The sequence below is a fragment of the Peromyscus maniculatus genome, chromosome X (assembly GCF_049852395.1).
Source record: "Peromyscus maniculatus bairdii isolate BWxNUB_F1_BW_parent chromosome X, HU_Pman_BW_mat_3.1, whole genome shotgun sequence".
Taxonomy (NCBI): Eukaryota; Metazoa; Chordata; class Mammalia; order Rodentia; family Cricetidae; genus Peromyscus; species Peromyscus maniculatus.
The window spans coordinates 551,260-612,500 of NC_134875.1; the positions used below are offsets into that span (position 1 = coordinate 551,260).

The 61,241-nt window shown below is 37.6% G+C and overlaps 2 protein-coding genes across 4 annotated transcripts in view; both read right to left on the reverse strand.

Annotated features, from left to right (window-relative positions):
* Vbp1 (VHL binding protein 1) overlaps positions 1-7,032 on the reverse strand; it is a 23,949-nt gene extending 16,917 nt beyond the window's left edge. Inside the window, exons 1-3 of the mRNA XM_006997488.4 lie at positions 6,888-7,032; positions 3,829-3,953; positions 845-911 (exon numbers count right to left, since the gene is read on the reverse strand). Coding sequence (XP_006997550.1) covers positions 845-911; positions 3,829-3,953; positions 6,888-6,977 — 282 coding nt within the window. The 5' untranslated portion in view covers positions 6,978-7,032. The remainder of the gene's footprint in view (positions 1-844; positions 912-3,828; positions 3,954-6,887) is intronic.
* An 8,061-nt stretch (positions 7,033-15,093) lies between these two features.
* Positions 15,094-60,650, reverse strand: LOC102908325 (phosphatidylinositol-binding clathrin assembly protein-like). 3 transcript variants are annotated; one of them, XM_042269709.2, is made up of 12 exons: positions 60,405-60,650; positions 59,264-59,406; positions 56,590-56,665; positions 55,380-55,482; positions 55,128-55,221; positions 54,914-55,025; positions 54,562-54,668; positions 53,896-53,937; positions 39,494-39,573; positions 31,307-31,428; positions 15,944-16,051; positions 15,094-15,228 (listed from the first exon to the last, which is right to left on the reverse strand). In XM_042269709.2, exons 1-11 carry the CDS (start codon positions 60,481-60,483, stop codon positions 16,011-16,013), a joined length of 999 nt encoding a protein of 332 aa, XP_042125643.1. In that variant the 5' UTR covers positions 60,484-60,650; the 3' UTR covers positions 15,094-15,228; positions 15,944-16,010. The 3 variants fall into 3 exon arrangements, with proteins under 3 accessions (XP_042125643.1, XP_042125642.1, XP_076418118.1); XM_042269708.2 differs by having other exon boundaries at positions 55,359-55,482; positions 60,405-60,616; XM_076562003.1 differs by lacking the exon at positions 39,494-39,573 and having other exon boundaries at positions 55,359-55,482; positions 60,405-60,618.
* Between the last annotated feature and the right edge of the window lie 591 nt (positions 60,651-61,241).

Consider the following 61,241-nt stretch of genomic DNA (forward strand, 5'->3'; position numbering starts at 1 on the left):
AGCAGAAATCAACTAACTAGAAACAAAGAAAACAATATTTAAAAAAAAAATCAACAAATCTAAGATCTGGTTCTTTGAGAAGATAAACATAACTTAGATACCCTTGGCCCAATTTAACAAAAGAGGGATCCAAAATACGGAATCAGAAATGAACAGGGAAACATAACAACAGACACCAAAGAAATGGAGATTATAAGGGAATATTTTAAAAACCTGTACTCCATTAAGCTGGAAAACCTAAAAGAAATGGATGAATAGATTCAGCCAAACCATGAAAATTAAACCAAAAAGTCAATAACCTAAACAGACTCCTAAGGAATGAAGGGATGAAATAAAAGCCTTCCAGCAAAAAAAGAAGTCTAGGACCAGATGGATTCAAAGAAGACTTATATGAGACATTCAAAGCAAAGAGGTACAGCCAATCCTTCCTAAATTATTCAAAGCAAAACACAAACAGAAGGATCACTCCCAAACTCCTTCTATGAAGCCAATATGCCAGCATCACACCCATAAAAATAAGTAAATAAAATAAAATAAAAGCACTCTTAAATTTTGCTACTTCAGAATAAGACATTTTAAAAATACCTAACATCATTTCTAATTAAAATTTTACACACAAAAGTAATTTAAGTGAGTAGCTTAAAATTAAACTTGATTTTAGGGGAAGGCTACAAAGCCATCTTTTTGACACACGTATACTATTTTTAATGTTACTGCATATGCTAAAGAAGGTAGGGTGAATCCTACTGCACAAATGAAGTACTAGTAACCAAAGAGTCAAGGAAATCAGGCCTCTGTCAAAGAATTCTGATTCACTTATACTTGCAAAGAAAAATACACTTACTTTTTTCTTCTGCATGTATTTTAGAATTTCCAAAGTCTGTTTAATTTCAGGAATCTGACCTTTCAGCCTGTGAGGAGGGATAAAAAGGTTAACATAGTATTTTATAGGCAAAAATAAACATCAGGACCATCTTACTAGCCTTGCAATTTTCAACTGATATGTCCTTTAAAGACTATTTACAAATATAAAATAGTTAAGATATTTCATAAATTTTATTTAAATATTTTAGATATAAGAGAAAATATTTATGATCAACATTACAAAACAAAGTATATTTATAAACTATATAGAGAACTGTAGCTAGAAGTTTCTCCAGTCCTGCCTGGGTCCTGCAGTCCTGTGGCCTGCTTATAAAATAGTCACAGAGGCTGCCAGCCCGCCGTCCAGGGAGCAGCATGTAATGGCACACAGGTAAAGCCACGGAACATGTGGCAACATATAGATTAACAGAAATGGGCTGAGTTTAAGTTAAGAGCTAGTCAGTGGTAAGCCCGAGCTAATGGCTGAGCAGTTTTAATTAATATTAAGCCCCTGTGTGATTATTTTATAAGCAGGCCACGGGACTGCAGGGCCCAGGGAGGACCAGAGAAACTTCTAGCTACAGAGAACACTAAGAATATAAACATTTGATTAAAATATTTAAGGGATTAAAGAGATTACTCAGTGGTTTAGAACACTGTTCTTTCAGAGGACTCAAGTTCAATCCCCAGCACCCATGTGGTGGCTGACAATCGAGTTACAGATCTGATGTCAGTTCTGACCTCCACAAGCACCAGGCATGCAAACCAGATTTATTGATTCTTTATATTGCCTTTGTTACTATTTAATTGATTTGTGCTCTGAAAATTTTTATTATTTTTTTATGTTGATTGGGTTTAGTTTTGGTTTGTTCTTTTTTCAACTTTTTGAGTTGTATCATTAAGCAACTCTTTCTAATTTTTTTAATGCAGGTGCACAGACAAGGCAAAACATTCATATGCATAAAATATTTTTAAATTAAAAAGATGAGATGTAACACCATGGATATATACAATACATAGTATAAAATCCTTACTTTATATGTCTAGCTCTCTGTTAACATTTCTAGAACAAGCCACATTCTGTAGAAGTTATTCACAGGCTCTGTATTTGATTATAAACTTTAATTTATAAAACAACATGTATCCAAACATATTTAATCCCAATCTGAAAACATCAATCACCTATGTAGTATTATATGGTGCTGTTCCAGGTACATTCTCAGCACAAGTACATTATAATAAGCTAACTATCAGGCAAAGCACAGTGATGTTTTCTCAGTGTATACATTTGTCACACTGTTTTTTAAAATGTACAAAATCATCTAGATACTCTCTGAATCACCCAGTGTGAATTATTACCTATCTTATCATAGATACAAAGTAGAAAAGGGTATGGACATATATATGATCTCCAGAGGTAGAGAAAGGGCCAAGCTGTGAAGCTGAGACATATAAATACTGATCTCTACTTCATGGAAAGATGAAATGCAAATTAAAACTACAGAGATTCCATCTCACTAGAGTCAAAACAGCTATCATCAAAAACACCTGGCTGCACCTAGTGGTGTAGGCCTGTCATCCCAGCTACTTGGAAGGCAGAAGCAGTAAGTTTGAAAGTTCAAGATCTATCGGGACAACTTAAGAACCTATTTTAAAATAAAAAATAAGGACTAGTAATATAACTCAAGGGTAGAGCACCTGCCTAGTACACATGATGTCTCAGGTTCAATTACCCAATATGGCAGGAAAAATAAAGCCAGACCTTATGGTACATACCTGTAACTCCAACACTTGGGAGGTGAAGGCAGAAGGATCATCCTTTGCTACATAGCAAACTCAAGACCAGTTTGTGCTATATGAGACTCTGTCTCAAAAATAATTAATTGCCGGGCGTGGTGGCGCACGCCTTTAATCCCAGCACTCGGGAGGCAGAGCCAGGCGGATCTTTGTGAGTTCGAGGCCAGCCTGGGCTACCAAGTGAGCTCCAGGAAAGGCGCAAAGCTACACAGAGAAACCCTGTCTCGAAAAAACCAAAAAAAAAAAAAAATAATAATAATTAATTAATTAGCAATACTTGCGAGGATATACAGAAAAAAGGTACCTTATAGACTGCTGATAGGAATGTAAATTATAATATCTTTTATATAAAACAATATGAATGCTCCTCAGAAATATAAAAATAAGGCCAGAGAAAAGGGTCAGCAGGTAAAAGCCCTTACTGATGAGCAAGCCTAACAACCTAAGTTCAATCCCTAAAACTCACAGAAAAACAGGATGCAGTGGCTGACATCTGTAATCTAAGGATGGCAAAATGAGAACTGCCCAGGAGACAGGAGAACTACCCAGAAGCTCACACATCAGCTAGCCTGGAGTATACAAAGTGGCAGAAATAGCAAGAGACCTTGCCTCAACAAGGTGGCAGAAGAGAACTGACTCCAGAAAGTTGTTCTCTGACCTCCACAAATGCACTATGGCACATGAGAACCTATGCTTGCACAATAGCATGTATGAACCTGAACACATACATGTGCACACACAACTGAAAAAAATAAAAATGGAAATACTACCCAATTCAGCAATATTATTCCTAAGTACATACCCAAAAGGAAATAAAGTAACCATACAAAAGTTGTGTACATACTAATATTCACTATGGAACTATTCATAATAACCAAGACTAACAGATGAATGGATAAACAGGTATGTATGCATGGCACATGCATTTATGTGGAAATGGAACATTACACAACAATTAGTAAGAATGAAAATATGTCATTTGCAACATCATTAACAGAACTATATAGGTCATCATATTAAGCAAAATATACCAGACTAAAGTAAAAGGAAAGTTTTTAAGCACAATATTTGCATGTATGGGTATATCAGAATAAAATTCATTAGCTTGTACAACTTATATAATTAATAATTATAGTACTTTTTAAATGTAGAAATTGTTTTGATTACCTCCTTTTTTTTTGAGCAAGGTTGAGTTCCATAAACTTATACTTCTGATATTGTTCATCCAGCTTCTTTAACACTGTATCTGCAGTCTCATTCCCAGGCTGCTTCATGAAAGAATCTACATCCTCCTTTAGTATGAAAAAATAATATAAAATTTTAAATTCATATTACAAATCTGATTTTCACTTTATTTATAAAATGAAAAAGAACAAGTTTTTTTTTCTTCAAAGGCTTGTTTTATTTAATTTTTTGAAAATTTTTTCATAAAATATATTCTGATCAATTTCCCCTCTCCCTACTCCCCCAAGATCCTCCCACCTCCCCAACTCCATACTTTTTCTCTCTCTCTCTTTAAAATACAGGCGAATACAAAAAACCACCACAGCATAATTTTAAAAACAGAAAAAATACAAGAAACACCCAAAAAAAAATCCATAAAAACACAAAATCTGAAATAACATCCAAGCAAAAGGCCAGTAAGAGAAAAAAAAAAAAGCTCAAACAAAGCAATACAAGACAAGTCTACAAAAATATCATTGAATTCATTTTATGTTGGCCACGTACTACCGGGCATGGAGCCTACCCTTAAGTGTGTCTAATAAACCCAGTGAGACTTCATTAGTGAGAACTAATTTTGCCAAAGGCTTGTTTTTAATTAAAAACATAATTATAAAATGTTAAAGACAGGTACAGCTGGAGCTCAGTGGTATACCACTTGCCTACCAGACATGAAACCCTAGGTCATCCCCAGTACTGCCAGAAGAAAAGTTATAGATAAGCTAGACATGCTGGTACAGGCCTATAATCCCAGAATTCAGGAAGTAGAAGCACAGCCTCAGACATATAACAAATTTGGGTTAGCTTGGGCTACATAATGCCTGTCTCAAAAGAAGACAAAAATAAGTAAAAGAAAGACCATTTGGGGCAGTTTACATATATTATATAGCTAACTTATTCTTCCCTTTCTAATTCTGATTTATATATAGGTTGAGATATATGACCTTGCCTGTTTTATACATTTCTCCTGTGGCCCTAGTACTAAATATGAAAATCACTAGCAATGAAACACACTGCCTATTCATGTGCCCTAGTTGCTAAAGAAGTGAGCAAATTGTGTGCCAAATTTGTCATTTTTTCTTACTGCTTTAATTCAATTGAACATGTTTTGCTTTTCATAATAACTCTGTAAACATTGTCATCCCTATATACTCAAGGCTAAGCAGTAAATGGGAAGCTGGGGCAGGATTCAAATACTCTCTAATGTAGAATTTCATGTTGTTAAAATATCATACCACTACCATTAGTTTTGGAATATCAAAATAATTATGTATAGATTGAGCTGCTTATTATATCTTATTGGTATATTTAACCATATTTAGCTTTTTAAATTTTACTTAACCATAAAACTTTAAAACCAGATGTCACCGTGTCTTTAATCTCAACTCTTGGAAAGTATGACAGGAGAGTTGCTATGAGTTTGAGGCCAGCCTAGTCCACACAGTGAGTTTTAGGCCAGCCTGGGCTACAGTGTGGGGCTCTGTCTCAAAAAATAAAGTATATTTTAGGATAAGACTATACAACCTTCAGATAAGGTTTGTATTCATTAATTCAACTTCTAAAGTTACCTCTGATTACTGTTATATTTAAGACACATGGGAATGTGTGTGTATACACACAATCTTATGTATAAAGCATTGTGGTAGGATTAGGAGAAATAGCACAAAAAAAAAAAACTACCTCATTTCTAAGTAATAGAGCATGACCAAAGAGGTTCTGAAGCCCACCTGTCTACTCAAATGCAAAATCTGAGTACCTCATTTATATCCTGTGTGATCTGGGACAAATTATTCAGGGACTGTTTCTTGGTTTCTTCACCTACATCTACAAAATAGGAACAACAGCAACTACCTCCTAATTTTTGCAAAATCTCTTTAATTTCTGAACCTCAGAAAATATTCATGTAAAAATCACTTGATAGATTTTGTTTTGTTTTGTTTTTTTGTTTTTTGAGACAGGGTTTCTCCGTATCTGTCCTGTATCTTACTCTGTAGACCAGGCTGGCCTCGAACTCACAGAGATCTGCCTGGCTCTGCCTCCCCAGTGCTGGGATTAAAAGCGTGCACCACCGCCGCCCGGTGAAAGATATTTTTAAAAGCACAGCACACTGAGAATACCCAAAACAATTATTACACCAGCAAATTAAAATATACAATATAAAATGTGATTTAAGTAAAACAAATAAACAAACAAACAAACAAAACGGGTCTTTTGAAGAATGTTAGACATAAAACCGAGTATATACTTTTGGTGCAAACCAAAAAGTCAAGGAAAATTCCACTAAGATTTTATAGCAGTGCTTCACAAATAAATGGGAAAATATATACAACTTCTACCTTCTCTTTGAATTTGTGTTGGTCTCCCTGTTATGTGAAACCTTCCAATTGCATTCCCCACAATTCTCACAACTGCATACAAATTTGTTGTCTACCCAAACGGCTTGAATGGTGTAAGTAAAACCAAATGGTTTCAGACACCTAATCACAGCCGGTTACCCACTGCATAAGGTTTCAATTCCTAAAAGCAAGACACACGAGAACTTCACATTCGTGCTAACTTTCTCGGCAGTCTAGTTCCATTCCCAAGGAAACGGCCCACGACCCTGCTCAAACTGACTAGGTGCCTTAGCTGTCCTGACTACTCACTGTCCTCCTGCATCATAGTTGTCTTGTGCTTCTCAATAACCCGCCTTTTTTTTTTTTTTCAAAAGTAGATGACCACTGGCAACAACTGGACAGTACCAAAGGACGCCCGCCTAGCATCCGGGTCCTACTCCGCAGTGCTCCTCCCCGCTCCCTCTTCTGGGCCCTGGTAGGGTTACCACTCTTCCAAACCATCCCCTCACAGGGTCTGAAAAATTAAGATGCGGGTTGGGACAACAGGCCGGGCATTACATTCCGGGACCTTTTAGCTCAGTCTCCCTCCTCCCCCAAACACCAGGCCTCTGTGGTGACTGGAAAGCAATCTTAACTGAGAGCAAGACGCCAAGGAACAGGGTCTCTTACCACAAACACCGCTTCAGGAATCCCTAGGTGGAGCCGCCGCCCGTTTCCAGCAGCAGCTTCTAAGCCACATCCGTCCTTAGCCGCCGCCATCTTAAGAAAGCCCGAGCGCAAATAACTGCCTTCTGAGGCGGCGTCCGTTGGCGTCCGTGATTGGATCGTTTGCACCTGCAGGACCGCCTCTGTTCCTATGAGTCTGCGTATTCATTGGTGCTTATGTCTAGGTGGTGATTGGCTATACGCGTATGAGTGACAAGTTTAGAAAGGATGTGGTGGAAAAGCCGCAACTGCTGGAGGACCAATTCCGACTCCTGGGAAAAGGAATGTCAGAGATTTAGGGAATGGGCAAGGCTAAAGCCCTGGGAATCCAGACCATGCCAGACCTCACCTCTACCTGCACCTCAAAATGGAGCGCACTCTCCAGAGTGGCTTCCGAGGCGATCCCAATTCCCTTTCGCAGCTAATGGACCTGATTCTGAGTATATCCCCTAGACTCAAAAAATATCCCACATTTTACACCAGTCTTCCTCAAAAGACACCTTCATTGAGAATCTCATCACCCTCTGGGTCAAAAGCTTTCAAATGCTTATAATTTACGTGCAAAATCCCAAGAGCTGGGATTAATTTCATAGATTCAAGGACTTCCCCCAGCGTTGTCCTCCACAACAACCCTTTAAAAGCAAATGTATTGATAAACCAGGTGTGGTGGCATAAGCACTGCATGAGACACTGCAAATAAAAGCAAATGTAGCATATAGAACCAAGTAATTATAAATTGGTATTTTTTTAAGGGTGTGTGTGTGTGTGTGTGTGTGTGTGTGTGTGTGTGTGAAGTAAGATCTCTAGACATCCTTAGGAAATGTGTGGGGTTAGAAGAAGACTGGGGGACAATTGGTTGAGTTGCTGCGAAGAAACGAAGCAAGACTGAAGAAGCTAAGAAAGCTGGTTTTCAATGTAGTGATGTAGTGGGTTTTGTTTGTTATTACATTGTAAGTATATACATTCAACACACATATGAAATCAGAACAAATAAAGAAAAATTTTAAAGAATGTTTATAGCAGATTGTATATGTATATAAATTTAGTTTAATTTAAAAAATGCTTATTAGGACCAGCAAGATGGATCAATGGATGAAGGCTCATTGTCAAGTTTGAAATCTGAGTTCAATTTCCAGGATCTAAATGGTGGAAGAAGAGAACCTACACTAGCAAGTTGTCTTCAGACCTCCATTATCTACTTTCTGGTAGATAATGCACCCACCCCCGCACACATATTAATAAGTAAAATTAACCAGCATCTCTATCATTGGCATGTAATTACAGCCATCTGATAGTTGACAAAAAAAAAAGATGCCAAAAATACACACTAGAGGAAAGACAGCATCTTCAACAACTGGGAAAACGGGATGTTCACATGTATGTAGCATGAATTGTTAGGTCTTATTAATAAAAACAAACCCAGAGTCAGGTGTTGGGGTGAATGCTGAAAGATCAGAGAAGCAGAACAAGGCACAGCCACCTCACCTCGCCAGTTCCTCAGCTGATCCTGTTTCCTCAGACTGGAAGCCTCTGAGTCCTTATCCAAATGAATCTCAGCTGAACTGCTGCTAAAAGCCAAAAGCATAACAGACTCTAGTTTCTGGTTTTCATGCCTTATATACCTTTCTGCTTCCTGCCATCACCTCCTGGGATTAAAGGCGTGTGTCACTATGCCTGGCTGTTTCCAGTGTGGTTTGAACTCACAGAGATCCAAAGGGATCTCTGCCTTCAGAATGTTAGGATTAAAGGTGTGTGCGCCACCATTTTCTGGCCTCTATGTCTATCTAGTGGCTGTTCTGTTCTCTGACCCCAGATAAGTTTATTAAGGTGCACAATATATTGGGGGACACAAATATCACCACATTTCCCATTTTTGTCTAAAATTTAAAAAAGCTTATAACTAATACAAGAAAAACTATATCCAATAAGTATATACAATATATACAGTCAAGAATTATATTAACAGTGTCTAGTCCATTAACATTTGACAGATTCAGACAAAAATCTATTAATATATAACAATATCCAGTCCATTAACATTTGATAAATTCAGATAAAAAAATTTCATTACTTATCCTATTTAAAACAACTAGTTCCTTTTTAAAAGTAGATTCAAATAATCTCCCTTTTTATCTTATCATATCCAAATTTTCTTTTTTTTTTTCTGAGTGGATCCAAAAATCTACCATTTATCTTATCATTTCTACATCTTCCCTTTTTTCAGAGTAGATTCAGGGATCTACCCTTTTCTATATCTTTGTTTTTCTTTTCCTTTTCTTTAAACAAGAACCCTGTATCTATCTCCTTTGCTTAGCTTTTTTTTAACCATTAACAACAACTTGTAACCAATCATCATAAACAATAACAATTATCCAAAAGCCATTGAATGACCAAAAAATATGGGTGTCGTTTTCTTAAAATTACTTCCTGCTTTCTGGGGGTGAAGACATCTTTAGGGAATCCTGAAAAGAAAATTTTTGGGTTAATTGTCAAGTCCTGGGAGAGGTAGCTGTATCATTTGTTGTCCAGTCTCTGCATAATGGGAAAGTGCAGGGCTTATCTCAAGTCCTAGCTCCAGTTGTCTGTGAATCTGAATCATCTCAGCTAGCCAACTTGAAATTGTCCTGAGCAGTTTGTAGTCCAAAGCTGATCTTTTCTGTGGTGTTAATCAGCTTAATGGTTTTTCCATAGTCCATGTGGAATCGTCATTGTGGGGTCCCATCATCCTTTTGAAGATTTCAAAGTTGCTGTTAGGCGTGGTCATGGTTCCCTTTAGATGTGTGTGTGTGTGTGTGTGTGTGTGTGTGTGTGTGTGTGTGTGTGTGTGCGCGCGCGCGTACACACACACACACGCCTCCTCTATGGTTTGGAGCAATCACAGTCTGATAAATGTCTGTCTCTCAGAACCATGAATGTTCTTCCCTAGAAGAGAAAATCTTCACAACAATTTCTCCCCACTATTTGTCTTGCCAAACTTTTCCAAACTGGCCTTTGCCAATGCTTTCTTGTAACATGATGGTCCTGGCAATTCTTCTCTGAACAAGTAGCAGTAAACCCTTCGTCCCAGGTAGCAGCATCATTGCAGTCACCAACACGATGAGAAGCAGCTTGTAGCTCAGAGCAGAAGCCACCACATCCATGGTAACACCGCCACCACTTGTGGCTCAGCCCCAGCTGAAGATTCTCCTTTAGCAAGCCTCCTAGGCCAGCCTCAAACTTGGGATCCTTCTGCCTCTGCCTCCTTCAGTAAATCCAACCAAGTGTGCTACCACAACCAGCAACGTGTAGCTCGGGTCTGAGCTGGGGCCCACAAGGCCACAGGCAAGTACCTTTTTCCTCAAATTCGTACCATGAATGTTGGGAGCCAGATGTAGCAAAAGGTCTTATTAATAAAAACAAACCTGTAGCCAGGTATTGGGGTGAATGCTGAAAGACCAGAGAAACAGAACAAACCACAGCCAACCTCACATGTAGAAGAATGAAACTGGGCTTATAACTATTACCATTCACAAAAATCAGCTTAAAATGGACCAGAGACCTCAATGTGAAACTTGAAACCCTGAAGCTGCTAGAAGAAAACATAGGCAGAACCCTGCAAGATTTAGGTGTGGAAAGGACTTTCTGAATAGGATTCCATTCATTCAGGAAGTAAGGGCAACAACTGACAAATGGAACCTGATAATTCTAAGAGGCTTCTGTATAGCTGAGGAAACAATCAACCTAGTGAAAAGGAAGCCCACTGAGTGGGAGAGAATCTTTGCAAGATAGATATCTGATAAAGATTAATATCCAGAATCTATAAAGAACTCAAGAAACCAGGAGTCAAAAAAAAAAAAAAAGACCCAATAAACTGGAAGAAATAAAAATGGCTAGGATTGTGTTCAGCTTCCTTAGCAATTATAGAAGGTCCAGCCTCTGATGAACTGAACCTCAAACAGCATTACAAAAGCATATTTATTGATTGTTACACAGTTGTTTTTTGGGGTAAAGTATTTCTTCATACCAAGGTCTTATCTAATGTATATGTCTCTCTAAAGGAAAACATCACATGCCCACATGACTTTAGTCCTTTATTGTGTGTATCATTTGCAGTACACAATAATTCAAAAGCCTCAGGTGTGCCAGAGGTGTCTTGTGACCAAAGTCGTGTAAAGTCTGTAATGCCTCTTCAGAAAAACAATTCTATAAATCATGGAAAACAATCACTATTTTCCACAATGATTCTTCAAGGTCAAAGTACTTCTAGAAAACAACTATTCACTCTAATGTTTTCTCTGGATACAGTGAAAACTATAATGTCTACCCTAGATACAGTGAAAACTAAATTCCTACAACAAAAGGAGAATTTTCACTTACTGTTGGTAGGATTGCAAACTGGTGTAGCTGCAGCCACTATGGAAATCAGTATGGAGAATTCTCTAAAAGCTAAAAGTAGATCTACCATATGGCCCAGTTATACCATTCCTTGGCACATACCCAAAGGATTTAGACATCCTACTTCACAGACACTTGTTCAGACATGTTCATTGCAGATCCATTCACAGTAGATAGGAAATAGAAGCAATCTAAATGTTCATCAATTGATAAATGAATGAGGTAACCCAGACTCAGAAAGACAAATGTTGAATGTTGTGTTTTATTTGTGGTTCCCAGCTCTGGATCATTAGATTTGATTATATAACCTGGAATAACAGCATAAGCCAGGAAAGTAGAGGCTATGGAGGAGTGAAGAGCTTTAGAGAGAGGAATAGTAGGATACAGGTGCTATAAAGGAGAAGGAAAAAGTGGGGAGGATAACAACTGTGGAAGGGGAGGGAGGATAATACAGAAGAAGAGGGAAGAAGGAGAGCTAAATAACCCTAAGAATGTTGGGGAAAGTCATAGGGAAACATTGCTCTATAAGCTTACTTAAAAATGCATTTAATATAATAATATAATAAATATAATATGTGTATACATATACACATGTGTATATGGTTTAAATGAAATTAAGCCACATGAGGTGATAATGTTCCCCCTAGGAGCCATAGACTAACAAATACCCCAGTACCAAATAAGGGAAACATCCTTTCAAGTTATTGGTCTGGGAATCTAAGAGATCCACACAACAATATAAGCCATTGCTAATGCCCTTGGTTGCCTTCCAGAAGTTGAAGGTTAAAACCTTATTGCTGAAGACACCATACACTTCAGTCACAGGATGGAGAAATCAAGCTGATACTGACCTGAAACACCTCCTCCCCAAGCTAGCTCTCATTGTATAAGAAGGTCCTATGCAAATTGCCAAGGGAGAAAAGTAATCAGTAGTTCTACCCAGCTGTTAAGCCTGAAAAACCGCAATGACTAGTCCAACAAGATATCCTAATGGTGTGATATTGACATGTATACCTTGGAAGTAATCAACGGCTGTCGAATTGGATTTAAGGCCTGCTCAGTACAAGAGTACTATAAACCTACTCAACTACCAATGGTTGGAGGAATCACAGGCCCTGGAGGAGAAATTATTACTACCACTTTCCTAAATCATATGTCCACAAATAAGGGTTAAAAACAATTTTTTCATCCTTCTCCTTCTTTTCTTCTTCCTTCTCTTCTTCTTTTTCTCCTCCTGCGCCTCCTCCTCCTCCTCCTCCTCCTCCTCCTCCTCCTCCTCCTCCTCCTCCTCCAGCAGACAGAGATCCATAGCTGATCAAAATGCAGAGAATAGGTGACCATGGGTGCATAGCCTCAATTAGTACATCTACAACACAATTCCCACACTTAAGACTCAGGGAACATATTAGAAGAGTGGGGCAGAAAGACTGTAAGAACAGAGGACCAGAACACTTGCTGCAAGACAGTGAGTTCTAGACACGACAGGGATATGATATCCAAGAAATCTCAACAATGTAGGTGCCTAAACAAGACCTGCATAATGACCACACCAGAGGACATGCAAATGAGAAGGAAGGAAATTTCATATGGCCCTGCTACTCAGTGTCTACTGAGGGAGGGAGAATAATCTTTTTCCAGAGCAAGATCCCTAATAGGTTGCCCAATCCTAAATGGTCAGCCCTAAATACATGTAAATATGAACCACATTAAATGGACTCAGTAAGTTATATATGTTTATATAAAATACAATAATAACCATACAAGGAGAGGCCATACATTCAAGAGGGAGTGGGGAGAAGGAAAGAGTTGGGAGGGGAAAAATAGCAAAAATAAAAATACATGATAAAGTTAGATGAGATTTGTACAATTTGGGAAGCCTTGGTGCTGTGGGATGTTCTGTATGGCAAATGTGTTGCTCTGATTGGTCAATAAATAAAACACTGATTGGCCAGTGGCTAGGCAGGAAGTATAGGCAGGACTAACAGAGATGAGGAAAGAAAGAACAGGAAGGCAGAAGGAGTCACTGCCAGCCACCGCCATGACAAGCAGCATGTGAAGATGCCGGTAAGCCACGAGCCACGTGGCAAGGTATAGATTTATGGAAATGGATTAATTTAAGCTATAAGAACAAGATAACAAGAAGCCTGCCACAGCCATACAGTTTGTAAGCAATATAAGTCTCTGTGTTTACTTGGTTGGGTCTGAGCGGCTGTGGGACTGGTGGGTGACAAAGATTTGTCCTGACTGTGGGCAAGGCAGGAAAACTCTAACTACACCTTGGTATTTAGTTTATATATGATTTTGATAACTAAAAACAAAACAATGAAAACTAAAACTTTCTCTACCACTAAAAAAAAATTAAAATGAATATTAGCTGGGCATAGTGGTATATAGCATCTTATCCCAGAAACTAGGGAGAGACAGGAGAATTCTAAGAAGGCCAGCTTGGATCATAAAGTTCAAAACCAACATAGACCACAAAGCAAGACACTTTCTCAAAAAAAAAAAAAAGAATGTGATTTTATTTTCAGATTAAAAGAAACCTGAGTTTATCACCAACATGACTACATTAAATGCACATCTAAAAGTGTTCTTTCAATGAAGAGATATGATCCTAATACAAAAGAATGGTTAATAAAGAATTTGTAAATGTGTAGCTGAATCTAAATAAAACTACTATTATTAATATTAACACTTACAGTTTTAATTTTCAGGGGCTAAACTAGGAGGCATCAGATCATACTATGAAGCACTAAAATATGTGTCAGGAGTGTGCCCTGGTGCTGTGGGATGGTCTGTATGTCAAATTACTCTGATTGGTCAATAAATAAAACACTGATTGGTCAGTGGCCAGGCAGGAAGTATAGGCGGGGCTAATAGAGAGGAGAGAACAGGAAGGCGGAAGGAGACACTGCCAGCTGTGGCCATGACAAGCCGCATGTGAAGATGCCAGTAAGCCACAAGCCACAGTGACAAGGTATAGATTTATAGAAATGGATTAATTTAAGATGTAAGAACAGTGAGTAAGAAGCCTGCCACTGCCATAAAGTTTGTAAGTAATGTAAGCGTCTGTGTGTTTATTTTATAAGTGGGCTGTCAGACTGCCGGGGCTTGGTGGGACCTGGAGAGAAGCTCTCCAGCTACACCCTGGAGTAAGTATTCTAAGATCTTTGTATTACTTGGAAGGGAAATTAATATATTACCTTTCTTTATTTTGTAGTCAGACTTTTTTTGTCAGAACTTTGAGGGGGGAGGGTAGGACACTGCCAGATCCCCAGTAATGACAAGGAGACTTTTTATTAATTATTAAAGCTTGGCCTTTAACTTAGGCTTGTTCCCAACCTGCTCTTATAACTTAAATTAACCTGTTTCTATTAATCTATATTTTGCCATGTGGCTTTCCACCTGTCCTCCATTCTGTATGTCCAATTTCCTCCATGTCTCCCTGGTAAAATCCCCTGTGCCAGATTCTAACCCAGAGTTCCTATCTCTTCCTGGAAGTCCCACCTAACCTCTCCTGCCTAGCTATTGGCCATTCAGCTCTTTATGAAACCAATCAGAATAAAACACTAACACATTTTCACACAGTGTGATCAAATATTCTACATTTTTATAGTATTTCAAAAGCAAATTTTAAAGAAATTATCCAAACAAAAATTACAAGAAGTTTTGTATAATTTAACTTTGATAAAATACATGCTGCATAGAAAATTATTTTAATAGAGAAAAACAGGATAATTACTGAAACAAAATAGAGTACATAATCTCCAAAGTATTGAATTGAATAGCCTCAAGATTATCAAATGCCAGGGTTGTGTTTATTGAATTTGGAAGATGAGGATGATTCAGTTCAGTTCAGCCTGTTGAAAGATCATAATTTTTCCACTTGAATCTGAGTTGTTCTGCTTTGTTGCCTCTACTTGAACTGCATCTAAGTAAAAGAAAGCAAAAAAATCTTTTATCATTTATACCTGTCTCCTTGGTTATAAAAATAAATTAAGAATATTTTATTTTTCTCAGTATCTAATACCTGAAGCTTTGTTAGGCAGATGCTTAAGAATCAAAGCTAAAGATTGAAGAAAAACTTTGTTTTCTAGAAAACAGTACTCTGAGCCAATATACACTGACTGTGATGTTGAGTTTTTATCCTTTACACATTGATTAGTTGAAATTGTCCTCAAAATTCACTTCTCACTGTCCTGGAACCTTCCATCTTTGAATTGATTATCCCTTCTTCAAAAGTTTTCATGTATGACTATTGCCTGGCTGTCTATTTTCTAAATCTTACCATTCATCTTTTATCAGTTCTCTGGAAAGCTATCTCTGAAATGTTCAATCTAAATTACCTCCATTACTAATCACAGAATTGTTGAATGAATAAATGAATGGATGAATAAAAAGACCATTGAAAATATAAGAATCCAGATGAAGTTTAATAAACACAAGCTTATAAAGTTCTGTGCTAGGTAAGCACATTTTTTATCTTTATATGATACAGGAAATGATAAAATTAGTTTTGTCTTTTACAAAAGAGTAATAATACAGAGAAATGTCTACTTTATAAAAATCCCATTATAAGACTAGGTCATGCTTCCAATGATTTCTCATTTCTATCAAGGCTCTAAGCAACAACAGTTCAAATATACCTGGTAACCTGGGCGTCGAATGGGAAGATTGCTGGTCTTTAAACCATATTTAGTATAAATAATGGATCTAGATGACATTATGGGAGGACATTCCATGGAAGTTGGAACCTATTAGTAAAAAAGAAAAGTGAAAACCTTGTTTTAATTGATTTTCTAATGCCATAGTACCAAGAGGACGGACAAGTGGCTGTTCTAGTGTCAATATTACATTTAACTAATGCCAAGGGAAGGAAATGCCAAACACAAAGAAAACAATAAATCTGTAAAGGTGCTGCTAATGAAAGAGTGTAAGGGGGATGACTTAATGAATCATTCTCATAAGCAATAATGAATTAATCACAAAATAAGGTAAATAAAGAATTTGTCAGAATAACAAAACTGCCATCTCTAGACTTAAAATATTCATAGAAAAAGAACAGAAATCTATATATTGGTATGCATATATCTTTGATGAAATATTTTAGTGTGAGTATAGGACCACTTTTGTAGGGTTAATGTGAAGGTTGTGTAAAGTTTATTGATCTAAGTAGTAAGGTAAGGACGGGACAGGCACATCAGGTCAAAGACATTCAAAGCTAAGGTATTTCTTCTATTTTCTCTCATTTTTCCAATGGCTTATTGTGTTCAAGGTTCCAAACATATCCAGAAGATTTAAAAACGGACATTTAAAGAAGAACAAATATAAAACAGCTATAAAGACCTCTCTCATTTTTGGTCACAGAAGGTGAGATAGGTTCTTTCTCCGTAGTCCAGACTAATCTCAAATTCTTGATTTTCCTGCCTTGGCTTTAAGTGCTGGAATTGCAGGCCTGGCATTGGTCTTCATCTTCATCAATAACAATGTTGTAAAGTGCAAGTTCACTAAGCATATGACTAATGAATAAATTTCAAATTATAATATATTAAAACAATTGGAAATATTAGTGTTCTGACAGGCTATAGATAGGTAGGGCTCTAATTCAATAAGATGAAGATTGATAATTTTTTTGCTCTTTAAAAACACCTACAATTGGGGCTGAAGTGATGGATCAGCTGTTAAGAGCACTTGCTCCTCTTGAAGAGCACCCACAGTTTGGTTCTCTGTACTCACATGGCTGCTCACAACCACCTATAACTTCAGTTCCAGAGAATCTGATGGCCTCTTTTGGCCTCTACAGGCACCAGGCACACACATGGTGCACATTCATACATGCAGGTAAAATACTCATATACAAAAATAAATCCAATTTTTTTTTTAATTTAAAAATTACTCAGCTAGGCGGTAGTGGTGGACACCTTTAATCCTAGCACTCAGGAGGAAGAGGCAGGCAGATGTCTATGAGTTCAAGTCCAGCCTTGTCTATAGAGCAAGTTCTAGGACAGCCAAGGCTACACAGAGAAACCCTGTTTCGAAAAACCTGAAAGAAAGAAAGAAAGAAAGAAAGAAAGAAAGAAAGAAAGAAAGAAAGAAAGAAAGAAAGAAAGAAAGAAAGAAAGAAAGAAAGAAAGAAAGAGGGAGGGAGGGAGGGAGGAAGGAAGGGAGAAAGAAAGAAAAAAAGAAAAAGAAGTAAAAAATAAAAATAAAAATGCCTACAGTATATAAAATATGGGAGAAGTGGTGCAATTATATAGTACACTCTGAAATACTACCTGTGGTAACTAGACTAGTCATATTACAAGTACTTTTAGTCATTTAGAAGAATATACATATACATATGTATATTCTTCATAATTTTAAAAGAACTAATATAGATGATAGATAGATAGATAGATAGATAGATAGATAGATAGATAGATAGATAGATAGATAGATCTGAAGCTATCTATATTTAAGGATGGGATTTTCATTCTGTAGTCTGGCTGGAGCTACTTTGTACATGGTTCCCATCAGCTCTACTTCCTGCTCACTTTTGTGTGAAATAACTTGGCTTTTTATGTGTCCTTTACAGTTTTCAGTCTGCAAACCATACTTCTGGCCTCAAGTTCTGTTATCCTAACTGATGCCCTTTTTAGTTAATGGTGCCTAATCTTGCATTTCCCACAATCCTTTTGGAATTTTTTTTGTCCTGATCAACCACCCTTTCTTGTTAGTAAATTACAAAAGTTTAAATCATATTTATCATTTTTGGTATCTTGGAGTATTTCTTCTTCCCCAACATTCTGTACATAGGTACCTGCTGTGAAGTCAGTGCATAAGTGCCTAGAGATTTTACCTTGAAGAAAAGTTCCAATTACTATACATTTTCTACTAATATTTAATAAAAAATGTACAGATTGTACTGCAGAACGACATCTCATCCAGTAACTGGGTGTATATACAACAGTGGCTCCACAAGATTATCTCAGTAATGTTAACATAATTTTCTAATTTTGTATAAGCACACTATGATATTTGCATGACAAAACTGCCTAATGATACATTTCTCAAAATAAATTCCCCACTATTATGTAAGACATAATTATAAGATACAGAAAATAGTATGCTGCATATTTAGTATTGAGAACAGATTCATACTGAGTTTTTTACAGTTAGGATAATGATCTTTCCTTGCACATGGCAGACATAGAATGTTTAAAGGCATCCAATTATTGTTAGTACTATCTTGGAAGCCAAAGAAGAGTTTAAAGTAGCTCAAATTTACTGAGGATAGGAATTCACTTGGAAAACAAGTGAAATATGCAGTTAGCTAAGAAGGAAGAAGCTATGACTCTTCTTTTGGCATCATATGAATAATTATAACAAAATCACAGAAATAAAATCTTCAGCCACACCACCTCCAATAAATAAAACTCCATAAATTTTTCAGTGTTCACTTAAATTCTTTAGTTATACTATCTTTAGATGCATAATACAATGTGAAAATAAAGATAATATGACTTGAATCACAGCAGATGAAAAGCAAAGTAATATGAGCACAACAAGATGCATGATTCTCAACCTTAATTAGAATTAATTTTAAAAGAACTAATTAATTCTGGACAATTGCAGTAAAAATTCTCAATATTTTTCTTAGTTTTTGTCTATTCCTATGTAATATAACATGATATGTAATGACTTTTGAGTTTTGACATACTCCAGAGTGCCAGGGATTATTCAGATGGTCTTGAATAGGAAGGCAGAAATATCATTTCTCTGATCCTTCCCTAAGTACTCTTATTCAATGGCTTCTAATTTCACTACTTAAAATTCCTTCATACCAGAAATTTGTTGTGGAATAAAATATTTATTTAACTAAGTAAAGTTGTGTTACATTTGTTTGTGTTGCAGAATAATTGTTTAACTATGTGAAGATGAGTTGCATTTGTTTATTTGCATTTGTTTAACTATGTAAATATGTGTTCCTGTTTTACCTTCCTGCCTAAGGCACCTGATTGACGTGAATGGCCAATAGGTAGGCAGAGGAGGGATAGGTGGGGCTGGCAGGCAGAGAGAAAAGCAGCCAGCCAGGCATGAAGGAAGCAGGAAAGCAGGATGGACAGTATGTAAATGTGGTAAATGAGCCTCAGGGCAGCACATAGATTAATAGAAACGGGATAATTTAAGTTTAAAAAAAATTAGCTAGAAACAAGTGTAAGCTAAGACCAAGCATTCATAATTAATAAATCTCCCTGTCATTATTTGGGGACTGGTGGTTCAAAAAAGCCTGCTACAGAAAGTGTGTGTGTGTGTGTGTGTGTGTGTGTGTGTGTGTGTATACCAAACTAAAATTAATGAATAATTTTCATTACTAATGCTAATATTCTGTAACTATGACAAGGCATTCATTATTAGGCCTTGCTATTCAAACTGTAACTCGCGGGCCATAAACATCAACATCAGCTTGGTCTAAATTTAGATTCTCAATCTCTATTCCAGATCTATTGCATTTTAACAAGACCTCTAGGTGAATCATATGTAAATAAAAGCTTGACAATAATAACGAGAGGCAGACAAAGGATCTAAACATTCTTTCAAGGGAGAACTATTTCCATAATATTCGTAATCTTCATTATTATTAGAAAATTCTCATTATCCTTGCTTCTTATTGCTTCCTATGTATATAATCTTCTCTGAGGGCTAAGGTGATAAAATGTAATTGTTTATGCTTCATATCATAATGGGAGGACTGTGCCACAAAATATCATCTATCGTCATCTCCACCACTACCACCGCCATCCATTGAACTTCTAGCTAATGTTTTTGAGTATTTATTATGACCTATGCACCATTCTGAGTATCTTACATGTATTATCTATTTAAATGTAGTAGTTTATTTTTACCACCTTATTTTAAATAATTTTAATAATTATATAAGGTAAGTGATGTTTTAATCTCTGTTTTACAAGTAAGAAAAAAACTGAGGCATAGAAAGATTATATACATTATCAAGATCACATACATTAAGAAAGCTTTTTCATAGAGTCTGAAACCACAGCCTGAACTCTTAACCACTATGACATAAATTCTTTCTGATCTACAGCTTGACAGCAAATACACTAAAATTACTTCCTTCTTAACTTTATGAAAGAATTAATTTTAAACATTCTCACATCAAAGAGTATGGTGGTTTGAAAGAAAAGGCCTCCAAAGGGAGAGGCACTATTAGGAGGTATGCCTCTGTTGGAGTAGGTATGTCTTTATTGGAGGAAGTGTGTTACTGTAGGGGTGAGCTTTGAGGTCTTCTATGATCAAGCTACTCCCAGTGAGACAGTCAAACTTCCTGTTGCATTCTGATCAAGATGTAGCCAGCATCATGTCTGCCTGCATGCCACCATGCTCCCCACCATAATGATAATAGACTTAACCTCTGAAATGTAAGTGAGCCACCTCAATTAAATGTTTCCTTTATAAGAGTTGCTGTGGTTATGATGTCTCTTTACAGCAAACTTAGAAACCCCAATTAAGACAAAGAGTAATATGACTAGGGATGTAGTAGTGATAGAGCATTTGCCTAGCCAGGATGAGGCCTTAGGTTCAATTCCCCATATAAGAAAAATCTGTGGTAAGGTGGAGGGTAAGTAAGTTATTTTGATTTATCCTTTCTATAATATATACATATGTGAAAACCTCACATTGTACTACACAAAATGTACAATTATGACTTGTCAATTAAATAAATAACTTTGAAAGGATGAAATTTTGACCAATACTACAATATGGGTAAACCTAAAGTCATTATGTTGAGTGAAATAAGGCAGAGATAATACACAAACATCATTTTGCAAGAGCCAAATATCTGAGAAAGAAAAGATTTCTTTCCCACGATGGGGAGCTATGGCTCTATGAGGGCAAGGACAGCAAAATTGTTTTTCTTTAAATTCTCCATTTTATTAACACTTGAGACAATTGATATGACTCAATCATACAAGTGGGCAGTATCTACCTACTAGAGAAGCTAGCTATTCATGAACTCAGATCAGCAACAACTTCCACTACTTGTGTATGGGTGGGTCTAACCCTAAGCACAGCAAAAACTCTTATTAATAAATCTTCTCCATAACATCTATCAAAAGATAAATCAAAAAAGTAACAGTCAAATGTATATAACACAATTCAAACTTATTTGGCACATAAAGAACTACCAAAAAATCTTAATTTGCACAGAAATAGACATTCGATATAGACTAATCAAAATGGCACATGTCATAGAAAGACTTGACAAAGAGAAGAAAGTAACTATCATTAAATTTTTTGGGCTTTTTCAGATAGGGTCTTTTTCTAAAACCCTGATCTAAAACTTAGCCTACTGAGTGCCGGAATTACAGGAAGAATCCCCCACACTGACTCATAAAAGGTATTTACTAAGTAATCATGAACACTCATGAATTAAAACATAAACCATCAACAAAGAAATACAAGATACAGAGAAAAAAGCAAATGGAAACTAAAAGTGAAAATGAAAATCAACAAAAAACCTCAGTGAGGCCATATTCAGCCTCCAGGCATAGCCTGGATCACATATCATATGATTTGGTTCAGTCTGGTGAGTTCCCTGTACTCTAGCCTGCCTGTGGCCTTCTCAATCTCCAGACCTACTCTGGGTGGCACATCCTGTATGCAGTCTGAGTTTGAGTCTGCCTGACCCTAGCCTGCCAGAGTGCCATATCCAACCTCAAGGCTTAACCCAAGCTATACATCCTGTGTGTCGGCCCAGTCTGGGAAGTCCACCTAACCCTAGCCAACCTGTGCCATAACCAATTTCCAGGCCTAACCCAGGTCACACATCCTGTGTACTGGCCCAGCCTCAAGAATCTATGAACTCTTACATGCTCATGCCATCCCCAAACTTCAGGCATTGTCTTGGTTGCACAGCCCATACATGAGTGAACCTGATGAGTGTTCAAGGCTCCAGCCCACCCACACCATTCTCACTCCCAGGCATAGCTCAGGTAGCATAGCTTGTACACTAGGCCAAGCAGAGCCAGCTATTTATCCCATTCACATGCTAGGTTTCAAAACACAGTTGTCACTAAAGATTTAAAACAAAGGATTGTAGACTTGTGCAGTTCTGATATGGAAAAAGCTCTGGAAAACAAGTTTGTTATACTTGTGACAAACCCTTTTTTGCTGCCAAATGTTACCTGAACCATAGTCACCTGAACCATATGAGGCATAGTTCAAAAATTCATACTCAGTCATGTTTGTATTTTTGCTCCAGTAATATTAATTTGTTTGATTGATATATGCAATTCTCCATTCTTCCTAAGGTATGATACACCTTGTGTATTTTCTAAAATGTAAAAACATTCTGCCAGTTGTTAACCAGTGACTTATTATTCACCTCATTTCTGTTTATCTCCTGCTCAACTCTTTTATGAAATTAACCAACATGCCTTGTATAGTATCACACATTCATAAATTATCTCTTTCAATATCATTGTTTGGTGATATGTCTAGCCATATGCAGAGCTCCTAGAAAATAGATTCAAGTTCCTAGTTTATTTTGTATTTCTATCATTCAGCACAGTGCCTGAACCTAACAGATGATTAATAAACAGGGAAAAATAGTGGAAGACTCTGTGATGGTAAGAAATATGCTAAACTTGAATTTTCATGTTTTCATTTATGAAAGTTTGAATATGTTTGAAATAAATATGAATGAAATATGTAAGAGCTGATTAAAAAGAAATTTTCTTTCTATATTTACTTCCTTGATATAAGTTTTTATCTTTTACATATACATCAAAATTTAAAAGAAATGATATAGCACAAATGTTGCCATGCCGGGAACAAGTGGAATGGGCTTAGAATTCCAGATGGCTGATATACAGGTATTAGTATTTAATTCCCATTTTATTTCAAATGATTCTAGTTTCTGGTCCTCACGCCTTATATACCTTTCTGCTTTCTACCAAGACTCCCTGGAATTAAAGGCTTGCTTTCTGGAATTAAAGGTGTGATGAGTCACCATGCCTGTCTGTATCCTTGAACACATGGATTTCTGCCTCTGGAATGCTAGGATTAAAGTCATGTGCTACCACTACCTATCCTTTATGTTTAATATTGTGGCTGTTCTGTCTCTGGCCCCAGATAAGTTTATTAGCATGCACAATATTTGGAGGAATACAACACCACAGGTTGTAGTCTGGTTATCCTTTGATTTACATCTAGTATCCACTTATAAGTGAGTATATGCCATGTTTGTCCTTCTGACTCTGGGTTACCTCACTCAAGATGATCTTTTCTAGTTCCATCCAAACAATGCTGATATGAACATAGTTGAGCAAGTGTCCTTATGGTATGATTGAGCATTCCTTGGGTATGTGCCTAAGAGTGGTATAGATGGGTCTTAAGGAAGGTTGATTCCCAATGTTCTGAGAAACCACCATACTGATTTCCAATGTGGCTGCATAAGTTTGCACTCCCACCAGCAGTGGAGGAGTGTTCCCCTTGCTCCACATCCTCTCCAACTTAAGCTGTCTTCAGTGTTGTTGATCTTAGCGATTCTGACAGATGTAAGATGGTATCTCAGAGTCCTTTTGATTTGCATTTCCCTGATGACTAAGGATGTTGAGCAATTCCTTAAATGTCTTTCATTAAGAATCATTGAGATTCTTCTGTTGAGAATTCTCTGTTTAAACCTGTATCCCAATTGGATTATTTGATATTTTGCTGTCTAGTTTCTTGAGTTCTTTATATATTTTGAGTTCTTACATATTTTGGAGATCAGCCCTCTGTCAGATGTGGGGTTGGTGAAGATATTTTCCCATTCTGTAGGCTGTCGTTTTGTTTTATTTACTGTGTCCTTAGCCATACAGAAGCTTCTCAGTCTCAGGAGGTCCCATTTATTAATTGTTGCTGTCAGTGTCTGTGCTACTGGTGTTATATTTAGAAAGTTGTCTCCTGTGCCAATGGGTTCAAGACTGCTTTCTACTTTCTCATCTATAAGGTTCAGTGTAACTGGATTTATGTTGAGGTATTTGATCCACTTGGACTTGACTTTTGTGAATGGTGATAGATATGCATCTATTTGCAGTCTTCTACATGTTGACATCCAGTTATGCCAGCACCATTTGTTGAAGATGCTTTCTTTTTGCCATTGTACAATTTTGGCTTCTTTGTCAAAAAGCAGGTGTTCATACATGTGTGGGTTAATGTCAGGGTCTTCAATTGGATTCCATTGATCCACATGTCAGTTTTTATGCCAATAACAAGCTGTTTTATTACTATAGCTCTATAGTAGAGCTTGAGGTCAGGGATAATGATGCCCCCAGAAGTTGCTTTATTGTACAGGATTCCTTTAGCTATTCTGGGATTTTTGTTTTTCCAAAACAAGTAGAGTATTGATCTTTCCAGGTCTGTGAAGAATTGTGTTGAGATTTTGATGGGGATTGCATTGAATCTGTAGATTGCTTTTGGTAAGATTGCCATTTTTACTATGTTAATCCTACCTATCCATGAGCATGGGAGATCTTTCCATTTTCTCATATCTTCTTTGATTTCTTTCTTCAGAGACTTGAAGTTCTTGTCATACAGGTCTTTCACTTGTTTAGTTAGAGTTATCCCAAGGTATTTTCTATTACTTGTGGCTATTATAAGGGGTGATATTTCTCTGATTTCCTTCTCAACACGTTTATCATTTGTATATAGAAAGGCTACTGATTTTTTTTTTTAGTTAACCTTGTATCCTGCCACATTACTGTGGTGGTATTGTCTTCCCCAAAATATTGTGCACCCTAATAAAGTTATCTAGTGTCAAAGACAAAACAGCCACTAGATATAGAGGCTAGAAAATGGTGGCACTTACGCCTTTAATCCTGGCATTCCAGAGGCAGAAATCCATCTGGATCTCTGTGAGTTTAAAGCCATATTGGAAACAGCCAGGCATGGTGACATATGCCTTTAATCCTAGAAAGTGAGCCTTTAAACCCAGGAAGTGAGGGCAGAAAGCAGAAAGGTATATAAGGCATGAAAACCAGGAACTAGGCTGGTTAAGCTTTCAGGCAGAAGCAGTTCAGCTGAGATTCATTCTGGATGAGGACACAGAGGCTTCCAGTCTGAGGAAACAGGATCACCTGAGGAATTGGCGAGGTGAGGAAGCTGTGGCTTGTTCTGCTTCTCTGATATTCCAGCGTCCACTCCAATACCTCGCACCAGGTTTGTTTTCATTAATAGACTTTTAAGATTCATGCTACACATTACTGAAGGTGTTTATCAGCTGTAGGTGTTCCCTGGTAAAAATTTTTAGGGTCACTTATGTATACTATCATATCATCTCCAAATAGGCAAAGTTACACTTCTTCCTTTCCAATTTATATCCCTTTGATCTCCTTTTGTTTTCTGATCGCTCTAGCTAGAACTTGAAGTACTATATTGAATAAATATGGAAAGAGCAGACAGCCTTATCTTGTTCCTGATTTTAGTGGAATTGCTTTGAGTTTCTCTCCATTTAATTTGGCTGTTGGCTTGCTCTAAATTGCCTTTATTATATTTAAGTATGTTCCTTGTATTCCTGATCTCTCCAGGACGTTTATGATGAAAGGGTGTTGGATTTTGTCACAGACTTTCTCAGCATCTAATGAGATGATCATGTGGCTTTTTTCTTTCAGTTTGTTTATATGGTGTATTACATTGGCAGATTTTCATATATTGAGCCATCATTGCATCCCTGGGATGAAGACTACTTGGTCATGGTGGATAATTTTTTGATGTGTTCTTGGACTCTGTTTGCCAATGTTTTATTGAGTATTTTTGCATCAGTGTTTATGAGGGAGATTGGACTGTAATTCTCTTTCCTTGTTTCATCTTTGTGTGGTTTGGGTATCAGAGTAACTGTAGCCTCATAAAAGGAGTTTGGTAGGGTTCCTTCTGTTTCTATTGTGTGGAACACTTTGAAGAGTATTGGTATTAGTTCTTCTTTGAAAATCTGGTAGAATTCTGTGCTGAAACCATCTGGTCCTGGGCTTTCTTTGGTTGGGAGACTATTAATGACTGTTTCTATTTCCTTAGGGGTTATTGGTCTATTTAAATTGTTTATCTGGTCTAGATTTAACTTTGGTATGGAGTACCTATCCAGAAAATTATCCATTTCTTTTAGATTTTCCAATTTTGTGGAGTACTGGTTTTTGAAGTATGACCTGAGCATTCTCTGGATATCCTCATTGTCTGTTGTTATATCTCCCTTTTCATTTCTGATTTTGTTAATTTGGATGCTCTCTCTTGCTCTCTCTGCCTTTTTGTTTAGTTTGGATAAGGGCTTGTCTATCTTGTTGATTTTCTCAAAGAACCAACTCTTTGTTTCATTGATTCTTTGTATTGTTCTCTTTGTCTCTATTTTATTGGTTTAAACTCTCAATTTGATTATTTGCTGGTGTTTATTCCTCCTGGGTGAGGTTGCTTCTTTTTGTTCTAGAGATTTCAGGTGTACTGTTAGGTCACTAGTGTGAGATTTCTCCAGTTTCATTATGTGGGCATTTAGTACTATGAATTTTCCTCTTAGCAGTGCTTTCATAGTGTTCCATAAGTTTGGGTATGTAGTACATTCATTTTCATTGAATTCTAGGAAGTGTTTAATTTCTTTCTTTATTTCTTCCTTGACACCTTAGTGATTCAGTTAAGCATTATTCAGTTTCCATGAGATTGTAGGCTTTCTGTAATTTTTATTGTTGTTGAAATCTAACTTCAAGTCATGGTGGTCTGATAAAATACAGGAGGTTATTCCATTTTTTTTTTTAGATTTGCTTTGTGACTAAATATGTGGTTTTAGAGAAGGTTCCATGGGTTGCTGGGAAGAACATATTTTTTTTTTGTTAGGGTGGAATGTTCTGTAGATATTGATTAAGTCCATTTGAGTCATAACATCTGTTAGGTCCCTTATTTCTCTGTTAAGTTTTTGTCTGGAAGATCTGTCCATTGGTGAGAGTGGCGTGTTGAAGTCTCCCAGTATTAATGTGTGGGGTTTGAAGTGTCATTTAAGCTTCAGTAATGTTTCTTTTACAAATGTGGGTGCCCTTATACTTGGGACATGAATGTTCAGAATTGAGACTTCATCTTGGTGCATTTTTCCTGTGATGTGTATAGAATGTCCTTCCTGATCTCTTTTGATTGATTTTAATTTGAAGTCAATTTTGATAGATATTAGGATATCTACACCAGCTTGCTTCTTAAGTCCATTTGATTATAAAGTCTTTTCCCAGTCTTTTACTCTGAGGTAATGTCTGCCTTTGAAGTTGAGGTGTGTTTCTTGTATGTAGAAAAAGGATGGATCCTGTTTTCATATCCATTCTGTTAGCCCATGCCGTTTTATAGGTGAATTGAGCCCATTGATATTAACGGACATTTATAACCAGTTAATTCCTGCTATCTTTTGGTTGTAGTGTGTGTGTGTGTGTGTATGTATTTCCCTTCTTTGAGATGTACTGCTGTGGGATTATCTATTGCCTGTGTTTTCAAGGGTGTATCTGAATTCCTTAGGTTGGAATTTTCCTTCTAGTGCTTTCTGTAGGGCTGGATTTGTGGATAGATATTGTTCAAATCTGGTTTTGTCTTGGATTGTCTTGTTCACTCCATCCATGGTGATTGAAAGTTTTTCTGGGTATATCAGTCTAGGTTGGCATCCATGGTCTCTTAGTGTCTGCATTCCATCTGCCCCAGACAGTCTGGCTTTCAGAGTATCCATTGAGAAGTTGGGTGTGTTTCTAATGGGTCTGCCTTTATAAGTCACTTGGCCTTTTTCCTTTGCTGCTTTTAATATTCTTTCTTTATTCTGTATGTTTAATGGTTTAATTATTATGTGGTGGGAGGACTTTTGGGGGGAGGTCTTGTCTATTTGGTGTTCTATAAGCGTCTTGTGTCTTCATAGGTATTTCCTTCCTTAAATTGGGAAAGTTTTCTTCTATGATTTTGTTGAATATATTTTCTGTGCCTTTAAGTTGGTATTCTTCTCCTACTTCTATCCCTATTATTCTTAGGTTTGGCCTCTTCATGGTGTCCCAGATTTCCTGGACATTTTATGTTATGACTTTTTTGGCTTTGGTATTTTCTTTGACTGACAAATCTATTTCCTCTATTGTATCCTCTACACCAGAGATTCTCTCTTCCATCTCTTGAATTCTGTTGGTTATGTTTACATCTCTATTTCCTGTTCATTTACTCAGATTTTTTATTTCCAGCATTCCCTCTGTTTGTGTCTTCTTCATTGTTTCTGTTTCACTTTTCAGGTCTTGAACTGTTTCCTTCACATGTTTAATTGCTTTTTTCACATGGTTTTCTTGGCTTTCTTTAAGGGATTTGTTGATTTCTTCCAATTTTTTGTTTGTATTTTCCTCAATTTCTTTAAGGGAATTTTTCATTTCTACTTTGAAGGCCTCTATCATCTCCATAAAGTTATTTTTAAGGGCACTTTCTCCTGCTTCTTCTACGTTGTGATGTCCAGGTTTTGCTGTTGTAGAACTACTAAGTTCTGGTGATGCCACATTTTTATGTTCTTGTATGTATTTTTGCATTGGTGTCTACCCATCTCTTTCTCCAAGAGGTGCAAGAGGTGCTTGTGTCTGAGTGAGCTGCTATTGGTCCAATCTGTGCTTGCTGTGTCTGTATCTCAGGGTCTCCTCTAGGTCCAAACTTAACTCTTGGTCTAATTGGAGCTGTCAGATTCTGTATTTCAGGGAGCTGCTCTTGGTCCAATCCTAGCTAGCTGGTTCTGTGGCTCAGGGTGCTCAGGGCTCTTGGTCCAGTCAGAGTTGGCAGATTCTGTGTCTCAGGAAGCCTCTCTTGGTCCAATGTGAGCTGGTGGATTCCATGTCTCAGGAAGCCACTGTGGTCGCAGGAGGATGGGTATTGGCATAAGGCATGGTCTTGTAGTTTTCAGGGTCCATTGGGGGATTTTGGTGAGGGAGCCTGCCTGCTGGAGTTTTCCCTGCTGGCCAACAATTGGGGCAGTGATGGGTGGGGGTTCCAGGGGACTGGTTATGTCCCAGGGACTGGGTCCTAGATGCAGGACTCTCTAGGTTGGAGAAGAGTCACTCACCTCTAGGTTCAATGAGAGCTGGTGGATTCTGTGTCTCAGGAAGCCCCTGGGGTCTTAGGGGCATGTGTATTGAGGTAGGGCATGGGTCTTATAGATTGCAGGGTCCAATGGGGGGTTTTGGTGGGGGAGCCTGCCTGCAGGAGTTTTCCCTGCTGGCTGGCAACTGGGGAAGAGATGGGTGGGGGTTCCCAGGCCTGGTTATGTCCCAGGGCCTGGGTCCTAGAGGCAGGACTCTCTCTAATTTTATAATTTTCCACCTTCTTAAGGAAAAAGTTAGAACAATTTTAAGTGAAAACAAAAAATAGTTTCTTTTTTTCCTTTCAATTTTAGTTCTCCTTAGCTTTGGTATGATGGTTTCTTCTTTCTTTATCATTAAAAAGCTGGGCATGACACATAAAAAGCTGGGCAACACATGGGAGGTAAGGCCAGGAGAATCAGTTTAAGGTCAGTTTCAGCTACATAATGAATTCAAAGCCAGTGTATACTACTTAAAATCTTGTCTTTAAAAATCAGAATAAGAGGGCTGGAGAGATGGCTCAGAGATTAAGAGCACTGGCTGCTCTTCCAGAGGTCCTGAGTTCAATTCCCAGCACAAACATTTATAGTGGGATCTGATGCCCTCTTTTGGCATAAAGTTGTATATGCAGATAGTGCACTCATTCATAAAATAAATAAATCTTTAAAAACAGGCTAAAACACTGCTTTAGATAGTTAATAAATTTTCTTTGATTTCCTCATCAAGATAACTGTATTTTTTAAGGTTTTAAGTAACCAAGATGTTCACAGTGAGTTATTATTATTTAGTCCTAATTTTATTGGATGATGAAAGAATGCATCTTGTAAAACTCTTTATTTAAATATTTTTAGTACAGAAAAATATAGCATTATTTTGAAGAAAATGAAGATTCATGCATGTGCATTAAAATTTATTACTAATATTTATTATATTTTATTGAAATCCCTGTCTTTGCTTATCATCTCTTTTAGATCTGCTTGATAATGAAAAGAAGTTTGAATTTGCCCATTATGGTCTTATTTTTCTCAAGCTCTAAATATATTTGTAATAATTTTGCTACACATATATAGCTCAGTAAATATGGTATTAATACTTTATACCTTCAGAAATATTGCCTTTTACTATTATGTGATAGTTCTCTCTATCCTGTTTAGTCTTCTTAACTTGTCTTCAATCTTACATCTCATATTATTAGTTGTTAATTATCTCCCTTACTTCAGTTCCATTCACCAGGTGGTTTTGACTGAAATTTGAGGTGTTTACTATTTGAATTAACATTACTTCTCTTATGATCTTTAGGAATTCCAGCTAATAATGTTGTCTTTGCTTGAAAATAAGCATTGTTAATTTAATATACTTTATGTTACAAAAGAAAATAATTAAGGATACAAAGAACAATGAAGAGTGTCAATATTTATAACATACATTGAAAAATTAGAATATTTAAATGAACTGGAAGGAATTGTGTAAGAGTAGGAAGAAATTCTACAAAGAATTTTATTTACAGAAGTTGATAGTACATAACAAATAATAATGTTTTCATTCTAATCACTTAAGAACTCTGCATGTTACAGCTTTCTGACAAATTTGTACCTAACTTGAAAATTATTTTCTAGTTGTTAGTCTTGTCTCTTTCTACTATATATATGTTTTTGAATAATAAAAACTTACTCATTAATGGGGCTTTCTCTAAAGGTATGATCTGTTTCATGAAACAAACACAAATTTTATATCATTTCATATGCGTATTCTTTAAATTCATTAAAATATTCATTGTAAAAATAGGTGATTATGGCTGTGTGTGGTGGCACACACATTTAATATCAGCACTCAGAGAAGGGAGGCAGAGTCAGGTGAATCTCTAAATTCTAGACCAGTCAAGAACACACAGTAAGACTTTGTCTCAAAAAATATTCTTACTTCCTACAAGTGGGCCATCCAAGTTGTTTGCTGTGACTTTTTCACCTTGCTGTTCGTCTCCAACAGATTTGCAAGCTTGTGAAAATAATGGTAGTTGTAACAAATTATGTGGACAAAATAACCTGAAAACAAGAGAAAGAATAAAAGCATAAACTAAATGTGTCAGTACAGTAATGCCATTTATGTGTGTACCCATTACAAATGAAGAAGACTTCAAATTAAAGGTAAATGAGTATAAATAAAGGGATATTTAATTATTCATTAAATAAATTTGATCGAGTACTTGTTACATAACAAAAACTGTACTGGGTGCTGAAGGCATGACAGTGAACAAAAATGTTAGAATAAAAAGGTTCCTTCCCATAGTTTTATTGTATTTGAGACAGAAAATAACCAAGAAAAGTATTTTTGTGATGTTAGTGATTAGGGGTAAAGAAACGAACATCAAGGAATGGGATATGATATGCTTTTCAAAATTACACATTCATTTATTTTGTGAGGGGAATATATACATGTGTGCCATGGCACATGTGTGAAGGTCAAAGGACAACTTGCAGGGAGTCAGTTCTCTCCTTCTACCATGTGGGCTCTGGAAATTGAACTCAGGATGTCTGATTTGGTAGCAAGTACCTATAAACACTGAAATATCTCACCACAGGCTTAGGATGAAATTTGTTTATGGAAATCTGTCCAATAATGAGAGATGTGGTTTGAAATAACTCATTATAATGGTAATTTATCAAATTGTCTGTGTATTTCTAAGGGTATTTTTTAAAGTATATTTAGGTTAATGCATGACATAATTGAATTTTGTATAGGAAAAGCTGAGAGGGGTACTTGTAAGTTAAAAACAAACTATGAGACAGTGAACAACAGAAGGATGATGGGTCATGAGTAAAAGCCTCAAGGAAAGAATATGCATGGTATAAAGAACATAGAGGAAAACACTGTGCCTGGAATTGCAATGATCAAAAGGATCATAAAGGCAACTGTAGAGTGGGTATGGATAGATCATTGAGGGACTTTTTAAGGATTCTGGCTATTATTCTGAGACAATCATCTCAGCCAATGTCATTAAGATGGAGAAGTCATTGGATGGATTTGAATAGAGAATAGATATAATGTAGGCTATATTAATAAAGTCATTATGCTGTATAAAGAATAGCCTACAGTAAGTATGGGAGAAGCAATAACTCAATAGAATAACCAAAAGAATATTAGAAGTCTTCTATATCGAGCTGAAAATATGGTTACTAACACAAATTTATTGTCTCCCGCCTCTACGACCTAGGACCTGGGACATAGTCAGGCCCCGGGAATCAATACCCATCTCTGCCACAGATGCTGACCAGAAGGGAAGACTCCTGAGGGCAGGTTCCCCCACCAATACCCACCATCAGATCTTGCAATCTACAAGACCCACACCCTACTCCAAACAAACCCATCATCCTGCAACCCCAGTGTCTTCCTGGGACATGGAATCTGCCAGCTCTCATTGGACCAAGAGATCTCATTGGACAGTGAGCTCTCATTGGACCAAGAGAGAATTTCTGAGACACAGAATCCACCAGCTCTGACTGGACAAAGAGCCCTGATAAGACCAAGAGCAGCACCCTGAGACACAATCAGCCAACTTGAATTGGACCAAGAGCAGCTCCATGAAACACAGAATCTGACAGCTCCAATTAGACCAAGAGCTAAGATTGAATCAATAGTAGTCCCCTGAGACACAGACACAGCAAGCACAGACTGAAACAATAGCAGCTCGCTCAGACACAGGCACCTCTTGCACCTATTGGAGGAAGAGATGGAAAGACACCAGTGCAAAAATACATACAAGAACATAAAAATGTGGCATCACCAGAACCTAGTAGTTCTACAACAGCAAAACCTGGACATCACAACGTAGAAGAAGCAGGAGAAAGTGCCCTTAAAAATAACTTTATGGAGATGATAGAGGCCTTCAAAGTAGAAATGAAAAATTCCCTTAAAGAAATTGAGGAAAATACAAACAAAAAATTGGAAGAAATCAACAAATCCCTTAAAGAAAGCCAAGAAAACCATGTGAAAAAAGCAATTAAACATGTGAAGGAAACAGTTCAAGACCTGAAAAGTGAAACAGAAACAATGAAGAAGACACAAACAGAGGGAATGCTGGAAATAAAAAATCTGAGTAAATGAACAGGAAATAGAGATGTAAACATAACCAACAGAATTCAAGAGATGGAAGAGAGAATCTCTGGTGTAGAGGATACAATAGAGGAAATAGATTTGTCAGTCAAAGAAAACACCAAAGCCAAAAAAGTCATAACATAAAATGTCCAGGAAATCTGGGACACCATGAAGAGGCCAAACCTAAGAATAATAGGGATAGAAGTAGGAGAAGAATACCAACTTAAAGGCACAGAAAATATATTCAACAAAATCATAGAAGAAAACTTTCCCAATTTAAGGAAGGAAATACCTATGAAGACACAAGACGCTTATAGAACACCAAATAGACAAGACCTCCCCCCAAAAGTCCTCTCACCACATAATAATTAAACCATTAAACATACAGAATAAAGAAAGAATATTAAAAGCAGCAAAGGAAAAAGGCCAAGTGACTTATAAAGGCAGACCCATTAGAAACACACCCAACTTCTCAATGGATACTCTGAAAGCCAGACTGTCTGGGGCAGATGGAATGCAGACACTAAAAGACCATGGATGCCAACCTAGACTGATATACCCAGAAAAACTTTCAATCACCATGGATGGAGTGAACAAGACAATCCAAGACAAAACCAGATTTGAACAATATCTATCCACAAATCCAGCCCTACAGAAAGCACTAGAAGGAAAATTCCAACCTAAGGAATTCAGATACACCCTTGAAAACACAGGCAATAGATAATCCCACAGCAGTACATCTCAAAGAAGGGAAATACATACACACACACACACACACTACAACCAAAAGATAGCAGGAATTAACTGGTTATAAATGTCCGTTAATATCAATGGGCTCAATTCACCTATAAAACGGCATGGGCTAACAGAATGGATATGAAAACAGGATCCATCCTTTTTCTACATACAAGAAACACACCTCAACTTCAAAGGCAGACATTACCTCAGAGTAAAAGACTGGGAAAAGACTTTATAATCAAATGGACTTAAGAAGCAAGCTGGTGTAGATATCCTAATATCTATCAAAATTGACTTCAAATTAAAATCAATCAAAAGAGATCAGGAAGGACATTCTATACACATCACAGGAAAAATGCACCAAGATGAAGTCTCAATTCTGAACATTCATGTCCCAAGTATAAGGGCACCCACATTTGTAAAAGAAACATTACTGAAGCTTAAATGACACTTCAAACCCCACACATTAATACTGGGAGACTTCAACACGCCACTCTCACCAATGGACAGATCTTCCAGACAAAAACTTAACAGAGAAATAAGGGACCTAACAGATGTTATGACTCAAATGGACTTAATCAATATCTACAGAACATTCCACCCTAACAAAAAAAAATATGTTCTTCCCAGCAACCCATGGAACCTTCTCTAAAACCACATACTTAGTCACAAAGCAAATCTAAAAAAAAAATGGAATAACCTCCTGTATTTTATCAGACCACCATGACTTGAAGTTAGATTTCAACAACAATAAAAATTACAGAAAGCCTACAATCTCATGGAAACTGAATAATGCTTAACTGAATCACTAAGGTGTCAAGGAAGAAATAAAGAAAGAAATTAAACACTTCCTAGAATTCAATGAAAATGAATGTACTACATACCCAAACTTATGGAACACTATGAAAGCACTGCTAAGAGGAAAATTCATAGTACTAAATGCCCACATAATGAAACTGGAGAAATCTCACACCAGTGACCTAACAGTACACCTGAAATCTCTAGAACAAAAAGAAGCAACCTCACCCAGGAGGAATAAACACCAGCAAATAATCAAATTGAGAGTTTAAACCAATAAAATAGAGACAAAGAGAACAATACAAAGAATCAATGAAACAAAGAGTTGGTTCTTTGAGAAAATCAACAAGATAGACAAGCCCTTATCCAAACTAAACAAAAAGGCAGAGAGAGCGAGAGAGAGCATCCAAATTAACAAAATCAGAAATGAAAAGGGAGATATAACAACAGACAATGAGGATATCCAGAGAATGCTCAGGTCATACTTCAAAAACCAGTACTCCACAAAATTGGAAAATCTAAAAGAAATGGATAATTTTCTGGATAGGTACTCCATACCAAAGTTAAATCTAGACCAGATAAACAATTTAAATAGACCAATAATCCCTAAGGAAATAGAAACAGTCATTAATAGTCTCCCAACCAAAGAAAGCCCAGGACCAGATGGTTTCAGCACAGAATTCTACCAGATTTTCAAAGAAGAACTAATACCAATACTCTTCAAAGTGTTCCACACAATAGAAACAGAAGGAACCCTACCAAACTCCTTTTATGAGGCTACAGTTACTCTGATACCCAAACCACACAAAGATGAAACAAGGAAAGAGAATTACAGTCCAATCTCCCTCATAAACACTGATGCAAAAATACTCAATAAAACATTGGCAAACAGAGTCCAAGAACACATCAAAAAATTATCCACCATGACCAAGTAGTCTTCATCCCAGGGATGCAATGATGGCTCAATATATGAAAATCTGCCAATGTAATACACCATATAAACAAACTGAAAGAAAAAAGCCACATGATCATCTCATTAGATGCTGAGAAAGTCTGTGACAAAATCCAACACCCTTTCATCATAAACGTCCTGGAGAGATCAGGAATACAAGGAACATACTTAAATATAATAAAGGCAATTTAGAGCAAGCCAACAGCCAAATTAAATGGAGAGAAACTCAAAGCAATTCCACTAAAATCAGGAACAAGATAAGGCTGTCTGCTCTTTCCATATTTATTCAATATAGTACTTGAAGTTCTAGCTAGAGCAATAAGAAAAACAAAAGGAGATCAAGGGGATGAAATTTGGAAAGAAAGAAGTAAAACTTTCCCTATTTGCAGATGATATGATGGTAAACATAAGTGACCCCAAAAATTCTACCAGGGAACTCCTAAAGCTGATAAACACCTTCAGTAATGTGGCAAGATACAAGATTAACTCACAAAAACAGTAGCCTTTCTATACACAAATGATAAATGGGCTGAGAAAGAAATCAGAGAAACATCACCCTTTACAATAGCCACAAATAATAGAAAATACCTTGGGATAACCCTAACTAAACTAGTGAAGGACCTGTATGACAAGAACTTTAAGTCTCTGAACAAAGAATTCGAAGAAGATATCAGAAAATGGAAAGATCTCCCATGCTCATGGATAGGCAGGATTAACATAGTAAAAATGGCAAATTTACCAAAATCAATCTATAGATTCAATGTAATCCCATCAAAATCCCCACATAATTCTTCACAGACCTGGAAAGAGCAATACTCAACTTCATCTGGAAAAACAAAAAACCCAGGGTAGCCAAAAGAATCTTGTACAATAAAACAACCTCTGGAGGCATCACGATCCCTGACTTCAAGCTCTACTATAGAGCTATAGTAATAAAAACAACATGGTACTGGCATAAAAACTGACATTTGGACCAATGGAATTGAATTGAAGACCATGACATTAAATCCGCATACCTATAAACACCTGATTTTTGACCAAGAATCCAAATCTGTACAATGGAAAAAAAGAAAGCATCTTCAACAAATGGTGCTGGCATAACTGGATGTCAACTGTAACACGAGTCTTAAAAGGTGTTATTAATAAAAACAAACATGGGGTCAGGTATTTGGTTAAATTCTGAAAGATCAGAGAGACAGAAAAAGTCACAGCTAACTCACCTCACCAACTTCTCAGCTGATCCCGTTTCCTCAGACTGGAAGCCTCTGAGTCCTTATCCAAATGGATCTCAGCTGAACTGCTTCTAAAAGCCTAAAAGCTTAAAAGCCTAAAAGCCTCTCCTTCCTGGTCCTCACACCTTATACTTTTCTGCTTCCTGCCATCACTTCCTGGGATTAAAGGTGTGTGTCTCAATGCCTGGATGTTTCCAGTGTGGCCTTGAACTCAGATCAGATCTCTGCCTCCCAAGTGATAGGATTAAAGGTGTGTGTGTGCCACCATTTTCTGGCCTCTATGTCTATCTAGTGGCTGTTCTGTTCTCTGACCCCAGATAAGTTTATTATGGTGCACAGTATATTGAGGGACAAAAGATCACCACAGTCAAGATGTAAAAGATTGCAAATAGATCTGTATCTATCACTATGCCCCAAATTCATGTCCAAGTGGATAAAAGACCTCAACATAAATCCAGTTACACTAAACCTACTAGAAGAGAAAGTAGGAAGTAGCCTTGAACCCATTGGCACAGGAGACCACTTCCTAAATATAACACTAGTAGCACAGACACTGAGAGCAACAATTAATAAATGGGACCTCCTGAAACTTAGAAGCTTCTGTAAGGCAAAGTAAATTGTAAATGAGACAAAACAACAGCCTACAAAATGAGAAAAGATCTTCACCAACCCCACATCTGACAGAGGGCTGATCTCCAAAATATATAAAGGAAACAAACCAATTAAAAAATGGGCCATAGAGCTAAACAGAGAATTCTCAACAGAAGAATCCGAAATGGCTGAAAGACATCCTTAGTCATCAGGGAAATGAAAATCAAAAGTACTCTGAGATACCATCTTACATCTGTCAGAATGGCTAAGATCAACAATAATAAAGACAGCTTATGTTGGAGAAGATGTGGAGCAAGGGGTACACTCCTCCACTGTTGGTGGGAGTGCAAACTTATGTGGCCATGTTGGAAATCAGTATGGCAGTTTCTCAGAAAATTAGGAATCAATCTTCCTCCAGACCCAGCTATATCAATCTTGGGCACATACCCAAGGGATGCTCAATCATACCACAAGGACACATGCTCAACTATGTTCATAGCAGCCTTATTCATAATAGCCAGAACCTGGAAACAACCTAGATGCCCCTCAACTGAAGAATGGATAAAGAAAATGTGATACCTATACACAATGGAGTACTACTCAGCAGTGAAAAACAATGCCATCATGAAATTTGCAGGCAAATGGATGGGACTAGAAAAGATCATCCTGAGTGAGGTAACCCAATCTCAGAAGGACAAAGATGATATGTACTCACTTATAAGTCGATACTAGATATAAATCAAAAGATAACTAGACTACAACCCACAGCTCCAGAAAAGCTACCTAACAAGGAGGACCCTAAGAGGGATGCATGGATTGCCCTGGGAAGGGGAAATAGATGAGATCTCCTTGAGTAAACTGGGCATGAGGTTTGGGCAATGGAGGTTAGAGGATGTGGGATGAGAACATAAAGGAATGGGATGGTCGAACTAGAACAGGGAAGGAGTGGGAGAGCAATGAAAGTGATATCTTGATAGAGAGAGGAGCCATTATGGGGTCAGGAAGAATCCTGGTGCTAGGGAAAATCTCAGAAATCCACAAGGACGACCCCAGCATAGACTACAATCAATAGTGGAGAGGGTCCCTGAACTGGCCCATTAATCAGATTGGTGAATACCCTAACTGTCACCATAGAGCCTTCATCCAGTATCTGATGGAAGCAGATGCAGAGATCATAGCCAAGCACCAGGCTGAGCTCCAGGAGTTCAGTGGAAGAGAGAGAGGAGGTTCAAGATCATGATGGGGAAATCTACAGAGACAAGCTACTGAACCAAGCTCAAAGGAACTAATGAACTTTAGAGCGACAGCTATAGAACTTCCATGGGACTGGACTAGGCCATCTGCATACGGGAGACACTTGTGTAGCCAGGTCTGTTTGAGGGGCCCCTGGCAGTGGGATCAGGATTTATCCCTGGTGCATGAGCTGGCTTTTGGGGGCCCATTACCTATGGTTGAACACCTTGCTCATACTAGATTCAGGGGGAAGGACTTGATCCTGCCTCAACTAAATGTTCCAGGCTTTGCTGACTCCCCATGAGAGCCCTTACCCTTTTGGAGGAGGGGATATTTCGGTGGGGGGGGGGAGGCTGGAAGGTAGTGGGAGGAGTGATGAGTGGAGGATCTGTGGGTGGTATGTAAAATGAATAAAAACAATTTCTTAAATTAAAAAAACAATTGACATAAAAAAGATATTTATTAGCTTACCTATAAGAAGACAGTATGTCATTTTTCAATTCCAAAGAAGCTAAATGCTGTTTTAGTGCTTCAATTAAACTGTGTGGTACCTAAAATATTATTATAAAATATTTGTTCTTTCATATACTTAACAAATGTATAATCTATCTTATAAAATGATTAATAAGGCAATTCTATAAATATTATTGCTACATGTAAAATCATTATTAAAAGCATCATGTTATAAAATCAGAATTTATTTTTAAAAATAATTTATTTTATGTACATTGGTGTTTTGCCTGCAGGTATGTCTGTATGAGGGCATAGGATTTCCTAGAAGAGGAGTTACAGACAGTTATGAGCTGCCATGTGGGTGCTGAGAATTGAACCCTGGTCCTCTGGAAGAGAAACAGTGCTCTTAAAGACTGAGCCCTCTCTGCAGACCCATAATATCTGATTTTCAAATCAGGCTTTGAAATACTTTTTTATGGCCGTGTCCCAGACCCCAACATGGGTGGAGATCCCCCTGCTCATAGCTAATAGACATATCAGAGGTGCAGCAGGTGGCAATTAATACTCAGGTGTCAGCCCACTAGAAGTTTAACTCTCTAAAGGGAATGTCTTGGTCAAGCAAGGTTTATGAGATTGACTCCAGAGTATCTTTTGCTTCTGTTGTGCCTTTGGTATCTGATATTATGTATATGGTATGGGGAATTCTCCACTATCTGTACTGTAATGTGTCTATCTCAATCTTATGGGCATTTATATCTATGGACTATCTAGAAGATGACTCCTTAAGTTGTATTGTCCATTTGATATCTATAATGTTAGCTTACACAGAGTTTGATAACTAAATATGGATTCAAAGAAATATTACACAAGCCAGGAATTATAAGTACCTGAGAACTGCTTTGTATCATAGCTCAGGCTGACTTAGGAAAATAGTCATGTTTTCAGCTACTAAAACAGCTTTTCTACCATTAGCTGATTTAAAGCCTCAAAGTAAGTTCAGATTAGACCAGGTTCCCTGCTAACTGATTTTAAGGTAGATATTCCCCAGGGAAAAAACAGTCCAATTCACAAGGACATAGTGAGCTATCTGGCTAGGACATAAATACAAAAAAGACCAATTGTTGTTAGCTGACAAATGAGTAAGTCCTTACACCCATTCCTGACCTCAAATTGTGAAAAATATATTCTGACTAGCTAAAGCTACAGAAAAACTTGATTCTGTAGCCCCTAATGAGGGATGCAGGTGTTCTCAGATCATTAAAAGTTACATACAGGACAAAAAGTAAATTTTAAGATTTAAGCATGATATTGTCATAGTATCTTGAAGAATACAGACTTAAGCTAAAAGACAAATGGTTTCTCAGGAATGCTGGCTTGAGCCTTAGAAGAATTATGGGCTCATTGCCTGAAGACTCAACACTCGCCAGTTACCCATTAATTGCTGGGAGTTAGTACAAATGTTTACATAGTCTTGGTTTCTTGTCATTTACTTAAGAAATGGAATGTAACCCTCAAATGTAACTCCTGAATTTGCATGAACGTTTCTGTTGGATATATGTAGCTGTAAAGAACAAAGAGATAAGGACCAATGAGAAAGAACGTCATGAATGCTACAGGATTATGAGATTCAACATGAGAAAATAAAGACAGTAACCTTCAAAATGTGAGTTTTTTCCCTAGTCCCTCAAAAGCCCTCAGATGAAATAGTCTTAGCTTCACAATGCCATGGATTCCTTGCAAGCCCTGTGTGCAGCCTTGGAGCTGGTTATCTAAGACTGCAATATCCCCCCCATTCAATCAGAGGCCACGCAGGCCACCAGAAGTCCAGTGTCCAAATCGAGTGGAGACCCTCTGCTCAGTCACAGGCTACACCAAACAAAGGATCAGAAAGGAAACAGAAAGCAAGGAACAAAATACACATCCAACACAGACAAACCCAGAAATCAGCGCCTAGACCTATAATCACCCCAAACTGAGATTTATAGATGAAAGCTTAAAAACAAAAACAACAGTCAAGGCAATATGTTACCACCACCAAAGCCTAGCTATCCTGCAACTGTGAAACCTGAATATTCCAGCACAGCTGAAACACAAGAAAAAGAGACCTTAAAACCAACTTTATGAAGATGATAGAGGCCCTTAAAGAGGAAATGAATAGATCCCTTCAAGAAAAGCAAGAACAAACAAACAAATATTTGAAGGAAACAAATAAAACTGCTCAAGACCCAGAGATACAGGGATGGTTCAATATACGAAAATCTGTCAATGTAATCATATAAACAAACTGAAAGAAAAAAAACCACATGATCATCTCATTAGATGCTAAAAAAGCCTTTGACAAAATCCAACATCCCTTCATTATAAAGGTCTTGGAGAGATCAGGAATACAAGGAACAAAAGGCAATTTACAGCAAACCAACAGCCAACATCAAATTAAATGGAGAGAAACTCAAAGTGATTCCACTAACATTAGGACCAAGACAAGGCTGTCCACTCTCCCCATATTTATTCAATATAGGACTCAAAGTTCTAGCTAGAGCAATAAGACAACAAAAGGAGATTAAGGGGATAAAAAGTGGAAAGGAAGAAGTCAAACTTTCCCTATTTGCAGATGATGTGATAGTATACCTAAGTGACCCCAAAAATTCTACCAAGGAACTCCTACAATTGATAAACACCTTCAGTAATGTGGCAGGATACAGGATTAACTCAATCAGTAGCCCTTTTATATACGAATGATAAACGAGCCGAGAAAGAAATCAGAGAAACATCGCCATTTACAATAGCCACAAATAATAGAAAATACCTTGGGGTAACTCTAACTAAGCAAGTGAAAGTCCTGTATGACAAGAAATTTCAGTCTTTGAAGAAAGAAACTGAAGAAGATATCAGAAAATAGAAAGATCTCCCATGCTTATGGATAGGTAGGATTAACATAGTAAAAATGGCAATCTTACCAAAAGCAATCTACAGATTCAATGCAATCCCCATCAAAATCCCAACACAATTCTTCATAGACATGGAAAGAGCAATACTCAACTTCATCTGGAAAAACAAAAAACCCAGGATAGGCAAAATAATCCTGTGCAATAAAGTCATCTCTGGAGGCATCACAATCCCTGACCTCAAGCTCTACTATAGAGCTACAGTAATAAAAACAGCTTGGTATTGGCATAAAAACTGACATGTGGACCAATGGAATCGAATTCAAGATCCTGACATTAACCCATACACCTATGAATACCTGATTTTTGACAAAAAAGCCAAATCTGTACAATGGAAAATAGAAAGCATCTTCAACAAATGGTGCTGGCATAACTGGATGTCAACATGTAAAAGATTGCAAATAGATTCATATCTATCACCATGCAAAAAAACCAAATCCAAGTAGATCAAAGACCTCAACATAAATCCAGTTACATTGAACTTGATAGAAGTGAAAGTAGAGAGTAGCCTTGAACCCATTGGCACTGGAGACCACTTCCTAAATATATCATCAGTAGCATAGACACTGAGAGCAACAATTAATCAACGGGACCTCCTGAAACTTAGAAGCTTCTGTAAGGCATAGTACACTGTAAATAAGACAAAACAACAGCCTACAAAATGGGAAAAGATCTTCACCAATCCCACATCTGGCAGTGGGCTGATCTCCAAAATATATAAAGAAATCAAGAAACATAAAACATAGACATAAAAATAGCAAATAATCCAATTTAAAAATGGGCTATAGATCTAAATATAAAATTCTCAACAGAAGAATCTAAAATGGCTGAAAGACATTTAAGGAATTGCTCAGCATCCTTAGTCATCAGGGAAATACAAACCAAAAGGACTCTGAGATACCATCTTACACCTGTCAGAATGGCTATGATCAAAAACACTGAAGACAGCTTATGTTGGAGAGGATGTGGAACAAGGGGAACACTCCTCCACTGTTGGTGGGAGTGCAAACTTGTACGGCCACTTTGGAAATCAATATGGAAGTTTCTCAGAAAATTAGGAATCAATCTACCTCAAGACTTAATGATACCACTCTTGGGCATATACCCAAGGGATGCTCAATCATACCATAAGGACACTTGCTCAACTATGTTCATAGCAGCATTGTTTGTAATAGCCAGAACCTGGAAACAACCTAGATGGCCCTCAGCCGAAGAATGGATAAAAAAAAATACGGTACATATACACAATGGAGTATTACTCAGCAGAGAAAAACAATGAAAGCATGAAATTTACAGGCAAATGGATGAAACTAGAAAAAATTATCCTGAGTGAGGAAACCCAGACTCAGAAAGACAAAGATGGTATGAACTCACTCATAAGTGGATACTAGATGTAAAGCAAAGGATATTCAGACTACAACCCACAGCTCCAGAGAAGCTAGGTAACAAGGAGGACCCTAAAAGGGATGTACAGATTGCCTTGGGAAGGAGAAACAGAGGAGATCCCGACGAGCAAACTGGGGATGGGGGGGGCAATAGAGGGTAAGAAATGGGGGAAGGGGAAGGGGATGGTTGAGCTGGGGGAGAGACAGAGTGGGAGAGCAATGAAAGAGATATCTTGATAGAGGGAGACATTATGGGATGAGGGAGAAACCTGATGCTAGGGAAATTCTCAAAAATCCACAAGGATGGCCCCAGCCTAGACTACTAGCCACAATGGTGAGGGTGCCTAAACTGGCACATCCTGGTAATAAGATTGGTGAATACCCTGTCATCATAGAGCCTTCATCCCGTAACGGATGGAAGCAGATACAGAGATCCATAACCATTCACCAGGCTGAGCTCCAGGAGTCCAGTGGAAGAGAAGGAAGAAGGATTATATGAGCAAGGGGGGGGGTCAAGATCATGATGGGGAAATCTACAGAGAAAACTGAACCAAGCTCAAAGAAACTTACGAACTTTAGAGTGACAGCTGTGGAACCTGCATGGGACTGGACTAGACGCTCTGCATACAGGAGACAATTGTGTAGCTGCATCAGTCTGAGGAGTCCCTGGCAGTAGGATCAGTATCTATCCTTGGTGCATGAGCTGGCTTTCTGGATTCCATTACCTATGGTTGGATACCTTGCTTACCCCTGATATAGCGGGGAGGGGCTTGGTCCTGCCTCACCTGAATGTACCAGGCTTAACTGTCCCCCATGGGAGGACTTACCCTGTTGGAGGAGGGAATAAAGGGAGGGGAAAGACACAGGGAAGAAGCGGGAGGAGGGATGTGAGAAGGATCTGTGGTTTGTATATAAAATGAATTTTAAAAAACTTCTCAGGATCTGAAAATGGAAATAGAAGCAATAAAGAAAACACAAATTGGAAATTCTGAAAGTGAAAAATCTAGGTAAGCAAATAGGAACTACAGAGACAAGTTTCACCATCAGAATACAAGAGATAGAAGAAAGAATCTCAGGTGTTGAAGATACAATAGAAGGAATAAATATATGAGTCAAAGAAAATATTAAATCTAAAAAAAAATTCCTAGCACAAAACATTTAGGAAATCTGGGACAATATAAAAAGACAAAACCTAAGAATAATAGGAATAGAGGAAGGAGAAGAATCCAAATTCAAAAGGATTTTTCTTTTCAACAAAATCTTAGAAGAAAAAATTTCTAATCTTAAGGAGATGCCTATAAAGATACAAGAAGCATACAGAACACCAAATAGATTAGACCAGAGAAGAAAGTCCCCTCACCACACAATAATCAAACCACTAAACATGCAGAAGAAAGAAAGAATACTAAAAGCTGCAAGGGAAAAGGCCAAGTAACATATAAAGGCAGACTGAGAATTACACCTGACTTCTTAATGAAGACTTTAAAAGCCAGAAGGGCCCAGACAGATGTGTTTCACACTCTAAGAGACCACAGATGCCAACCCAGTTTACTATACTCAGCAAAACTTTCAGTCACCATAGATGGAGAAAACAAGATATTCCAACGTAAAGTCAAATTGAAACAATATCAATCTACAAATCCAGCCCTACTGAAGGTACTAAAAAGAAAACTACAACAAGGAGGTTAACTATCCCACGAAAACATGGGAAATAAATAATCTCACACCAGCAAAACAAAAAGAAGGGAAACACACACACACACACACACACACACACACACACACACACACACACATCATCATCATCATCATCATCATCATCATCATCATCACCACCACCACCATCACCACGAACAACAACAACATTGAAGTAATAGGAGTTAACAATCAATTGTGATATTTTATTTGTGCATTAACAAATAAAACTTATCTGGGGATTAGAGGACAGAGCCAGCCACTAGATTAAACACCGAGGCAAGACAGTGATCATACCCTTAATGCTATTACTTGCGAGGCAGAGATCCATCTGGATCTCTGTGAGTTCAAGGTTACACTGGGAACAGAGCCAGGCATGGTGGGACACACCTTTAATCCCAGCACTTGAGATCTCATCTTTGCTTGGGAAGCACACATGCCTTTAATACCAGGAAATGTCATGGCTGAGTGGAGAATGGTATATAAGGTTTGAGGAGACAGGAACTAAGGAGCAGTTCAACTGAGACCCTCAGGGGTGAGGACTCAGAGGCTTTCAGTCTAAGTATATGTGGAAACAGGATCGGCTGAGGAGTTAGCAAGGTGAGGTTGGCTGTGCCTTGTTCTGCTTCTCTGATCTTTCAGCTTTCACTCCAATATCTGGCTCTGAGTTTTCTATTAATAAGACCGTATAGCAATTTGTGTTACAATCAATGGTCATTGATATGCCTCAATATGAATGAACTCAATTCCCCAATAAAAAGGTACAAACTAACAGAATAGATACAAAAACAGGATCTATCCTTATGCTGTGTACAATAAACACACCTCAACATCAAAGACAGATATTACCTCAGAGTAAAGGAATGGAAAAAGATTTTTCCAAGCAAATGGACCTAAGAAGCAAGCTGGTGTAGCCATTCTAATATCTAACAAAGTAGACTTCAAACCAAAATTAATCAAAAGAGACAGGGAAGGACACTTCATACTCAACAAAGGAAAATCCACCAAAACGATGTTTCAATTCTTAAAATCTATTCCCCAAATGCAAGGGCACACACGTATGTAAAAGAAACATTACTAAAGTTTAAAGCACACATCAGCCTTCACACATTGGTAGTTGGAGACTTCAATACCCCACTCTAACCAATGAACAGGTTATCCAGACATAAACTAAACAGAGAAACACTGGAGCTAACAAACATTATAAACCAAATGGACCTAACAGATATCTATAGAATATTTCACCCAAACATGGAAGAATATACATTCTTCTCAGCACCTCACAGAACTTACTCCAAAATTGACTGCATACTTGACCACAAAGCAAGTCTCAACAGATACAAGAAAATTGGAATAACCCCCTGCATCCTATCAGACCACCACAGGTTAAAGCTAGATTTCAACAACAACAGAAACAAAAGCAAGCTTACAAGCTCATATAAACTGAACAACTCTCTACTGAATAAAAACTATGTCAAGACAGAAATAAAGAAATAAAAGACTTTCTAGAATTCAATGAAAATAAATACATAACATATCCAAACTTATGGGACACAATGAAAGCAGTGCTAAGAGGAAAGTTCATAGCACTAAGTGCCTTCATAAAATAATTGGAGAGATTTAATACTAGCAACTTAACAACACACCTGAAAGCTTTAGAATGAAAAGAAGTAAGCACACCAAAGAGGAGTAGATGGCAGGAAATATCAAAGTCAGGGCTGAAATCAAGAAATAGAAACAAAGAGAACAATACAAAGAATCAATGAAACAAAGTTGGTTCTTTGAGAAAATCAACAAGATAAACAAACCCTTATCCAAGCTAACTGAAAGACATAGAGAATATCTAAATTAACAAAATCAGAAATTTAAAAGGGGATTATAATAACAGACAGCAAGGAAATCCAAAGAATCATTAGGTAATACTTAAAAAACCCATACTCCACAAAACTGGAAAATCTAAAAGAAATGGATAATTTTCTCAATAGATACCAAAGTTTAATCAATATCAGATAAGCAATTTAAAAAGACCTATAATCCCTAAGGAAATAGAAGCAGTCTTTAAGTTTCCCAACTAAAAAAATACCAAGATCAAACTGTTTTAGCACAGATTTCCACCAGACTTTCAAAGAACTAAAACCAATACCCCTCAAATTATCCCACAAAATAGAAACAGAAGCAACATTGCCAAATTTATTTTAAGCAGCCACAGTCACCCTGACACCCAACCACACAAAGATTCAATAAAGAAAGGGAATTACAGACCATTTTTTTCCTATGAAAGTAGAAAGAAAAATACTCAATAAAATACTGGCAAGCAGAATCCAAGAAGACATCAAAAAGATCATCCACCATGACCAAGTAGTTTTCATCCCAAAGAAGCAAGGATGGTTCAATATATGAAAATCAGTTGATGTAATTCATCACTTTAAAAACTTGAAAAAAATACATAATCATCTCATTAGATGCTGAAAAAGCCTTTAACAAAATCCAACACCCCTTCATGATAAAAGTCTTGTCAAGATCAGGGATACAAGTTGTACACTGTGAAGATGTATTTTTGCCAAGTGCCTTCTTATTGGTTTAATAAATAGCTGAATTTCCAATAGCTAAGCAGGAAGAGGTTAGGTGGGACTTCAGGACAGAGAGAAAAGAAAAGGAGATGAATCTAGGTGGGGGAGAGATGCTAGAGGAGATGGAGAGAAAGAAGAACATGCAGGAGAAGAGGTAAAAGCTATGAGCCATATGGCAGCACATAGATTAATAGAAATGGGTTGATTTAAGTTATAAGAGCTAGTTAGAAATAAGCCTAAACTCAGTCTGAGCTTTCATAATTAATAAGTCTCTATGTCATGGTTTGGGGGCTGATAGTCCGAGAAAGTCTGCTACAAACATACCTAAACTACTTTGAGATTCCATCTTACACCTGTCAGAATGGCTAAGATCAATAAATCAAGTGACAGCTCATGCTGGTGAGGATGTGGAGCAAGGGAACACCCCTCCATTGCTGGTGGGAGTGCAAACTTACACAGCCACTATGGAAATGAATGTACCTCAAGATCCAGCTACACCATTGTTGGGCATATACCCAAAGGATGCTCCATCCTACCACAAGGACGCTTGTTCAACTATGTTCATTGCAGCTCTATTCATAATAGCCAGAAACTGGAAACAACCTAGATGTCCCTCTACTGAAGAATGGATAAAGAAAATGTGGTACATTTACACAATAGAATATACCCAGCAGTTAGAAAATGCCATCATGAAATTTGCAGGCAAAGGGGTTGAACTAGAAAAAAATCATCCTGAGTGAGGTAACCCAGACCCAGAAAGACAAACATGGTATGTACCCACTTATAAGTGGATTTTAGCTGCTAAGTAAATGATAATCAAGGTACAGTCCACAGACAGAGAGAGGCTAAGTAACAATGAGGTCTCTGGGAGCGGAGGGTGAAACACATAGATCTTTCTAGGAATGGGAAAGACAATAGATTTTGCAGGTGGACTCGGGGAGAGTGGGGATAGGAATTGGAGGGATCAAGTGTGAAGGAATGGAGGGAGAGAGTACTGGGAGAGATGACTGGGATTGGAGGGCATTTGAGGGATGATGTGGAAACCTAGTACAATGGAAACTCCCTGGAATCTACAAGGATGATCCTACTAATGGAGGATACAGTGCCTGAACTCTCTATCTTCTGTAACCAGACAAGGCTTCAAGTGGAGGATCTGGGACACCAACTTATCCACAAAACCTTCAGCCTGCAATTGTCCTGCCTGAAAAATATGCTGGGGCAATGGTAGCAGAGAACTTGTGGGAGTAACCAACCAATTATTGGTCTAATTTGAGGCCCATACCATGAAAGGGAGCCCATGCTCCCTGGATGACCAGGCACCAGAAAGTGGATAGCCCAGAGACCTAGGCTAGAACCAAACATGACTGTCCAAAAAAAAAAATCAATGAAATGATTCCTAATGAATTCCTAATGTTCTGCTGCACTCACAGATCAGTGCCTAGTCCAGTCATCATCAGAAAGCCTGCTCTCTGCAGTTGAAGGGAATGGATGTAGAGACACAGAGCCAAACTTTTAGTTGGAGAGAGAGCACATGTTGGAGGTCTCCATTAGGTCTCACCTGCTGTGGGATGTTCTGTATGTGCTGTGGGAGCCCGTTCTTGGGTTCCTCGTGGCTTTACCCAGCAGGTCCGCATAGAGGATGATTAGGACCACGGGCCTGAGTGCAGGTGTCTGAGATGGTCTGCACTTGGCTGTGCTGGGGGATGGTCTGTATGTCAAGTTGCTCTGATTGGTCAATGAATAAAATCTGATTGGCCGTGGCTAGGCATGAAGTATAGGCGGGACTAACAGAGGAGAAATAAAAGAACAGGAAGGCAGAAGGAGTCACTGCCTGTCAGCCGCCCGCCAGGGCAAGCAGCATGTGAAAATGCTGGCAAGCCATGAGTCACGTGGCAGGTATAGATTTATGGAAATGGATTAATTTAAGCTATAAGAACAGTTAGCAAGAAGCCTGCCACGGCCATAGAGTTTGTAAGCAATATAAGTCTCTGTGTTTACTTGGTTGGGTCTGAGCGGCTGTGGGACTGGCGAGTGACAAAGATTTGTCCTGACTGTGGGCAAGGCAGGGAAACTTTAGTGACACCCACCCCTTGGAGCTCGGGAACCACATGGAAGAGGGGAAAGAGGAATTTTGGGAGCCAGAGGAGTAGAGGACACAGAGAGAGCATGGCCAGTAGAATCAACTAACCCAGGGCTCATGGAATTCACAGAGACTGAAGCAGCAATCACAGAGCCTGCATGGGTCTTCTATGTCCTCTGCATATGTGTTATGGTTATTGACTTGGTGTTTGAGGAGGACTCCTGACACTGGGAATGGGTCTGGTGTGTATGACTTCTTTGCCTGCTCTTGGGACTCTTTTCCTCCTACTATATTGCTTCATCCAGCCTTGATGTGAGAGTTTGTTACGGTTTGTTAGGTAGTGTTCAGTTGATGTCCCTGGGAGGGCTGCTCTTTTCTGGGAGTAGATGATGGGGGTGGGGGGTTGGATCTAGGGAAGAGTTGAAGTGTGGGAAACTGGGAGTAGTGGAGGCAGGGGAAGCTGCAGTTGGGATGTATTGCATAAGAGAAGAATAATTTAAATTTTTTAAAAGAAATACTATTTTAGAAACAACAGCAAATATAGAGTTTTTCTCTGTTTTGTTCAATGTTAAATTTTAAGTATTTGGCACACAGTCCATGCTTAACTAATATTTGCTAAATAAATGTAGATGTAGCTTTAATTAGCCATTTCCATTAAAAATGGAAAGTGAAGACTTCCTCTCATAGAAAATTAATTCCCCACCAATGTCCTGTGTAGCTTTAATTATCCATTTCCATTAAAAATGGAAAGTGAAGACTTCCTCTCATAGAAGATAAATTCCCCACCGATGTCCTATATTGTATAGATAAAATTGGCTCATTAAAAGAGAAGATATTTGGGAGTAAAGATAAATGATACAAACTGCTGAGCTGGCTGGAAGATTTAGCAAAGAACTGGTTACAGTGGTATAGATATGGCTCAAGGACAATTCCCAAAGAATAAATTCAAAACTTCAGTATTTGAACATGTTGGTTGGAAACATTTTCGGTTTGATTTGGTTTGGACAGTTCACTGCCAGCTGTAAATCCAACGGAACAATGCCATCTAAGCTTAATAGACACAATTGTCAGAAGGATCTTAGAAATCCAAAAAGTTAAAAGCAGCAAATGCTTTACTTGTAATGAGTGAGAGTGACACTATAAGACCTCCTTCATTAGACATGTGGTCACTCAAACCATGGAGACATTTTGGTGACTGGTAAAATTCACTTGGGCAAACACCATGGCAGAGCCAGCCATCAGATCCCCATGTTTGTACCCTGGAACTATGACAGGCAATGTGGACCAGATGCATGATATCTGAACTATTTTAGCAAAAGATAAAAAAAAGTGTGTCTGACTGCAGACTGAGCAGATCCTTTGTAAAATTAAATGCAAGAAGTAGTAGCTGAAAGAATTTTCCTCCTCAGAAAAGTAACATCTGAAGGGATCTCTCAAGTGGTGGCCAGCTTAACTTCCATCCACTCTGAGCAAAACCTGTTAGAAGTACAATCTAGTCACAAAGGAAGACTTTAACAGCTCTCCATGGAATCTAGAAGTTAACAGTTTGAACTAGTACTTTGTTTTTCAGAGGCCTCTGTCAAGAACACTGACCAAGGAGCACAGGGTGGAGCTAACCTCACTCTCACGGTCTTCTGCTCCACTCTCCCATCTAGCCCAGAATTTCATTCCATTCCAGGGTTTCCAGAATACCTGAGACAGCCAGTTGACTGGGGAGTAAGTAGTTCAGTCAGCTGAAGGCCTTGACAGAAGATTTTCTGTACTGGCTGGAAGCCAAGGGCCAGGGGGCTGATAAGGAAGCTCTTACAGTAAACAGGGCTCCTTTGCATAGAAATGACTGAGGATCTGCATGAGCTTCTGCCAATAAAACCCTCATCTGCTTCTTGCGAATCTTCAACACATGTACTCCACTTTTCTAACACAAGTATCCTAGGGACCGGCACTGAGGTAAGAAGGAAAGAGATGGGTAGCCTAGTGGGAGATGGGGCCCTCCACTTGGGTATTCTTCCTGGCAGATGTCTCCTTAGAATTCACGTTGCACATACTGGTCAGTTTGTGTGTAGTGCAACAATGGTTGAGGTTGTAGTTTTCAGGAAAGGTTCTCCTTGCTGCCCTCAGGACCTCCACAGAACAAGGAATGCCAATGTGAATAAAAACCAGGGCAGTAAAGTCAAGTCTGTAGACATCAAGCCATGATTCTAGCCTTTGTTTCACTTTTCTCAGGAACTAGGAGGCTTGGGTCGTGTCTCTCTTTTGTCTTTGTACTAACATAAACATTCTTATTTAATCTTTGTCTCCCGGCTAATGGGATCATCTGACTGCTCATTAAGGAAGCCTGGTATTATTTCAAACAACAGTGGTTCTCACTGTGAACCTTTAGGGTAAGGATGCCTGAAGAGATGTCTGTGAATGTTCTACATAACCAAATTTTCCCAGAAACTTGTCAGCTTTCTTTGCTGGAGATGATACAGATGCCTCTACTTCACAAATTCCATTCCCCATCAGGATCTGTATTAACTTCTGCCCTGGCTTCTAGATGTATAACTGTAGCTAAATCTCATTAAAGATTAGTTGAAAAGTTAGACATAGTAGCACAGGCCTGTGATGCCTTCACTCAGGAAGGCTGATGCAGGAGGGTCATGACTTGACCCCTTGGAAGACAGTCTAGGCTATATAGTGAGTTCCAGACTACTATGGGCAACTTAGTAAGACTGTCTCAAAAAAGAAAAATTGAAAATTGACTAGATTTAGAGTTTTATATATGTGTAAAGATAGGTGATAGATTCATATGTAGATGCACGTGTGCGTGCATGTGTGTGTGTGTGTGTGTGTGTGTGTGTGTGTGTGTGTGTGTGTGTAATAATACTAGGAAGAAGACCATCAGAGGAGAAAGAAGTCTTCCTGGAGGAAGGGAAAAAAAGAAAAGAGCAATAGGATATGTGCAACATAAAAGCAGAAGAGTAGCTACTGGAGGGAGGAAGGAGACCAGCAGGAGTGAGGCAGGATGATGGGGGAGTAAAGTGAAGGAAATTTCAACAAAAACAAAATGTATATGAAAAGACCATAATGAAATCCATTACTTTGTATGTTAATTTTAAAAGAACACTTTAAGAATGGGATGGACAAGCAGGCAGATAGAAGGGTTATTGAGGTAGCTGTGGCTTGTTCTGCTTCTCTGATCTTCCAGCATTCACCCCAATACCTGGCTTCAGATTTGTTTTTATTAATAAGAACTTTTAAGATTCATGCTATAGGTTATTGATATAGCTTAGTGGTACAAAACTTGACTAACATGTGAGAGGCCTTGAGTTCAATCCTGAAACAGCCCACCACATGAAAGTAAAACAGTATTGCAAAAATAATGCCTTCCAAAAGAACATTATAAATTGGTGCTAAACTGATTCTTAAAGACACAAAGGATATAAGGGTGATTATCCCCATCTCCATCAAAACTTCTTAGCCCCAGTTTCTGGGGAGGGAAAAAGCCTGAGCTCATTTGATTCTTACTGTTATGGGACAGTCACTAACATTCTACCCCTTTGCAGTTGTAAAAAATAACCATCTCTGTCCACTCAAAAAGCATGGTCTAACTATTATACCAGGAGACACTATGTGTGTGTACATGTAACTTCTAGAAATATCAAAATATACACAGATCATTTTATGACAAAAGAGTCTCTGATGATGACTAATACAATGGACATGCAAATACAAAAAATCACTTTAAATACAATATGCTACTGACCTGAGAAAGATATGGAATGTCTTTCCGCTCAATTCCAAATTCCTGAATTCACAAAAAGAGGGGAAAGCATACATATAACTGTAGGGAGTATTAATAAAAAATTAACAGATATGCTATTGTGTATACATAAAAGAGAAAGTACCTCAAGAATATATCTTTCTGGATTAAAAAAATGACCAGGTAAACATATGTCATATACATTTGAGCACAAAATTATACTTAACCTAAGGATAGATTCTAAAAGAAAAGGCCTGCCTGTATTGAGTCTTTGATAGTTGGGGAAGAGCTAAATTGCATATTAGCTAACATGCAAATGTGTTATTTCAAGTAGAAGTCAGCCACTATTCATACTGTTGTTCTCCTTATTGATAATTTATGTTTATTGTCTTTGATTTTTAGACGTTTTCCTGCCAGTTATCTAGGATTGATTCACCTTGTTTGGCTTGGATTACTCTGAGCATGAGGGAAAACACAGGCTTACCTTTGCTATTATTTCTTTCTCTCACTCACCACAGACCTGTTTTGTCTATTGCCCCGTGCCTGGAAAGATTTATATCATATATATTTTGATGAAGTTTTGAAATTACTTCTGATAGTAGAATAAAGGTAATACTAAACTAATACAGAAAGCAACAGAAAATCCTTGGATATAAATGAATTTCTAACCTCTGCAACCTTTAGGAATTCTGTCAGTTTGGCTGTTCTTCCAAGAAATTTGATGTAAATATCCAAGCTTTCCTTGCATTGGTTCTTCCTCATGTTAAAATAATTGTCTAAAAATAGAAATAATAGATAACACGAGAGAAAAGTGAGAACTGCATTAATTTATTTTAATGTATAATGTACTGGTATTTTATTATTTTAAAATACATAGCCTTCAACAATCTCCTATTTTGGATCTACAAAAATATAAATCTAAATATAGAAATAAAAGAAAAAAATTTTTACAAATAAATTATACTTGACCAAAATTTCTTTTAAAAATAATTTAACTTAAAAAAAAGAAGTTTTAACTTGCCTAAAAGATTAAGGATCCCTTCATTATAAGCTGAAAAAAGACGAAGAGAATCTTTAAAGAGTAGTATAAAAGCAGATTGTATGATCCCATTAGTTAGTTGGTCAGGATTTGCCTAAAAAAGAAAGAATTATTTAATTACCACAACAGTTTAAGATGATTCTTCCTCCTGGATACAGTTAACTATTCCACTTATTAATTTTCTTAAAACTCTTACATTAAAATTAAGAAGAGCATCAAATTGGGTTTGAATGACTGGAAGTGTGTTTAGAAGCTCATTGGTATTCATACTTCTCATCACACCATGTGTCCTACAAAAGATAAAGGAATATCATAAATATCAGCAATTAAGAGTTTGAGAAGCACTATGACATATGTATTTTAAAATAGAGATGTGTTGTTTTGTGAAAATTTCAAAGTCAACTACACGTGTTCAGTGTTTACTTACAAATTAATGATGTTTACTGACCCTCTCTTGATTTTTGTGATGTCAGATGAGATCATTCTGTATGCGAGCGACTTTTCATTCAGGTACCTGCTATATCGTCTGATGAATGTTGACATAGTATAGCCTAAAAATGAGGTATGTTATTTCCAGATCAATGATATTATTTTCAATATGTTAACAAATGTGACAACTTCAGTCCACTTCACCTGTATACTTCAATAGCCTTGAAGTATAAAAGCTAGACATTATTTCATTAATCTGACAATTCTCAAACATTCTGTTAGATTATTTTTTTACTTTTTTAAATCCTTGATATCACCATTTATATGTGTTGATGGTGACATTATTGAACAGAAGAAATGATTGAATTGTATGAGCTTCTTTCATGTGTTCAATAAATCTATTGTAAATTCTTATCATTTCTTTACTGTCCCAGTCTGCTCCTACCACCTCTCCTCAACTTTCATGCCCTCAGCAAATAATCCTACCCCATACTTCACAGAGAAACCAGGAAAAGACCTTAGTAGAATGTCAACTTCTAGCTTCTCAGCCTTCAAATGTACCTTGATTTATTTATTCATCCGATTTATTAATTCACTGAACAGTTAGTCGTTGAGTACCTACTACAAGTCAGGTCTTGTTCTAGGTGCTGGAAGTTCAAAAAGTTCAGCTCTTATGCACTTCTGATGTAAATTGACAAAAGGTAATGATCCCAAAACAAACCAAAACAAAATTAAATGACACAGCTAGTGAGAAGTGGACTAAAGAAAACTGAAACAGGGAAGTAGCATAAAGAAAAGGATGTGGGACAATTTTGGTAGACTGGATATAAGGCTTCATTGAGCAAAGTCCATTAATAAGCTAGTAAGTACTCAAATTTGTGTTAATGAATTAAGGGATTATTTACCTCCAAAAAATTCTCACCACATCACATCCTTAATAATTTAGAAGCATTTTCTTAACAAGGAATAGTTTTCAGATCTTTTCCTTCTCTGTCGAGTAGAAATATTTCCATCAAAGACTCTTCTTGCTGGGCATGGTGGTGCTCACCTTTAATCCCAGAACCCAGGAGGCAGAGGCAGACAGATCTCTGTGAGTTCAAGGCCAGCCTGGCCTACAGAGTGAGTTTCAGAACAGCCAGGGCTGTTACACAGAGAAACCTTGTCTCTAAAAAACAAAAACAAAACCAACCAACCAACCAACCAAACAAACAAACAAAGACTCATCTCACCTTCTATGACACTTTTATCCAGGAAGTTGTGTAAAGTAAACAAAGAACTTCGAGAGGCAAGATGTTGAATAAAACGCTGTCAAACATAATGTACCAAATTTAGTTTTTGTATCCAGATGAAGTTCATTAATGATTTTAATTAAATGTTTTACCCTCAAGACTTTCTGTCTAACCACCTCTCTCTTTTGGTTTTTTTGATTCATTCTAAATTGCAGAACAATACAAAAATAATGATATATCTGTGTACCTCACTACCTAGAAATACCAGCTGTTTTTTGTTTGTTTTTTTTTTTGTATCCACCTCAAGGTTAATTTTATAAGAGAAATGAAACAACTGAATGTGGTGATGCACACCTTTAATTCTAGCATTCAAGAGGTCCTAATTTAAAGGTGCAGGTGGATCTCTATGAGTTAAAGGCCAGCCTGTTTACATAGTGAGTTCCAGGCCAGCCAAGGGCTTCATAATGAAGACTCTGTCTCAACCCTCCCCACAGAAGAAGAATGGAACATTACAGTTAAATTGCCCTTTGACCCATCCTCAAAATCTATTTCTTTTTCCTCCTAGATACAAATATAGTATCATAATTTTAAACAGTCTTTGCAATCTATTTTCTTAGAATTTCATATGCATGTCTTCCATGGACAAACATTATGCATATTTTAAAAATTTACCTAAATAGGGCCTGTAAGACAGCTCAGTGGGTAAAGGAATTTGGCATCAATCCTGATGACCTGAATTTGATTCTTTGAATCCACATGGTGAAAAGAGAACCAATTCCCAAAAGCTGTCTTCTCACATCCATCTGTGCACTGTTTGTATGATACATACTATAATATATATAATATGTAAATATATATATAAAACATTTGTCTAAATGGTATTGTTCATTAAATATCATTCTAAAATTTGTTTTTAGGCAAGCAAGATGGCTCTGTGGGTAAAGGCACTTATTGCCAAGCCTGACCATGCACACACACAACATATAATAAATGTAAAAAAATTAAAATTGTTTTCTATATTAGAATTATTTTTGAAATCCAGCATTCTTAGTAAACATCACATTTGATTTAATACTAAATATGTTGTAATGTGCTCATTATATTGCCTTTTTCTATAATTGTATGTTCTTATGATTAGCTTTATGATGTCTGTCCTATCAAAATACTATAAAAACAGCCACCTACATTTTAATTAGCTTTAAATTTAATGCTGAATATTTCATCTTTGAGGAAATTTTATATATGTGGCAAGATAAGGATGTCATTCTATTTATAAGTATTCACTTGGGTTGGTAGACTTTATTTAAAGTTGGTCCCTCCATGTTTTCTTCACATTTTTAGTGCTACTAATCTCTTTTGTAAGTATGGTTCTTGTTCTGAGATATCGATTATGATACATATGTATGTTTTACTTTAGAGATACTATCCTTGTAGTTACCTTACTTTATACTAAATATCAAATTACAACCAATTTCTAAATATTAATTTTAATCCAAGACTTACTGAAATTAAAGGTTTATGAATTTGAAGTAGAAAAAATAATTTAATGTTATGGACTATTTCAGTTGTTCTGTGGAGTTAAAATATGTATATGGAAAGAAATAGGCATGTGAGTATATAATACCATCAGGTGTCCAGTCTTTCTCAAAAAGTAAAGTAGTTATGCAGTAATACATTTGTGGGAAGGGGGGGCCAGTCTAAATAATCTGAAGAGGGCTGGAGAGATGGCTAAGCAGCTAAGCACACTGGCTGCTCCTGCAGAGGACTCAGGTTCAATTCCCAGCACCTACATGGTGGTTTACAACCATCTGTGACTCCAGTTTCAGGGAATCCAACACCCTCTTCTGGCATCTGTGGGCACTATATGCATGTGGTACAGTGTGGTGATATTCCCCAATATATCATGCACCCTAATAAATTTATCTGGGGTCAGAACAGAACAGCCACTAGATATAGAGGTCAAAAAAAATGGTGGCACACACGCCTTTAATCCTATCACTTGTGAAGCAGAGATCCATTTGGATCTCTGTGAGTTCAAGGCCACACTGGAAACAGCCAGGCATGGTAACAAGAGCCTTTAATCCCATGAAGTGATAGCAGAAAGGTATATAAGGTGTGAGGACCAGGAACTAGAGCCTGGTTAAGCTTTTAGGCTTCTAGCAGCAGTTCAGCTGAGATCCATTTGGATGAGGACACAGAGGCTTCCAGTCTGAGGAAACAAGATCAGCTGAGGAACTAGTGAGGTGAGGTAGCTGTGGCTTGTTCTGCTTCTCTGATCTTCCAGCTTTAACCCAGTTCCTGGCTCTGGGTTTGATTTTCTTAATAAGACTCTTTAAGATTCATGCTACAGTACAGAGACATACATTCAGGGCAAACACTTACACATAAAGAAAGAAAACTGAATAATCTGAAGAGTAATCTAAATATTCAATGTCCACTCTATTATGTACCTTATTACCAGTGGTTATTTTTGCAGTGGATAAGTGGTATATTTCCAATAATACTGATTTCAAAGGTACAATCATAATTGAAAGAAAAAATGTGATTAACTTATTTTACCTTCCACTAATAGAAGTAAAAGGTAGTGAGACCTTTTACAAAAACATTTTGCAATTGTCTGTTTATGGTTCTTTGTAATAGAAGGAAAGAAACACTGCACATGAACGACACTAACCTCATTTCCATTAACCATAAGGTGATGTATGGTGACCAGGGCTTTGAAGACCACCACCCAGCTGTTGCTCCTAGCTTTTGCAGAAAGGACATTAGCCAGATGTTCAACACTCATATTTGTTTGGTTTATATACTGTAGTAGACCTAATCAGAGATGGTGAAAGCATTAAAATACAGGTTGAGAAATAATTTTCAATTCACTTCATATTGCTAACCTTTTTATTTTACTATTTGATACACTCATATTCATTTTCTCTGTTTCTCTGTCTCTGTGTGCGTGTGTGTGTGTGTGTGTGTGTGTGTGTGTGTGTGTGTGTGTGTGTGTCTGTCTGTCTGTCTGTCTGTCTGTCTGTCTCTGTTTCTGTCTCTATATCTATCTGTCTCTTATTTGGAGTGGGTTAATATATATTTCCCTAGAATTCATTATCTGGCCTGCCCATAGTAATATATAAATACATGTATATTTTTGTTAATGTCATCACAAGCAAAAATAGGAAATGAGATCCTTCTAAGAAGCTAGAGGTTTTTGTGTTTTGTTTTGTTATTGAGACAGCATCTCATGTATATGATAGACTAGTTTCAAATTCACTATGTACCTAATAATTCACTCCTGATCCTTCTGCCTCTACCTCTGAGCTCTGGAATTACAACTGTACTCCACCATGCCAGATTTATGCCAGTTATATGCTAGGGATATGATGCTGAGAATCAAACCTGGGGTTTCATCACACTAGAAAAACATTCTACCAACTGAGATACATCCTCAGTCAGAAGTTGACATTCTAATTCTATCATCTTATGTCACTAGTCTAAGTTATTTAAATACTTTTTAGTACTCTAGAATTTGGTATTAAAACGGTCATTGGTACTGGGCCTTCTGGCACATGTCCGTGATCCTAATACTAGAGAGGCCGAGGAAGGAGAATTGGAACAAGTTGGAGGATAGACGGGGCTACAAACAAGATTCTGCCTCAAAATACCAAAACCCAAGCCCAAAACAAAACAGAAACAAACCCTCAAGTGGATCTTCTCTACTTAGTGGAAGGTACGAGCAGTGATCTGGGGCTTTCCCACATACGGTGTTGAGGGGCTGGGGAAAAGAGGGAAAGGGTCTCTGGTAGAGGTGGCAGCCTCCTACTCACTGGCCAGATGCTTTGGCTCTGGTTCCATGGGCTCATCGGTGGTCGCCCCAAGGGCAGCCTTGGACACAGATGATCCCATGTTCAAGTTGGAGTCTCCGAAAGACTGTTACCACAAGAATGACTGCACAACAGAGATGGCTGTGGTGTCTGTTCCCTCTTCTTCCCGACCAGCGGGGACCAGCACCCTGGGCAAAGGACCAGCAGTCCCTGCAGGTGACTGTTACTAGATGACGGTTCCTTTGTGTCACATGACAGAGTTCCAGCATTATGAGGTAGATTTTGAACTTGTAGAGCACCATATTTAAACTTGTAAAGCACAGGGATTCTGGAAGAATGCCAGGAAAGATGGCTACTAGGCCTGAAAGGGTAGTATGGGGATATTTGTTTGAGCTCTGAGGACAGGCTCTGGACTTGTAGCTAGCATCTCAGCAGAAGTGGAGAGTTAACGGCAAAGTAAACAGACAGAATTTAACTGCTGCTAACAATAATTTTTCTTCTGTATGCTCAAATCTAGTTACTCCCACCCAGAATATGTTGCATATCTAATAACTCTCTTTTAAATCTTTCATTACTCTTCGCGTTGTGGTTATATTTTTCCATTAAACCTTTGAAGATATTCACAGTAATTATAATAACTGCTTTAAAAATGTCTATGGGGCTGGCGAGATGTCTCAGCCATTCAGAGCACTGATTGCTCTTCCAGAGGATCTGTGCTCAATTCCCAGTCATGGTGGCTCTCAACTGTAAAGTACCAGGGGATCCATTATGAATTTCTGGGCTTCATTGGGCACAACAGGTACATGATGCACAGACATACATTTAGGCAAACACACACAT

What these genes read in the sequence shown, in the direction of transcription:
- LOC102908325 (XM_042269708.2), bottom strand. Translation starts at nt 60,483, where the DNA reads ATGGGATCATCTGTGTCCAAGGCTGCCCTTGGGGCGACCACCGATGAG. An exon ending in GGATAAAAGTGTCATAGAAG is followed by an intron (nt 55,483 to 56,589) that starts GTGAGATGAGTC and finishes CCTCATTTTTAG; the next exon opens with GCTATACTATGTCAACATTC. An exon ending in TCAGTAAACATCATTAATTT is followed by an intron (nt 55,222 to 55,358) that starts GTAAGTAAACAC and finishes TATCTTTTGTAG; the next exon opens with GACACATGGTGTGATGAGAA.